Below are 72089 nucleotides of genomic sequence, written 5' to 3'. Positions count from 1 at the left end.
ATTCATATATGATCAAATTAGGCTTATTACAAACCAGTGACATATTTCTGCTATGGAATTGACCAGTTACGCATGTTCAGTAATTTATCCTGATGGCTCAAGGCTTGCCTTTAACGAAACTCAGTTCTCATGAGAGCCAATGACATTTCATGTGAGATTATGCTAGCAATTGTATTTATATTTTCCTGACTTTATTAAATGAACAGATATGTATTCTGGCATATACATTCTCAGGATCCATTCCAACCATATCTAAAAACCAAACGGGGGTGTCGAAATACCTCAGCCCTCCTTCTCCCCTCCCTACGGTTTTCATGGGGAAGAAACTCAGGCACACAGATGTCCAGTATCCAGGATCACGCTGCTGACTGCAATGAGGGGAGGTGTGCTAGCAGTCTGTGTCATGCACCCACTGCTCAAGTGAAACACAGTCACAGCGACCTCTCAGCTCCTAGTATCCCCTTACTAAATGCCTTAGCTGTCTCTATTTCTCACTGAAATAACTTCACTAAGGCAAGCCTTTTGTAAAAAATTGTGTATGGGAATAAAGAATCCAATCTTGACATTAGGTCAGAGAAATTGCTGCAAACATAGTTCTGTGTAAGTGGGAACAGAAATTGGGGTTTAATAATGTGACAACATTTTGAAGGTATCATCTTCCCCAGGATTCCTTTGCCAGTGTCTCTTCATGTGTTATTTATACATTATACACATTATATATTATATTTATACATTACACACATTTTAGAGAGTTTCCTGGCTGGACTGTGACATTTTCCAACATTCTTTCCACATTATTGTCAAAATTGTCTAAACTAAAAGCTAAAACTTTAAAATGATCAATTCTGCCAGTTTTAGTCTTGTCTTTGCCTCTGGAATCTTTTCAAAATCCGTAACAGACTGAGATCACTCCAAATTGCCTTCTCTGAATTCCAAAAGAAAGGAAGAAGAAAATATAGGAAGCTTTTGGAAGAAAGTTTAGCAAGTCAGTTAAAAAGATGTACAGTTTAAAGAATTGGTTGCTTGGTGTGGGGGAAAAATTTTCAGAGAAGTCTTATGGAACACACTGGCTTTAAAGATGGAATTGACATTAAGGACAACAAAGAGAATAAAAAATAATGAAATAATGTTTGCTTCTCCTAATGAACTGGAAAGAAAGAGAGCATTTAACATTCAGCATTTTCTGTTTTGAATGTTTGGTGTGTTTTTTTTAATGGCATTTTTTTTCTCTATGATGTGAAAAATTTTGTTAAATTGTGTTGTCTAGTCATTAAAATGTCCCTTATAATGCATGAGGCAGTGAAATAATATATGCACAATGTGACTCTTCTGAAACAAAACCAGCAAGGAGAGACTTTACACCTGCAGGACCTTTATTTAGGCTTGGTTCTGTCTGTATTAAACAAAACACCCTGTATTAACACAGGAAGTCCAAAATGCAATCAATTCTTTACCTGTGTCTCTGCTCGTAAGTTAAGCCCAGGACAGCTCTGTGACATTAAAGCCAACTGGAAGAGTACAGACCACTTCCATAACATAAAAGTACCTTACCCTTCAAAACAGCCTGGCTTCATCCAAACTGCCTACTGGAAATGGTCCATAACCATACTAAACTCTGCCCCCATACCCAAGGCCTGTGTTTGGAAGACTGATGATCAGTCTGAGCCAAAATCAGCAACCACTGGGAGTTGTACAGCACAGACACTTCAACTGCAGTGTTTGGGCACACCTCCTGGAGGTGTTTGGCTTATTGCTGAAGACACATTGCAGATATTGATCCTCCACAACTATTGTGAGTTAACCCCAACAGGCAGCTCAGCACCACACAGCCACTCGCTCACACCCCCCAAGAAGGACAGGGGAGAGAACTGGAAATGTAAAAGTGCCAGAACCCATGGGTTGAAACCAAGACATTTCTCTAGACAAAGCAAAAGCCACGCACAAGCACAGCAGAACAAGGAATCCATTCGCTGCTTCCCATCGGCAGGCAGGGGTTCAGCCACCTCCAGGAGAGCAGGGCTCACCCCGTGGCACGGCTCCGTGGGAAGACAAATGCCATCACCCCAACGTCTCCCCTGCCTCCTCCTTTCCCCCAGCTGCTATCGCTGAGCACGGTGCCACACAGTGTGGAACATCCCTTTGGGGAGCCTGGGCCAGCTGTCCTGGCCGTGTCCCCTCCCCCAGCTCCTGGGGCACCCCCAGCCTCCTTGCTGGCCGGGCAGCACCAGGAGCAGGAGAGGCCTTGGCTCTGTGCGAGCACTGCTCTGTAGCAACTGAAACATCCCTGTGTATCAGCATTATTTTTCTCCTAAACATAAAACACAGCACCATATAGCCTACTAGGAAGAGAATTAACTCTATCCCAACCCAAACCAGGACAACAAGAAACACAAAAGACTTTCCATGATTGGTGACCCAGCATAGATTTTTGTTTGTTCGTTTGTTGGTTGGTTGGTTTTTGTTGTTGTTTTTATTGTTTGTTTGTTTTTGTAGTAATGGAAATTTAAGCAGTTCTTCTCCCTGATTATTTGTCCATCAATGCTTTCTGTCAGAGCTAAGCTTTGTGATTTTCTCCAGGTCCTAGAAGAAGTGAAATTGAAAACAGATTTTGCAGCAGTCAGTCATAGTTGGTGCTGAGATGTGTCATGAGGTGCTAATCTCCTCACTGGGAAGCTGTAATTCATTGTATGGGGACAGGCAGAGAAATCTCTAAAGCCACCAAAAATCACTGGAAAGAGTGTCTGGCTCAAATCCCAAGATATAAAACTTTTACCATGCAAAACACTTATACTGTTGTGTGACTAGTCCTGACGTTAGTGAGGGTGAGGGAGCTGTTGTGATACTAGAGGCCCCAATAAGAGAAGGAAGTAAAGTCCCATTCCTCATGATCCTGATGGTCTTCTCACCCACAGTGACCTGCTTAGCAGTCAGCACGCAACAGCTGCTTGTTCCTCATGGACTTTTCTCCTCTCCCTTCCTCTTCACTCCTTCTCTGTCCCCTGTTTTCTTCCTCTTCTCACACTACCTAGAGTATCCTGAGTTGGAAGGGACTGACAAGGATCATCAAGTACCTGACCCTGCTCCTCTCCCCATTCTCAGACGTGTGGTGTGACACCCATCTTGTGTGTCAGTGCTGGTGCACACAGGATTTTCTCAATTCACAGGTCCAGCACAGAATTACCCACTGCCTTTGCAAGCTGGCATTTCTGTTAAGCAATTTGAATCAGCTTGTGGAGTTCACTGACAGCTCAAGACAATCAGCACATCTTGGGGCTGCGAGGAGGTGGTGGCAGCTGTGGGGCTTGGTAGCAGTGACCTGCTACGCCAGCTCAAGCTGTCTGTAAAACTGCACCTTCAGGAAGCAGAGGCTTCCTTCCTCTTCCTCAGACATTCTCTCCCACATCTTCCCCAGCCACCAGAAGCCTACCTAAATTACAGATGCAGGAAGAGTCTGGAGGAGAGAAAAGCTACATTGTTCGAGTCCTTTGTTGCAGCTCTGCAGAAACGAACTCAGGATTTCCTGAACGTGACAAAGCAAGTGTAAGGAGGAGCCCTATGCTCTGGCTGTTCTTGGCTCTGCGGTCCAATCTCCCTTTTTTAGATCTAATTGCTTGTTATTTTGGTGTGCATACCTTGCTTTAACTGAATTAACCAGGGAGCTACTGCTCAATGTGTCACTATGAAATAAGTGTTCCTTCCCCAGGCTCTCCTTTATCATGTGCCTATCCTCCTGACTCCTAACAGAGCTTCCTGGGGACTTTTATAACAGATTCCCTGATATTTGGCACTTAAATAACCGTCTGTGAACCCTGTGCTGGTTTAATTCCATTGGCTGCAACACAGAATTTATTCCACTGGGATTTACTATAGTATCAATGCTACGAAGGGGAAAAAAAAAAAAAAAAAGAGAACTTGTGTAGCTATTGAAAATCATTGCCTTGATAAATCAACATCAGTGACAGTACTTTAAATTAAGATTCACAGATCTTAAACCCTGATTCTGTATGTTCTAATCATGTGATTATGAGAAGAACAATGCTACTAATAGAAATGTAGAAATATTTCTATGCCAGGAAAAGTAATTTAACATGCTACACACAGACACACATATAAAATGGTCAAATTGCTTCTACAAATTAAATATCAAAGCACACATAACATTTTTTTTTGTTGTTATGAATGACCTATAACTATTCAGTAATTGCAAACAATATTATGAACAAATGTTGTTTCATACTTATTTACTATTTTTTTCCTTTGCTATTCTCTTTGTGAAATTGCCCATACATACCGTGTAAAGCATTTTATCTCTTACATTTCTCATGTAGAACAGCTATCTATTTCCTTAGATTTTTAGGCCTCTCAGCCACAATGTTGTTAGCACATATATTTTTAGCCATTTACCCAAAGTGTATTAAAATACATTTTATCTTTCCTGCATCACATGCATTAATATTAAGAGTTGATACATGCACAGTATGGATTTAGCTAGGAAGCTGTAAGATACGTTGGCGCCTTTTAAATGCTATTTCTTTGTTCTCCAGATCCTAAAGTCTTGGGAGCTGAGGGGAAGTATCTGTGTTTGTTGCTGTTTCCCTCAGAATGAAATCTCCAGCTAATATGGTCGGGGAGATGCGCTCAAACACAGGAAAAGGATGTAACAGATGTAGTGGCATCTGCTTGCACTTTTAGAACCTTAACTAAAAATGTTCTGAGGAACGATTTCCTGCATCTTTCTCTGTGAGAATCAACTTAGCTACCCATTGATAATACTTTAAATGTCAACACTCTTCTATCACTGCTTATCAAAGACAGAAAAGGAGTGACTGCAGTACACCATCAAATTTCCCCAAGCCCTAGCCACAAAAGAGCCTTAAAATACTACCAATGATATCACACTTTTGCAAGCTGAAGTTCAGCCAAGGACACACAAAGCCCAGAAAGCAAGACTGAGCTCAGGAGCCCCAGCATTCATTTGGGGCGTATATGCTCAAGACCATGCATGCATCATTCACCTGCCTGATCATCTGATCATCTGACAAGGCAGTCAGGGAAAAATTTGTTTTTTTCTCTCTCTTTTTTTTTTTTTTCTGATCTGGCCACTGAATAAGAAACTATTCATTACTATTTTCTTCTTTAAGTTATAAATAACAACTTCTACCAATTATTAACACAGCTACTTCTCATGGTAGACATGAGAAATGTCTTCAGACAAATTCTTCAACCTGCTCTCCAGTAGAGCTGTGGAGGCAAATATTTAGCACCTATTGTTAAGGGGGGAAAAATCCTCAGGTTTTTTGTGTTTATTTTGTTGGTTTCTTGTTTTGGTTGGTTTTTATTTTATTTTTACTTTTTTTTTTTTTTTTAATTTGGGATATTGTCTACTTCCCCTCCTTTTTTCTTTCTTCTTTCCCTCTTTCTCAGAAGAAATAGTAATACAAAAAACTTTCCAACATCACGATTTGTAGAAGACACAAAGAGCAGTCCTTCATTTCTGCTCTGCACATCTGTGAACAGCAAGACTACTGCCAGAAGTGTACTTTAGAGACTCTTTTGCAATAGCTTCTTTCAGAGCTTTTCCTTCCTACTCCAAGGACATTATGTAAATCAAGAAGATATATTAGACTGCAGTCTTGGAGAATTGTGGTCGTTAATCTAATGATGAATATAGCTCTGTAAAAGCTCCCATACTAATGCTTCAAGACTTATTATCTAACTTTTGGAAAACTATTTCAGAACATCACAGAGTGGTTCCTCTTTGTTATTTGCAAGGGAATCTTGATGGTCACCTAATCCTCAGAGTGTTTCCAGAAACCCCTAGAAATTTTCTGAAAGTGTAGTTTCCCTCTCCAGAAAGAGCCTGAATCCACCACTACACATCTCACAAGGCACTGTAATGCAGTCACTGCACCCTCACACTTGGCTCCACTGCAAGCATGACGCATTGTACTTGGGGAAAAAATAAATAAAAAAAAAAATAAAAGCTCACTTTGTATTGAGACACATGTGCTGGAAGTTTTCGCCTGCTGCTCAAACTAAGATGCTCCAACAAAAACCTCTTTCTAGAGAACTTGTGCAAGACACTAGCTTTGCCAAGATAGAGCTGAGTTGGTTCATTCCTGAGTACATTGATGTGCACATGTCCCACATCTACACAAATGTTGAGGCAGTGCTCATGGAAGGAGAAAAAGGCTGTAATGAAACTAAAGACAAAAACAACTGCTCAGATTAAGGGGGCTTTCCTACTTCATATGAAGTTTTTTAGGAGATCCGCAGCAGGAGGCAGTTTGTGCAGCATCTGAGTGAGTGTGGGAGCAGGGAAAGACAAGGAAAGACTCAGTGATAAACTTTGAGCTGGGTAGCAGGGAAAATCATTTAGCATATCCCTAGCCACAGCCTCAACCACAGAAACCCTAAGTATGGCAACAGGAAGCAAGTAGTGAGATACTTTTCCTCAAAGAATCTGATCCTCCAAGCTCTTGTCTGTGCGAGTCATCAGGCAACAGTGTGCCTCCTGTCATCAGCTGTCTTCCTCCATCTCCCCACACCCACTTGTCAGTCTGGCTTCTTCACTTAGCAGTAAATCCAGGCCATCTGGAAATCAACCCTTGCTGGCCATCACACAATATGTATTTCCATAAATGTCAAATATGGTGAATAAGGTTTTGTCAGCAAAGACTTGATTATACTCTTATTATGCCTGAACAATTGACATGAGATTATGACTGGCACCTGGCAGGCTGACATGGTCCCTGAAGTGAGCTTAAGCAGTTCAGATGTGAGCACGCTGCTTTCTCCTTTTAGGTTTTTGAAGCCTCTTTTCCCATTCTCATCTTTCCCAAAACCATGTGCTACTACATATATTGTATCAGTGTGCTTGCTAGAGGACATTGATGCACTGAGATTGGAGAAGGTGCTGAGGAGCTGCAGAAGGGAGTGGTGCTGAATAAAGGGGTCACAGTGTGTGCATGGTATAAGAACAACTGAGAGAATTCATGCCAGACACACTGATAGAGTTCCTATCCTGGGATAACCTGCATATTCTCTCAGGATACCCTGACTGCCTAGTCATAAATGAATTGGTTTGTGTACTTCCTTGCGGCTAGAGCATGGACACAAACAAGGTTTTATGGCCTGTAAGCCATAACAAGGCCTCTAATTTGGACACACACTAGGAGCAATCTAGCAAAGTAGTCCAAATGTGTCAGCATTTTATCTGCTTATGATGCTATCTTATTAAACACAAAGTAAACATAATTTGTAGAGCCTATTTAACAACCACTACTTTTTACTCATTAGAGCAGTAAGGTAAGGATTTGATAAATGAATGATGTAGTTCACACAAATCCTTGGACAAATTCTAACACAAAATAAAATTTTCCAGATTTCCCTAAATATAAAGAAGAAGGCTACTAGAGTGGATTATTTTCAGCAAACCTATTGGGGTTTCATCCTATCTTCCAACTCCAAGAAACTATAATAATCTCTGCAAGTGGTTTCCTTCTCTCTGCTTTTTCATTTGCAAGCTTAGCTAGGAACATCAGGCTTGGAGGATGGACTGAACTATTGAACTTGGTTAGTAGCATCCAACTGATGACTGCATTTTTTTTTTCCAGAAAATGACTCAGCTAGTTCTCTGCACTGCTTCAAGAGTCATCAGGGACAGAAGTACAGCAAGATCTTCCTGTACTCCAGAATGCACAATGAACACTGAAACAGACTTAGCCATGGCTAAAACCAGCATGATAATTAAAAACAAACAACAAAAACTCTTTCCACTGATAAAATTTCAGTTGTTTATATCCACTTGATGTGGAATATATCCCTCTGATAATGTCACTTCAAAGCTTAGACCAACAGCTTCAGATGAGTCAAAGCTTGTCTCCAGATGCAGAGGAAGTCATTATTTTGCTTCTAAAGAAGCACCAAGAAATGTGACTTGGTTTGTTCTTGGTTTGTTCTTGGTTTGTTCTTCTCTTGAAAAATGTCATTGGAAACTACTTGACTACTTGACGTCTAACTACATTAGACAATGAAGAAAATCTGCCTGTTGTCCAAAAGGCAGCAATCACATTGGATGGATTCTCTTAACCAGTAAATTCATTATCACCTCTTTTATTTAAGTTACAAGTTTGAAAACATTTGTTTCCACATCTCTTTGCTAAACAAATCTGTAGGTACTTCTTTCCCACCCCTGGAATAGATGGTAGGCTGATGCAACTTTATATGTTTATCCTATCATTCAAAAATAAGGCTCACAACATTGTGAAGGCTGCACATTGACACCTCAGGATGTTTAATTGTTACCAGCTGAAAATCTGAGTCAGGGGACACTATATGGACAGCATTAAATTATGTCTTAATTCAGGACTCCATAAAAAGTAAAGCAGAGGAGAATTAGGCCATCAGGTTATGTATGTGCAACCTCAAGTTTTCACACTGTCCATGACAGAATATTAAATGTCTGAGTTGAGAAAGATATGAGACTTAGTTCTGTTATTTGCTTTTCATGTCAGAACTAGAGCCTTTGCTATCTGCTATATTTTCCTTTCAAAACCCATGCCTCCTGTGAGACTAAAGATATCTTTAGAATTGTTAAAACTTTTAACATAAAAACAGTAGTGGAAATAAGTACTCAGTTTCTCAAAATAGGTTTGGCTATTTAAGTTAACTGAAATGAAAGTAGGTAGTCTGGGACTCACTTGGAATGTTACCTGTCCAGATCCTCTTCCCCTGGTATAATTACCTTAGATGCTAAAGCAGCCCTTTGCATAGACATTTAGGCTGAAGTAAATCACGTTTGATGAATAGGAGAAAAAACATGCTTGATATAAGCTCACTAAAGCTTACATTTTAAATTCATTTTCAGTCCCCAAACCAGTTTTCTCCCTCTGTGTCTCTCATCAGAGCAATGAACATTTCTGACTTGTTTCTTTCTCATCTCTTCTCTTCAGGCAGGAAGTATCATGGAAAACTGAAAATGCAAAAGTGAGGGACTACCAGAAGACTTGGAATTCATAATGCTGGGAAAAGAGACACTCTATTTGGGGTTGGAAATATGAAAGAAGCATGCTAGATTTTGAGTCAGGGTGTATGTAACACAGCTAATCACTGCCTTTTTCTTGCTTATGATCTTGCTAAAGCAGACTGCTTCCTTGTCATTTTTTCTGGTCATTTTAGAGGGCAACACTGCTATTATGCCGTCTTATGCCATTACTTTTCAAATTTCTCTTTTTCTTAGCTTTCAGGCTAATGGACACTATGTATTACTGTAATACCATATGAGCACTCAGCAGATCTGACTCAATTTACCTTAACGCTCTTCCCTTTGGAGAGAGGTCCCCACAGTCTTCACACTGGCGAAACACTGCAGCACTTCCCACACCCCTGCCTGTCTGACTTTGCCCAGAATGGCATTCTGATGATACATCAAGGTACCAATTAACCTGGACAGAAACCAAGGAAGGGACAGAGGAGATTAGGATGGTACATGAATGAGACTCTCTTCTTGGTCAGTCTGCCTGCTGGTGTTGGGGTACGGAGCCAAATCCGGAAAGAGGAAAGTAGTGTCAGGGCCAGTAAGCCAGCTGTGTCCATGCCAGCCCTCAGACATGTCTGCTATTTAACACCTAAATCAAATATATTTGGGGCTAAAAAGTATTAAAAAGTAAATAAAATATCACAGGCAATTTAATGGGGAATAAAAATGTAATAGGGAGTTCCACTTTTTTTTCTTTTCTTTTCTTTTCTTTTCTTTTCTTTTCTTTTCTTTTCTTTTCTTTTCTTTTCTTTTCTTTTCTTTTCTTTTCTTTTCTTTTCTCTTTTCTTTTTTTCTGCAGAACCTGCAAACTCTGTTTTAATTTGCTCTATTTGCTCCTCAACCATTTCATTGCCAAGAAACATGCTTCAGCCTGCCCCTCAAATGCTTTGATCTCCCAGCCACCACCTGCATGAATGTGATATTCTTGAAGAAATCTGCTTATCAAGTGGGGTGAGGTGAGGAAACAGGAATCTTGGCAGAGAAGTAAGTGTATAGCCAGTATGTCAGCATCAGTGGCTCCAAGCAAAATGATGGCAGAAAGGAGTAGAGAACTTGTTTCCTTTTCCAAAGTGTACATCTTGAGGGTGCTGCTAATAAACTGACAGTATATGCACTGTATATACAATACAATATATTTTCATCTGGGTACAATATGATACATTATTACAGCCAGCTACCAATAAATCACAGATTCTGAAATGTGAAAATAATATGGTTTCTAAAATGTGATATTAAGCTGGGTTAGTGGGGTAGAATGGGCATTTTGGTATTTGGGAGAACTATTTTTTTTCCAGTGGGCTTCCAGAATAAAATCAGTTGCTCAAAAAAAAAATAATCTAAATGACATTTTCAATTGGATTTATGAGAAGTAACAATAAAATCTGTCTTCAGGACACATTTTGCAAAAATGTTTTTGTTCACCTTTGCTTCTGTTCTTTGACACTTGGGTTTGCTGTGCTGCAAAGAAATGCTGTGGTACATCGCACCTGTGATATATTCACACTAAGAACAGATGAGGAGAAAAGGAACATTCGTGACTTTGCACTAATGAGGCTGCTGATCCACAGCTTGCTGATAATTCTGGCACAGTGGAAGTAAAGCCAAAAAAAAAAAAAAAAAAAAAAAAAAAAAAAGCCAAGGATCTCATTTGCATGCTGACAACTGCACGTCTCCTCAGACACATCCATTTTCAGGTCGCTGCTACTGGTTTTTAACCTTGCTTTGGTATGGCTAACTGAGTGGCTAGTAGTCTTGTCGTCCTAGCACTGAGCTGTCCACAGGCTCCAGAATTCCATTTATTTTGTCTCTTCTTATTCATTGGCAATTTATTCAATGCCAAGATTCAATCAGATAGGAAATTCAAACTGATAGACTTCGGTTAAATGAGAAATTTGCCCGTTTACCTTAAATTGTTTTCTAATTGATACAAATGACTATATGGACTCTGCTTTATATCAGATCGGTTTCTGAAGATTAGAGTCAGTTTAAATTGAAGCCAACCTGTCACTGTTGAATTGAAATAGTGTTCACAAAGTGCCTCACTACTATTTAAGTTGGTCCAAAAATTGATTTTAAGTTAAATTGGTAATTTATTCTTGTACAGATACAACCTTATTTAATAACACTTTGCATGGTAGGTCAGACGTACCAAAAAAATAGCACTGGCAGGTTGTTTGCATAGATGGCCAGTGGCTACCTATTTTTTGTTTGTTTGAGATATCAAGGGGGAGGATATTGAGGATATCAAGGGGGATATTGAGGAAGCAGGAGGGAAAGTGACTCATGCAGGGATGAAAATGTTTTATCAGCTGTGACCTGCTCAGTCCCTGAAACAGAGAAGAAATAAGGAAGTGATTTATAGGTTGCAGCAGTTCAGGATTCACTCTTTAAGAGTTGCTGGAGAACAGTGGTACTCTGCACCTGCTCTTGTGTCCTGATATGCGCCCTATGTGGGGACTTCATACCAGCAGACTGCTTCCCACTACTGGGGAACAAGTTTCCCTCTCCTTACTGAAAAGAAAAACTTAACCTGTGTTTGTCCATACCAATTTATGCAAGTCAGACTGCTGCTAAGAACAGAAACATTTAACCCTAGCAACCAGTAAGCATAGAGATCTATGAAAACACCAATTACAATTTAAGTAGATGTCTGTTACTTTACACAAGTTTATGTTCCACCCAACTTCAGTATTTAACTTATAGATAGGATAAAGCAAAGTAAAGCAGACACATGTCATGAGCACTGTGCTTGATGCAGACCTTCTACTAAAACAAAACAAACAAACAAAAAAGTAAATTTTAAAAAGACAATATTTGAATATTGGCAATGTGCTTTTAAATCATTACATTGCCATTTTTAAGTGAAAGACAGTCATTAGAACTATTACGTTATATCACGCCGCTTTGCATAAACACTGCATCTGTGTTTACGTGCTATACACTGAACACAGACTTTTCTTGGCTAGCACTTTGCCAGCAACAGAACTGAACAGGGAACCAGTTTCAGGCAATTATAGAAGAGATTCAATGGGTGGGTACAACTGCCCCAGGCAGAATATACTGCTGATGTATTATGTTTACACACATCACAGAGATGAAGACACTAGGCAGAGAAATGATAGGTATGTCAGGGAATATACAGGTAATACTCCCACCTAAACTGAAATCACTGCCATTTTTTTTGCTATTGTCATGAGAATTCAGGAGCAGTGCAAGTTCCCAGACCTACAGTACTGCTATTGTATAGAGTTAATATAATGCCACTCAGAGAGCAACAATTAAGGAAAAAATCAGCAGTCTATCCTCTTGAAATTCAAAAGCAATTAGTAGATGGTAACATTGATGGTGCTTATTGCACAAACAAGAGAGAACACCTGAACCTCACAGTTAGTTTTCTATTTAATTCTCTCTTTATTTGTTCTTTAATAATGTTGATTTTCTGCATAAAGTGATTTCATTAGCCAGCTACCTGCATGACAAAACTTGTGTTTACTTTTCAGGAAAGCAGCCCCAAAGCCCTATTTTTATAGTTTTATGCTTTCTAGAACTCCCCCAAGATCTATGGATGACTTGGGAAAATTATTTTTACATGTTAACTGTCCTTTGTGCTGCCAAGGGATTGTTACTACTGCTGAATAACGGGACAGGTCAGTCATATTCTTTTATCTTTGACTTCCTGACATTAATGTATGTGTGATTACAAGTTTTTGGCTGTGAATGCTGGTATAAAGAAGCACCTGAAAATACTTACTTTTCACAGATAAAAAGGGGTAGGGTGGAGGATGAATATGAGCATGGCTGGGGTTAAATGAGGATATGGGTGTTGTAGTATAATGATATAAGAAGTAAATACTTTATGAGGAGGCAAAGTAATGAAAAGATTTTATGTTGTATCTCTGGATTAAATTAGTTTGATTTTTTTCAGAGGGTGTGGTTGGGAATACAGTAGTTTGAAGGGCTGTGTTTTGTTGTTGTTAATTTGATTAGTTACTGAATTCTGCTGAAGTAAATTGAGGTAGCTGTATGCATATGAGTATGCATGCGCTTGCACAGTTTAGGTAAGTAATGAGCTTGGTGACGGCAAATTTTGTAGCTATATCTTTCTATTTCTGGAGTATGCAAGGAGAGAGATGGAAGGTGATCTGGTTGAGATTTCTGTAGTATGAATAATGTTACTTCTCCAAGGCAAATGCTAAGAGGAAAAACAGTACGTGCTATAGATCCTTCACTTAAGCCCTATGTTAAAAAAAAAAAAAAAAAAAAAATCTTAGTCTCCTTTGCTTTTACTGTGGGGATCCTCTGGATTTGAGAACACCACCTTGACCATTTTTTGATAAGAAATAAAGGTTTAAACTCTTACGTACAGTGGATTTCTTCTTCAATGTTTGCATAAGTATTCACTGAGCTTTCATAGGGCATGTGCTTTGGGAGAGACGTAAGAAACAGTAACACTCTCTATTGCAAAGCTGGCTACAGATGGTAAAGCTGAAAGTTATTTTTCTGTTTAAAAGCTCCTAATTATTCCTTTTTTTTTTATACCACTTACTAAATAAACACTGAGGTACAACACAAATACTGTGTGAAAGAACAAGCTAATCCTAGTACAATGACACAAACGAAGGGTGAAATAAAGTTATAAGTTGTCCAGTACAGCAATAAGAAATCATAGGCAAGTATTAAAAAAAAATAAATAAAATAAAATTATATTGTAAATTCATGTCTGCAGGTAGTTGCATATTGAGATAGAATAGTCACCTTTTCCTATACTTCCATGTACTTTGTTATATACTCTCTTCTGTCTCAAAGCCTAAGACTCTAACAGATGGCATTCATGTGTGGAGAGTTTCTTCCATGTCATTAGCTCTTATGTGGCATCGTCACCATGCTGCTTCCTTAACAAGTACGTTTGAATTTATCTATGAACTTGCATTTCTGGAAGTGACAGTAGATGAGGAAATCATCATTGTATACATGCCATTGAAAATGAATAATTAAGCTTTTCTGACACGTAGTGTCCTTACTATATTACTGTATTACTACAAATTTAGTGAATGATCATCTCTTGGGCTAAAAGGTAACTTTGTATGCTTGTCTACACTTGATTGATTCAGATGTGAGTTGCTATCCCGGAAGCTTCTCTAAATGAAAACTATCTTACATAAATTCAGATTAGAAAAAACAAGTATAGTCACTTTTACCCTGAAAGCAAAGTAGCTTCTTGATTTAGATGTCACTTCTATTAAATTTAAACCAAAACAACCTATTTCTATATGAAGTCAAGCATTCATCCAAAACTAATTATATATTTAATGAAACTGAGAACTTTTTTCTTTACATGAAGTCTCTAAGAACAACTTTTACTTTCACCATGCAAATAGCGATTTATTGCCAAAGTATTCCTTGTGGAGCCAGCTGATTTGTGCTATTACACTGTTTGGATACAAATGTTTATCAGGCAACTACAAAATGCTGAGTTAACTTCACAAATGTATTGAATTTCAATGGTCGCAAGTGTATGCTAATAACATGGTACATCAAGAAGCACGTATCAGCTGTATGACAAGCTGTAGGAATCAATTTTGTATCTTGTTTTTAAGAGAAAATGCGAAGTGGAATATGGTTAATGCTTCTTACATATGCTACACCACCTGGCTACACAAGAGTCTTCTTTTGTTACAATGTGAAGGGGGGCAAAAAATCCATAACACATTTCAGTATGTCCTAGGTTTATCTTCAATGTGCTCTATATATACATGTATTTAATGGAAGTATTTTACAGTTGGTCCTGTATAACAGTATAAAGACATATTAAATGAATTCTTTATCAGCTCTGAAGGCCTAAGATTTTGTTGGATACCTCTAGGACTGAAAGTAACCTGATTTTCAGAATACAGATCTAACCTCTGTTTGAGCATGCACTGGTTTTGATGGGTGACCATGATGTAGGCATTTATATAATCTGTTATAAAAGCACCCATGGTGAGAATCAGGGTTACTAAGTATTCCTAGACTCAAATAAACCAAGGAACGTTTGTTACACTTACAATCAGTGCAAGTCCCTAAATATTGGGTTTTTATGTCAGCTGAAGAAATTATTTTTTTTCTGACTGATGCAAATCCCCAGATGTGGATGTATCAGACCAAGTTCTAACAGCTGTAAACCCTTCAGTCAGCTTAAATACACTAAAGCTGTAGTTACTGTAAATATAAATGTGATTATTGTAACTTTTCATATTTCTTCCTCCTGTTTGTAGCTGAAGTAGAGAAAACTGCTGTTACATCTGAAACTGAAACTTGCTTCAGATGTCAAGCCCTACATATAAAACCACAGCTACTTTGATCTTGTGTAGCATGTTTTAATTTTGGAAGAAGTAATTACTATGCATGCTGTAAAACATGCTTTGAACTTTTTCTAGAAGGGGGATACGGGGCTATAACAGCGTCGAGTGTTCGCACTGTCGGGGTGCTCTCAGCAGTGTATCTGCCCGTTAGCTCTCCGCAGCTACCTGTTGCCCCAGTTCCTAGGGGCCTAGCAGGCGTTTAGGTGAAGGAGAGTGAGTAAAATGGCCGTGCTTCAGTACCCCCTCGCCACTTTCGGTAGCTAACACAAGAACCCCGTACGCAACCCCGGCGCTGGAGCGGAGCACGCTCCCACCACCCTCACGCCGCTGGGTGACTGCCCCAATTGGTTACCAGCACCGGCAGCGTAACCCGCTCCCCTCAGGGCCGGGCCGGGGCTGTGCCCGTCCCCAGCAGGGGGGCTGACGGGCGGGGCCTTGGCCTTTCCCCTCCCTCAGGAGGGGAGGCGCCGCGCCTGGCCCCGGCGCTGAGGAGGGGACGGGGCCGCCGGTGTGCGGGCGGGGGGAGCAGGACACCCCCTCAGGCCACAGCCGCCATGCGGCACACGGACTGCCCAGGGCCGCCCCGCGCATGCGCCGAGGGGGCTCCGCTTAGGGGCGGGAGCAAGCTCCGCAGCCCGCTCCCTCCCGCCGGCGGGCCGTACCATTGCGCGGGGGGAGAACGGGGAAAGCTCTTCCTCCCAGAGCCCACTGGCGAGGTCTCCGCGCTGTCTCTTCCCTTAATTAGGCGTGAAAAGCAGTGACAAAGGCAGTGGGAAGCAGGCGAGTGCCGCCGCTCGCTCTTCCGCCCCTTCTCCGCCTTCTCCTCTCCGCCTCCTCCCCCGGCAGCAGCGGAGTGGGCACGGCCCGCTCACCCCTCCCCGCGCTGCCGATGGTGGGGTCCGCCCGCAGCCCGGCGTCGCGAGTTCCCGCTCTCCCGCCCCCTCCCTCCTCCTCCTCCTCCTCCCTCTCCCTCCTCCCTCCCTCGGTGCCGGCTCGGCGCTCGCCTCGGCCTCCCGCTCCCTCCCCCTGCCCCGGCTGGGCCCCGGCGCGGCGGCCCTATGGCGTACAGTCAGGGTGGCGGCAAGAAGAAAGTCTGCTACTACTACGACGGTGAGCGAGGGGGCCTGCGGGGAGGGAGCAGGGCAGCGCCGTTAACCGCCGTTAACCGCCGCGCCGGGCGCCGTCCCCCGCCATTACGGGCGCCCCCTGCCCCGCGTAGCCCTCCGAGGGGCCGGGGTCCCGTCCACCTGCAGCCGTCGGCCCGGCCGAGCCCCGGGGATCACTGAGGGGAAGGGAAGGAGGGAAGCGGCGTGGGAGCCGGGAGGCCGCCGGGCTACCGGCGGTGAGCGCGGTGTTTATTGTTATACTCCGCCGCCCCCCCCCTCCCAAAATGAGAAGGGGAAAAAAAAAGTGCGGGGGGGGGGGGGGAGAAAAGTTGGGACACTCCCCTTCATCCGCTAAACGTGAGGGCGGTGGAGTCGCTGCCGCGTCTGGCTCCTCCCCCGCAAAAAAAAAAAAAAAAAAAAAAAGGAGGGGGGGGGGAGAGAGAGAAAAAAGAAAAGAGCCGAGGCCATGCGTAGGGTCGGCACCTGGTGGTTCCTGCGGCCCAGGCCTTCCCCTGGCTCGCACGGAGAGCTGGGGGCTCTGGGGGGGCGAGGGGCTCCCTGCCGGCGAAGCGTAGCGCAGCGCTACGGCTGCGGGCTGGTAGCTGCGGGCCCCAGGTGCTCGCAGCCCCTCCCGGGGTGCTCGCTTCCTTCTGGGGGGGCCGCAGAGACTGGGGGGTTGCACTGTCAGTGGTAGGGGAGAAGTACGTAAAGCTCGTACTTGGCTTCGGATGTGTGCAGCAACTTGGTGGTGGTGCTGGCCGCGGCAGGGAGAACTTTTCGTTTTGTTCTGTTGACTTTGCGTTTCTTTTTCCTTCTTGGTTTTTTCCTACCCAGAAGGTAAACTCGGTGATCAGTTCGCTTACAGATCAAATCTTTAAAATTGCCTCCAGTTGTAACAATTCTTTAAGTTGGTGGATGAGGTTGGTGCCCCCGTACTGAGGGAACAGAGACTGAGGCTGTTTTGCCTCCACGTTTTGTTGGTTTCACCATTTTGGAAACGAAGAGGAATGAACTAAACCCACTAAGCTATCAAAGGTGCCTGCTGTTGCAGCAAATCCGCCATTCTTTAGAAATGGCAGATCTTGTGGGGCCTGTCTTGGTCTTTCACCACACTAAAGGAGGCAGAGTGGTGGTTGCCGCCCCCTTCTCTTTGTTGCTGGCTCTGGTTCTTTGTTCAGCCTAAAGGGGAAAGGAGGCCCCTGTTAGGGATGATTTTGGTGAGGCTGGGATCTTACTACCAGGCAAGAGTAATCAGTTCTTGCCTTGTAGAAAGGAAGACTGTAGCAATAGATGCAAACCTTTCTGTTTGCAAATGTTTGTATGGTTTTTTTTATTAAGCATTATTTTTTTTTGTCAGGTGCTTATGCTTTACTAGGCATAGATATCTTTAGTTTTGCTGTTATTCCTGGATTTTGGTTCTTGGTACTAGTGTCAGGATCCCTAAAACAGCTAGGAAAGAGGTAGGAGAAAGTAGGGAAGAGAAATTTTGAGGTGGCAGTGTAGTGGTGACTTACAAGCAGTTGTAGCTAATATCTGGACTACAACATGTGCAATTAAAAATAATGTAGAGAAAGGAGGAGTATCTGTTGTAAAAGTCATAAAAAATGATTTTCTCTGTAACAAATGAACAGCATTGCAACGTTTTTGGTGTCCTCTTAATATTTTTTTTTTATTTCCAAAGCCAACAGTTGTTTTAAACTTCTTTTGGAAGTTCAGTTGTTAGCAGAGCTTCTAGAGTTAATATCTGCTGTAAATATTTCCAATGCTCATTTGTGGTTCATCTGGTAATTCTTAGTATTTTGTAACATGTTGAACCAGCAAAGCCTTGAGTCAAAGTGGGGGGAGTGTTCAAAGTCTTAAATAACCCAAACCCAAAAAGTACAAATACTGCAAGTGCACAACTGAGGTAGCAAAATATCTCTAAGGATGTCCTCACAGAAGTAAACGACCTTTTTTTTTTATCATAATTGTCCTTCCACACAGCCGTTCATTTTTTTTCTTTAAAAATAAACAACAAAAAGTGTTGAAGAGTACTAGAAGCATATGTGCGTATTTTTTTAAGATGCAATAAATTTCTACGTGCTTTTTGTGGTAACTCAGTATGTCATCTAGAGTTGCTTTTTCAAATTAGCCTGTCACTCAGCAAGTCTTGATGAGTGTGTTGCTGTTAACATTTGTTGTTAATTAACAGTTTTAACAGCCTTCAGTCTGTACCTGCAACCAGTAAGCTTGTGGAAGGAGGAGTTTGATTTCATTTTCTATAGTTTGTTTGTAACAGCTACATCCTGTTTGCAGAGTTTATGTTGTTCATGATCATGCTTCTCAGGAATTTTATTAAATTTGATGCAGTATGTCATGGGAAAATGTGCAAACTAAGGTATTTTAGTTCTCTTGTCTAAAATATTTTGAGTAAATGTTTCTAGGCACCTTAATATTTGTGATCATAACTTAGTGAAGTCTGTTGCTCACATCACCAAGAACCGTCCTAGATACGGAAGGATATTGTAGTCCTTTCTTTACATGTGTCTTCAAGTCATTGCCATGGTCTTGAAGCATGTGGCTCAGATGGTTCAGTGGTCAGTTTCAAAACAGGTAGGTGGTGTACCATTGTCCACAGCAACAGGCAGGACCTGGAATGGTCTTTCCAACTCTGTGTCCTGTACAGCAGAGCACAATTCTGTGGAATTACAGCAGCTAGCTCAGTTACAGTTAATAAGTGAGTTCGTTCAGTGCCACTGCACTAGCAGTATTGTTTAGATTACTTGTCTTGCATAATTCAGTGTGGGTGTTCAAAAGGCTCAACCTTTGTGAAAAATTTCAGAGATCTGCATCAGAATGTGGTTGGTTCCACCCATAAAGATGAGACTAAACCTGTATTAATAGCACAGTAGGCTAGTATATTCAGACAGCGTTTAAGTACATTAGTACTTTGTGTTTAAGTTGTTTATCTGCAGATGTAAACCCTAACTGAAGAGTATTTCACTGAAATTTGCTGATGATTTGCACTGTGGTTTCTAAAACTGCAGTGGTACCCAACTTCTGCTCAGGGCTCAAAAGTCAGAACTTTACCTGCTAAATTTTAAAAAACAGAACAAAAAAACCTTTGAGTCCTTGTATGCTAATGTAGTAGTTCTAGGTCTATTTAAATAGCTTTTTGTTGGATTGATCAGGCACCAATGATTACTTTCTAGATTCATCTTTATCGTTTCACCCCTTCATACTGTAGAAGTCAACCCAAATATAACTACTACCTCTGTTAAGATTTTTTTCGTGTTATTTCCACTGTAGTAGTGGTTGGGTTTCTGTCCTTAAAACAGTTCTGAAATACCTTGTGATTTCATGGTAACTGTATTTAAAATGAGCAGAGTTAAGATCGGTGTACATAACAAATTATCTTAGTAACCAAAGTTACAAAATAAAATGGTACGTAAATGTCATATCTCCCATCCTCCTTCAGGCTGTTAAGACTGTTTTGTAATCAGTTAATTTAAAGGTGTCACTTCTCTATAAATCTTACTAAGAGGAGACAGTCTCACATGCGTTTCTGGGGACATAGCTGCTTTCCTTACTTTGTTGTTAGTCTGTCAAATGTAACTGAAGTTCCTTTAGGGCATGTAGCATCTTGTATTTTTCTGCTATAGAGTACTGAACATCTACAGACCTTGCTGAACTCTCTGGTAGAGATGTGAGGGTCCAACACTTACGTTCAACGAAAGAATCGTGGATTTGTTTTAATTTGATAGCTCTGCTCAGAATTTAGTGGTGTAGCTTCTCTGAATTGATGAGTTATTAGTGTATTGTTAGCATATTTGAACCCAAGATGTGACCGCTTGCATAAAAAGTTAATTTTCAGGTAGGTCTTCTGGTCATCTGTTGGTATCACAGTTTGCATCACATAGTGAACAATAAGCTGGTGCTAGCATTGTATTGGCACTTGATTTTTCTCCTTCCAGAAGACTCAACATTTCAGAAATTATATCGTTACTTCTCAATAGCTGATGTTTTTACTGGTATACAACAGTCAATTAGAGTCTTTGAAACCTTGGTGTGGAGGATTAATAGATGTGTCGACTTTCTGCGTGTGCTACTTTGCATTTTTTCCCCTCTGCTTCCTGTTTCACTCATGTTGTGTTTTTTTTTGCACTTAACTGTGTACATCCTCACTGGTGAGTGGTGTGTTACAAGTATGCTCATAACACTTCTGTATTTTTACCCTTGTATTGACAACTTTGGCATCAAGTACTCTTGTGCTATCCGCAATAGTAGTCTTGCATACTTGGCTCTGCTGTATTCACTTCTCTTATTTTTATTTATATATATATATATATGTATATACACACACACACACACACACACATATATATGTATATGCATACTCTCACCAGAATTTGTCTGGTATGAAGTGCAGAGCTTTGTAGTTCCATCAGTGGGGAGGTATTGCCCTGCCCCAGGCACAGTGGATCTTGGTACCCCTTGCTTTTCTTCCCAAAGCACTCCAGTAAGCCTGTGGTTGATGTTAAGCATATGAAGAAGAGATGCACAGGTTTCAGGATCAGTGGATGAAGAAGTTTCAGGAGGGGCACCTTCTCCTTCATGGATCGAAGGAGAAACTTCTGAGCAGACCTTTGCCTTCCACACGATGGTGTCTCCAAGACTGTGGTGATACAGGCTGCAAATCAAGGCGGCAATGCAGAAAGAGGAGACCTATTCCTTACCCCAACCCACCCCTGAGAACATGCATGTCGTAACAGTCCCTTGAAACTCAATGGGCTTTTTGTCCATACATTTGATTTTTTTTTTCAAGAGGCTAATGCCCAAACCCTCCTTTGCTGGTAATGCTAATAACTGAAAAGATGCAAATGGTATTGCTGGTTGCTGAAGTGTATTATATTAATATCTATTGTTAATCTTTATAGCTGACCTCTAATGTGAAAGGATTGATATGCTTCTTCCAGCTACTCACCAACAGATCTTCTCTTTTATCAGATAAGCTCCCATTAAATTTGCCAAATTGCCAATACTTTTAAAAGTTCTTTTTCCTTGTTTAAAAAAAGTTATGTTTAATTTATTGATGACTGATTGTTTTGTTGTTAGTTTTTAAGAATGCTTTTTGCAGCGTATGGTGTGTAGAAGATGATTAATTTTGAATGTATAATTGATGCTCTTATCAAAGGACGTGTCCCAAATATACTTGTGAAATGGGTAAGAGTGCCTCCTTTTATGTAAAGGAAAGTCTCACCTTTTCCAGAAGATAGGAAATCATTTCTAATTATCCATTAACATTTTGAGTAAAATGTCAATGATAATGACTATACATGGTGTTTAATTGAAACTGAAATGACCTGTTTAAAAAAAAAAAAAAAGGTGCAACGTACATTCTTTGCCACAAATGTGTTTTGGAATGAAGTTTCTTCAAAAATTTCATGTTATTTAAAGCCATTATTATGGAATTACTCATCTTAAATTTTTCAAAATTTTAAGCTTTTACTAGCTTAAAGCTTCGTGAACCTGGGACTTAACGGTAACTTCATAAAAAAAGGTAGGGCTGGTAAATGAATGGTCAGTTTCCATCTTTCTGTCATTAGTTTCAAAGAGTTGTGGAAGTTCTTTCCTGAACCCCAAATATGTTATGTATGCTATTATATGGAATTTTATAAAATGTTAGGTGATGTTTTTGCTATGTGGGAGGTCGGAGTATCCTCTGTTTTAACCTTCTGCTCTTGACCTGCATGTGATGAAAGTGCAGGGTTGCTGTATCAGCAGGTCTTGGTAACTGATAAGTGTTTTGTTTGTGTTTTTTTTTTTAATCAAGAAGGTAAAACCACTAATCTTACCAGGAAATTTCCTCAAAGTAGAAGATGTATTGCAAACAGCTATTATGGAATTGGCAAGCTGAAAGCCCTTGACAACTAAGCATACCTTTCAGGCTCGTCCATGTTTCTAGAAACGTGTGGAGCACTGGTTCTGTTTAAAATTGTTTGTCTTGGGAATGTTAGTATTTAAAGGAGAGGCAGGTGTGTTCTTACTATACACAAGCTAGGGGAGAACTTATTAGCCAGTGAAAGTAGCCATTCTTCTTTTTCTTGGAAATGTGTTAAATTTATTATGATGATCATGTGTCTAGTCACTCTCCAATTTGACAGAGTTGGGTTCATTTGGATTACAAGACTCTGTAAAACTACTCTGGATCCCTAGCAGCAGGTGGCTCTGGAATGCTTACGTATGTGGTTACAGGAGTGGATTTGAAGCTAACTGCTGGAATGTAACTGTTAGGATTAGCAATTCAGGGCAGGCTGAGGATGGTATCTTCTTAAAATCAGTTCTTGCAAAACAGTAGGTTTTACCACAGCCTCTTGTTGCGGTATAATGTTACTGTCATCAGTAGTTTTTGCTCCCCTCTTCATTCCAGTTTTGTCTCCTATTCTTCAGCTCCATCCCAGTAGTTTCTTTGCTCTTGATTTTGAAACCTCTTGGATGCATCTTCACTCTCCCACTGCTGTCTGCTTTTAGTGAAGGTCTTAGTTTTGGCCTTTTTTTTGGCCATCTTATTCCCACATATAGCCTTTTATGGGCTGTTCATTTTCCTCATGGACTGTTTGAAATAGTGTTCCCTTTATCATCTCTTTCTGGAATCATCATTTATCTTCTGGGGATGATTCTTTTAGGTAGCAATGAAAAGTTGTTTTGTAATACAAATTCATTTGTGTGATATTGACAGGTGATATTGGAAACTATTACTATGGACAGGGGCATCCAATGAAGCCTCATAGGATCCGAATGACCCACAACTTGCTGCTAAATTATGGCTTGTACAGAAAAATGGAAATTTACGTGAGTATAAGCAAAGCATTATACTGAAACATTTTCATTTTTTTATAAAGGCTTTAAGTACTCTCACAAAAATAAATGGAGAGAAGTGGAAATAGAAAATAAGTGTATATAGAGCTGTCTTACTTAAAAATGAAGCACTGTTTTATAACTGGTGTCGACTGCAGATTGCTGTCCATCTCTGGAAGAAGTGAGATACAGCTTCAGTAGAAACTTTTATGAAACTTTTTATTTTTATGATTGGGGGGTGGGGTTAGAGTAACCAAACAAAGAATTTAGCAGACTCTGGTAATCCTTGCATTATGCAAAACAGTACTACTGGCAGTTTCACTATTTCCCCCGTCAGAGTAGACTCGATTTCTTTTGGGTTGTCTGTTTTAGTCAATTGTTAATCAGGGTACTGCTGCAAAAACAGTTATTAAAATAACTTGTTCTGTTATCAGCGACCCCACAAAGCAACTGCTGAGGAAATGACCAAGTACCATAGTGATGAATACATCAAATTTCTCCGATCAATAAGGCCTGACAATATGTCTGAGTACAGCAAGCAGATGCAGAGATGTAAGTGTCATATTAGGCTAAATGTGCATTTGTGTATGTGCTTTGATGGTTAATGTTATTTAAAGCTAAATATTCACTGGTACAAAGGTAGAAACAGTAGCCTAATGATGTAGGTGGGTTAGAGAAATGCTGTAAGAGTAACATGCCTTTCTTTATCTACACTAGTTTGGGGGATTTTCTATTTAAAAGCAGCTATACTCACAAAAATGCTCTTTATTCTTATGAAAGAATTTACACATGCCCCTGTTCAGAGTGTATGCTGGATACAGAATAATACTTTCTGTAGGCTTAGCGCACCATGTTAAACTTTAGTCGTTGGCTGTTTGCAAAAATGCCTTAAATACATTCTAACGTAAAATCTTTCTAAAGAAGAGTGGCTTATAGGGGAACAGGGAAGTAAAAATAAATGTGAAAATATTCTCAGGTAAAGAAATAAAGTTGACTCATTCCTGTTAGAGGTGGTAAAAATTGGATTTTATTCAATTCTCACCTTTTCCATTAATTTTTTGCTTGGATTTTAGAAATAAGCTCAAAGTACTGTTAGAAATGCAGTTTGACACTATCAATTTAAAAATGAAATATTCTTACCTTTTTGCAGTGCCTCTTTCTCAGCATATTATTTTTCCAATCAGTTGTATTTAATATGATGTTAATCAGCATGTCTTCCAAAACATAAAAAACGGTCTAATTTCTTGTTAATTCTTCATTTAAAAAAAAAAAAAAAGCTTCCTGTGGAAACAACTAAATTTAAAACAGAACAGTGTGGAGTCATCTTAGATGATAAAGACCTTACCAACTGAGTTTGATTATTAGAAGTGTGGGCAAGCTGTATGTGTGTTTCAATGTTTAAAATTTAACCTATCAAAAAAAGAAATGGTCGTTGAAATGCGAAATGTGTTATGCATCTGTATACATCATCCATGCTTAGAGCAATACTGTCGGAATGATGTTTTTGAAAAGTAATGCATTTCTTACACAGTTAACGTTGGAGAAGATTGTCCTGTGTTTGATGGCCTGTTTGAGTTTTGTCAGCTATCAACTGGAGGCTCTGTTGGTAAGTATGGGTTGTTTGCCAGATGTTTCATAGCTTTACTACGTTTATGTCAGCAACTTAAAACTTTGATAGTATATTAGAACCTGAAGCAAATACGAGTTTGTTTTATATAGAAACATGCAGATCAATGGTTGTTCTGTCTGATATTTGACAATCTGTATCTTAGTATTGGTAAATGATTAGATCTATGATTAACTGAGATTTAATCATATTAAAAAAAAAAAAAAGGAAACCATTTCCTGTAACAGATTTAAAGGCTTTCAGATGTTTCTGACTGCATTTCCTTTCAATTTTGTGTGTCTTTTTACAGCTGGGGCGGTAAAATTGAACAGACAACAGACAGACATGGCTGTTAACTGGGCTGGAGGTCTTCACCATGCTAAGAAGTCAGAGGCATCTGGTTTCTGTTATGTTAATGATATCGTGCTTGCCATCCTTGAGTTACTGAAGTAAGTTTATGATGAGGAATAAAGATAAAATTATAGTGTCAAATTTGAGTATTTAAATGTTTGAAGATGTGGGTTGTAATATCATTATTTTTCATAGCCTATGGTGAACTTGTACAATGTCAATTGAGAAAACTCCAAACTCTGTCCATTTTGGCTCCAGTGAGAAGCCTAAACTAAAATACAGCAAGCTGAAAAGATAGCTATTTAGAGATAGTTTTGAAACATATACTTAGAAGTACTTTACACAGAAGATAGTGAACTTCTAGATCTTGCTAGTACAGGAATGAGACAGAACAACAACAGATTAAAAAGAAAAAGAAGACATAATTGTGTACAAGAGTTCTGTAAATGAAAGTTAAAGAACCAAGAAGCAGTACATTCTCTAAAACACCATATGCTGTAATTGTAGATGGCAAGGAAGTACTAGGGTAGCAGATTTCAGAAAATGGATAGGCTTGCTTAGTCTCTGTAAAAGTTACCTCCTGTTGCTACTCATGGGGACAGTGGGCTAGATGATTACTGGCCTGACCCTTTAGGGTAGTCATTATGCACTTAAATGTCACGTGTAGTGCTTGTAGTTGTATACCTATTTGATTTTTCAATGTCTGTTTGTTTCTGATGTTACAAGCCATTTTTACTAAACCAAACAAAAATATTCAAGGAAGTTCATATGCTGAGTTTCCTTGGGTTGTTACATGAATTAATGTGGCTATTAACGAAACAATGAAATAACAGCTGTGCTGCTGTGGCTGCAAAATAAAAAAATGGTGAGAGGAGTAATGAAAAAGCTATCATAAAATTACCTTCAAGCAGTAGTGCATCACTAAAATTTCAACTCATTAATATTATTGTACTGTTTAATGGGACTATATCCCTTCTGATTACATAAATTTTATTTATTTTAACAAAATATACTCTGGGCATCTGACTGCTTGGGAATGGAGCATCTGAGTCTGCTGGTGAGGGGGTGGGGGGAAATATCTGTAACCTGGAAGTGATTCCAAACACGGAAGAAATTGCTAAAGGCACACACAAAAAAATAAATATTAACTTACTAAAACATTCCTTTTAATCTGCATATATTCAGGATACGTCCCTACAGTCTAACAAAACCAGTATAATTTTGTGTTCCACTCTTGTTTTTTTTTACCTTAACATGTACGTGAAGGAAGGAAACTTTCAAATAGATGTGGGTTATATGGCCATGGGAAACTTTTTTTTTTTGAAATCTTTTCTGACATCTTATTAAGAGAAAAATCTTAGAATGCCTGAAATTATGGCTGCTCAGACTCAGTCTACAGCATTACGCAAAGCATGATGAAAATGTCTTCTGATGCTGACACTTTGTGCTTTACTGAACAGCATGGTATTTAAGGGATGTTTACTGTTGTTTCGAAAGCTCTGGGGCTTCAAACAACTGGTTTCTTTATCCCTCTCAAATAAAATGATCTGAAACTTGCTGTACATAAGGAAATGTTAAGGAGTAACATAATTTAGTGCTAATAGTAAATGCAGTACAATTGGAAATAAGAACATAGAATATCCCAAGTTGGAAGGGACCTACAAGGATCACCGAGTCCAACTCCTGGCTTCACGCAGGACCACCCAAAAATCAGACCGTGTGTCTGAGAGCCTTGTCCAAACACTTCTTGAACTCCGTCAGGCCCAGGGCTGTAACCACTGCCCAGGGGAGCCTCTTGGTGCAGAACCTTTCCCTAACACCCAGCCTGACCCTCCCCTGTCCCAGCTCCATGCTGTTCCCTCGGGTACTGTCGCTGTCCCCAGAGAGCAGAGCTCAGCGCCTGCCCTTCTGCTCCCTTCATGGGGAAGCTGCAGGCTGCCATGAGGCTTCCCCTCAGTCTCCTCTTCTCTGGGATGACCAAACCAAGGGGCCTCAGTTTTTCCTCATAATCTTCCATTCAAGACCCTTTACCATCTTTGTAGCCCTCCCTTGGACAGTCTCTTGTATTTACGTCCTACTTATACTGTGATACCCAAAACTGTACACAGTACTTGAGTTGAAGCCACACCAGAGCAGAGCGGGACAGTCCCTTCCCTTAACTGGCTAGCAGTGCTCTGCTTAATGCACCCAAGGATATAGTTTGCCATTTTGGCTGCAAGGGAAGGGCACACTGTTGACTAATACTCAACTTGCCGTTGACCAGAATCCCCGGATACCCTTCTGTGGGGCTGCTATCCAACTTCTTATCCACTGTACTGAACATATAGCCAGGGGTTCTCATGTCCCTGGTGCAGAATCTGGTGCTTGCTCTTATTAAACTTCATAGTGTTGGTGATTGTCCAGCCTTCTAATTTGTCAAGATCTCTCTGTGAGGCCTCTCTATCCTGAAAGGAGTCAGTGGCTCCTTCCAATTCGGTATTGTCAGCAAGCTTACTTAGTATACCTTTGAGTCCTGCATCTAAGTCGTTTATGAAACTAGTAGAGAGAACATAACTATCTTTACAAGTTGCAGAGATGAAGAAGGCAAGTTGATGGAAAATAGGTATTAAAATTTTTTGTGGGCTTATCGGATGTAGATTATGCCTGCTCATAGTACTACGCTTCTTGGAAAATTCTGGAGAAACATCTAACATAAGGTGTTTTAGTGCAGAATGTGTTTGCAATCATTGAGAAAGCAGATGAATTTGCCCCTTTCACATGGTGTTTAACATACCTGAACAACAGAAAGAGGTGTGAACAGGAATACAAGGTGTAACTAATACTGAGTAGGACAACTCAGATGAACATTGAATACTTTACATACTTAATTGGTATGATTGGTACTTAATTGGTACTTGGTTTTGATTAAGATAAATGTATTTTCACCATTATCCAAACGGTACTGATAATTCTGAGTGGTTATGGTAACTTCAACCAAAATCATCAAAATTAATAATCTGGGATGTGTTCTTTGGATTGTTTTTTCTTTTGGTTATGTTTTTCCTCATTTAGGTATCAGTATATTACAAATGTAATGGATAATGGTGATTTCTCATGCATAATTTTCTTTCTAGGTATCACCAAAGAGTGTTGTATATTGATATTGATATCCATCATGGTGATGGTGTTGAAGAAGCATTTTATACCACAGATCGTGTCATGACAGTATCATTCCATAAGTATGGTGAATATTTTCCGGGCACAGGGGACCTTAGGGTAAGGTTGAACCTGAAATTTCATTAGGTGATAAATTCCCTCTTATTCACTTCCTTGTAGATACTGTTTTAGTACTAGATTACAGTAATGATGTTCAGTAATAATATATACCAGTATATTTTTCAGAAAATACATTAGTCTGGAGCGATAGGTTTGTTGAAGAACCTTGGGGGAGGGGGGGAGGGAGTTACTGGGAAGTAAATTACTTGCTTCTATATTGGTTTAATCAACCCCTTGACTTTAGATAAATTGCCTGGACAGACAATGTGCTATATTTGTAATTACAGTCTCTGCATTTCAGTTCTTCACATACAGTGGAAAGGGGTGGTTTAGAGACCACAAGTTTTAAAATCTTATTTCAAATCCTAGAATACCTTCGTTCTGGAGCTTTAATAGTCACAAAGCTTCACTCGTAATGTGGAATTCACTGTTTTATTTGCCTATTAATACAGTTGGTTGATTTTTTTGGAAATATTTCTTATGTTATAAAGTATGTTTTGAATTTTCACAGTGCTCACTGCTGAAGAAGTGTAGCATGCTCCACAGATGATTATTTACTAAGCATTATGGCTAGCTTGATGTAGGGAACAATGGCCCATGAAGCATTATAATTTAATCTGCTGGAGAGAACCTCTGATAAACTGAGTTAAAACAAATTTACCTAGCATTTAGGGTTGATTTTAAGTAAGTTAGTTTTTCCTCGCATTAAACTAGCCCATTAGAACAGGAAGTTGTGCCAGTTTGCCACTTGAGAAAGTATTTCAGGTGTTAGGATTAATATATTCCTAGCTTAATACTTTTACGTTCAACCTTTCCTTATTACAGCACTCCAAGGGTAAGTCAGTAAACAGGTACTAGCAACTTTCTTACATTAGTTTGTGCATACAGTTAGTAGTTTTTAGGAAAGTTATTAAAAACTTCTAAAAAGTGGATCTACAACAGAACTGTGAGAATGTGTTAACTGTTTTCCTACTATCTTCACATTGATTCAAGTGATGCAGGTGTGTGTTTATAGTAATATTCCCAGAATGTGTGCTTCACAGTGTGCTTATGATACCCAGAGGACACAGCAGTAAAAGAAAGTTGAGCTTTAAGTCAGTGGGGTGCTTTGTGTTCATTTCAGTTTGGTTGTTGGAGCTGAATGTTATTACGGTTGTTAGATTTCATTAAACTGCTTTCTAAATTGATTTAGGTAGTAATCAGATCAAGTGGTGTTCTTATGCATGTCATTTAACTTGACTGGCCACAAGGTGGTAGTGGTGCTTCAAACAAAAAGCAGATCAGATCAGGATGTTTATAATGACAAGCTGTTGTTGCTGAATTTGGCAAGATTATTTTTTAAGGGTTAGATATCTTGGATTCTTAGAAACAGCACTTCCCGTTGACAGAGGAGTTTATGGATTCTTCACCTCACCACACCCAGGACAAAGAATTAAAAGATACACATTTGAAATAAAAGAATATCATATGGGATAAAAATCCCAATGTTATTGGGATTTTTTTTAGCACAGTGTCAGTGACAAACAAGTACCTCAGGCGTGGTAACTTTGTGTTCTATGCTGCTAGCTAGTATTTTGAAATGAGCATTTTCTGTATACAGACTTCAGCAGGATTTATTGCAATGATGGCATCCTCACAGGAGAAGAAAAAAATTAGCTTTTTTTTTTATCCTCTCCAGAGCATGCAAAGCTAATTGAGCTAAAGGAGACTAATTTTGTGGAAGGAGTAAATGTTCATTCTGGAGACCAGTATTATACTACTTGTTTCTGCTCAGCTTGATCTGTCTTAGCTGGTTATTTGCATCAATTTTAACAACCAAATCTTATCTTTGTTGTCAGTGGGCTCCACTGAGACTTGTTTCTGTAATTCTGGTTTGTTGATAAGTTTATGCTTATTCAATGCAGAAACAAATCATGCATGAATTGATAATTCTCTGGTTGCAGATCCCTGTAAATCAGATACATTGATGGAGGTTGCATTCACGCGTTTTAGTTCAGCTGGGTTTATTTGTTTTTAGTGAAGGTGTTGTGCAGAACTTCCAGTGTCAGTTGTAAGTTATTTGACTTTCCACGTCTTAGATGTAGGTAAGACAAGATTTGTAGTACCTTTATGTCATAGGTCAGTAGTGCTAGATGGAGGCATGGATTCTGTGGTGCAATTTAATTCATTAATGAATGGGACAACTACCAATATGCTATATTGTTTCTTTAGTGTTTATAGCTGGTATAACTAATATCAGTTACAAAGAAACATCTATTGTGTAGCTCTAGCTGGAGAGCAGTTACTCTGTTTAATGGGAAATCATGTGAACATTTTTATTTCCTCTGTTTTAGATTAAGGTGGACTTAATGATTAATTTTGTACCTGGAAAGCAATGTACTACTGTCACCTCAGAAGCATTGACATCTGAAGGCCTAGATGTAATTCTGGATTACTGTTATACTCCAAAGCAGTCAGGGATGTGTTTATCAGGGGGTCTTCAGTGTCATTTGCAATACCATGAAATGCTGTTATTCTGCTGCATTGGGCCACCCACCCCCTAATGATGGTTACTGGAAGTGGTTCATTACTGTTGAATTTGATGCTAAAGAGGCTTTGTTCAGGAAGAAAAAGTACATAACCATTTCAATACTTATTATTGAGAAAATTGTTGAGAAATTTAGGATTTGTACTGCTGGGCTATCCTATTAGGGAGTTGCAGGTTTTTCAAGGACATGGGGCCTCTTTCTACACGGTTGCTCTTTGATAATAGTTTACAGCCCAACTAAATATGTTGGATTTTGCTGTCTTCCCCATTGTACCTCGATTAGTGGCAGCAAACTGCAGTGTGTAAAATGGATCGGTTTCTGTCTTGTTTGGTGATGATTAAAGGGAGGAAATGGGAATGTGCGGCAAGCAAAGATATTCAGGGATTAAGCTGATTGTCAAAACAGAAGTGGAAAGATTCGGGGTTGATTCACTATCTTTTTGCAAAGACTTTTCTTTTAATGCATTTGTTGTCCAGGAAAGCCAGTAAGATAAACTGCTGCAGTTTCTGCATTTACAACTAATGGAACTGAAAATAATCTGCAAGCTTTCTTTTTGTTTGTTTGTTTTTCTTTTTGTTTAAAAAGGCTCCATTTCTTGAAGGGAACCTGTAATTGGCCTCTGATTTTTCTCTCTCATTTTTGCTCCAGCCAGTTCTTCATCCTATGTTTGGAGCAGAGAATAGTTTCAAACGCCCTGCCAAACCTAAATCTGATGTATAGCATCAAAAACGTGTATCTTACCTTGCTTATCTCAGTTTTCTTGTTTGCTTTTGCTGAACTATTTTGACTGGGTTAAATTGATTTGTTTCAACTTTTTGTCTTAAGTATTTGAATTAAAAATCAAGTGTACTTCCTGCAAACTTGGTGTACAATTCTTACATCCCAAAATGGTTGTATGGGAGAATGGGAATCAAGTAAGGTACTTTGCTTCCTTTCCCCCCCCAGTGGACATGAATAATGGAACAAAATAGTTAAACATACTTGTATAGGCTTTTTTTCATGATACCATTATGTGTTTCTATACTTGTAATAAAGCCTTTTTCATCTTTGCTTATAGGACATTGGTGCTGGAAAGGGCAAATACTATGCTGTCAACTTTCCAATGAGGGATGGTATAGATGATGAATCATATGGACAAATATTCAAACCAGTGAGTTTTTTTAAGCTTTTTGGAAGGATACCTATTTCATTTTGTGGATTTATTTTAAGGATATGAATTAACGTCTGTGTTTTATACTGATTATAGATTATATCCAAAGTAATGGAGATGTATCAGCCCAGTGCTGTGGTATTACAGTGCGGAGCGGATTCATTGTCTGGTGACAGGCTGGGATGCTTTAATCTTACTGTTAAAGGTAAGTAGAAAATTGTGTGTTTGTAACTTCTTTGCTAAGAAAAACCTATGTTTTTCATACTATTTTTCAACAAATTTGCATGATGAAGACTAGAGTCAGAAATCATTACTGTGATTAATCACCTCTTTCTTTACTATACAGAGATGGCCAAAAGAAACACAGAAGTTGACTCTTTCTTTCTATCCATCTAAAAAAGTTAAGAATCGTGGTTTTCCATGTTCTTTCTAGCCACTCAACTGATTCTTTCTTCTATGCACAGGCTTTCTGTAGCTTTTAAGCAATGTCCTGAAATGACGGGATGATAACAGTAGTCCTACTGCAATACTTACTGTGACAGGCAACTAACAAAACTAGTGGGTCATTTAGTAGGACTACTAAATGTAAAAAAAATCTTGTTAGGCATAAAATAGGTGTTACTGAAATGAGAATACTGATTGCATTGTTAAACTGATACTGTTGTACATTTATATTGTTATATACCAAGCCTTATGGTAACATTTATTTTTATTAACTTTTGTAGAATTAATTGATTTTTAGTATTACTTACATTTCTATCCAAAGGCATGATTCTCAAAATTGGGATGAGGCATTAATTTAACAAACAAAATAAATATTAGTATTAATTATTTAAGTGATAAAATGCTAAATATGTGTTGAACTGTCACTAAGCTTTAAACCCACCCTGTTTGAATCATTGATTTTCTGGATTTTGTTTTTATTTTCTTAATGAGGCAATTAGAGTTTTGTAGGCAACAAATGCAGTACAGTATCTGTTGGGTCTTCAGTGTTTCAGGGTTCTTTTCTTGATTTGCACCAGGTGGCAAAGCTACTTCAGTTGCCCATACAGCTCAGATTTTTTTTCATCTTACATATCTTGGAAACCAAGAGAGCTGCTGCCTCCTACAGATGCCTTTCAGTATGCTGTATCTACCTGGACTGTGTACTGTCTTGGCACCAGTTCACTCTGTAAGCAAGACTTAGCAACCTCTAATACAGGTTCAAATTTAGAAGTAGAAAGGACCAAGTACTGATTTGCTTTTCTTCTTCCAACTTTGCTTTTAACTGGGAAATTGTCCCTAGATTTATCACTGTGTCTTTTCATAACCAATGTCAATTCAAAACGTTCAAAGAGCATTTCAGAACTGCAGCAATAGGAGACCATCATACAAAGTCTCTGAAGACTGGGGTGGGTAATGTTCAATATATTTTGTACAGTTCTTACATGTAGATCTTGACATTTTGTGAGGTTGTGCTTAAATGTAGGGGGAGACAGTTCTGTTTTACTTGAATCAATTCAATTCTCAATAAGTATGACTGCATATGTCTGATTAAATAACTACGTAGAAATCACATTTTTTCTTTAATAGGTATTTTGCATATGTTATCAAATCTTTTTTCTTTGTGACAGGTCATGCTAAATGTGTGGAAGTTGTAAAGACTTTTAACTTGCCGTTGCTGATGTTAGGAGGAGGTGGATATACTATTCGCAACGTTGCTCGATGCTGGACATATGAAACTGCTGTTGCCTTAGATTGTGAAATTCCTAATGGTAAATATTAATCCCCCAAATAATGTTTTACTAAGAAGTAATCGTGGAAAGGTCTAAGTGAACAGATAGTAAATATTTCTATAACTAAGTGCAATACATCAGTTTATTCTAAACTATGTAGAAAGTTATTTGTTAGGGTTTAGTCAATAACTTGAGTAGCACGTGCACTAAATAAACTTCAGGGTTTGGTGCTTTTTTTATGCTTTAAAAGCTTTAAATAATTGCATCACTTCATCATCTGTGTGATTGAATATATACTCTTGTTTTGATTGTGACAGCACAGACCTATGTAAGTTGGGTACCACAGACATAAGAAATGATTGAGTATGCAAGTGTCCATTTTACCTAGTAAAACATAGCAGCATCTTTATTGTCTTTGACTTAAAAGTAACTACGAAAGTATATTGACTTCAGCTCTTCATTTGTCTTGATTTTGGCTATGCAAGCTCTCCTAAAAGTTTTAAAGCCGAAAGAGCAATAGTAGGCTTCTTATAAAGACTTTAATAGTGAAGTAATTTCTCTGAGGAAGATCCCCAAAGCTCCTGTGCTCCCTTCATTTCTGGCCAGATATGCTTCTGGACATGTTTTTGGAACTTGTTCTATAAAATCAATATTTGGTCTGGTTTGTTGCATCAGTCATTGGCAGTTTTCATGTTGGACTGAAGCTTTTGCTGATAACCTTTTGATATACATATATCTCTTGCTGGATTCATATTGTTTCCGTCTGACTTCAGTGGAATGCTGCTGTCAGTGAGAAAATATGTAGATAACCCATTTCAAGATGTACATTTTACATCCTGTATTTCAATGTATATTCTGCATCAACAAAAGGATTTGAAGAGATGTCTTGGAACTTTTGAAATTCACGTGTCCCCATCAACAGATAGATACATAGGATTTTTTATTTTTTTTAACATACCTCTAAACTTTGTGGATCTTAGTCATCTTTAATCTGAGAACGAACAGTGAATTTCTAAACATTGCAATAGCAAATCTTCCCATCTCCTTTCTAACAAGATCCCTTATCCTGGAATAGTTATAAATGAAGAAGCAAGACAAAGGGTACATTAAGAAGTGGGTTTTGGTATCTTACTTCTTAAATGTTTTGGCTTTTTGCTGTTTTTGTCCTGTTACTTGGGAAAATACAGTCATATTTAATACAAAAATCTACTAATTTCCTAGTATGAAGTCTTCATCTAGTTCATTTTGGAAATTTAGATGTTCCAGTTAGGGGACAGGTTATCTGTGAAAATACCAAAAAGGTGTTGGGGCTGGAGAGGGACAAGACAGGCATCTCTGAACTGCTGTACAGAAGTTAACGTGGACATTGAACTAGCTGTGATGTTCAACCTATTATTGCATATCACATTTTACCAAAGGAATATTCTGACTTGTTCACATATACCTTTCAAACTGGACTAACTTGACAGCTATAAATAATTGTCAGTTATTTTCCTTATTCTCCAGAAGTAGCATTTTTAATTATACTATCAAATGTATTTAAACATTGTCCCAGCATGTTTTCTAACATAATTACAGTTGCACTTTCTTTTGTTCTTTTTTGTACGTATTTTGCCAAAAAATGTTAAGTTCATGTATTGAGTAATTTAGAGGAAAAACACTAAGCAGCTTGAGCAGTGCTTAGAAGTATAATTGCTCACCTGAATACTTCAGATTTGGTAGTTCTCTAACTAAAATCCTGATGTAACTACTGTTGTATTTAAAATGTTTAAAATATGTCACAAATTGATCTTTTGTGTTTCGGTTTATAGAGTTGCCATACAATGATTACTTTGAGTATTTTGGACCAGACTTTAAGCTTCATATTAGTCCATCAAATATGACTAATCAGAATACACCAGAATATATGGAGAAGATCAAGTAAGTAGTGATTACCTTATTTACCAAGTAGGTTGTATGAATCACATTTCTCCAGAAGTTTTAATTTTTACACAGGTTTTAAAACTATGCACCTTTCTCCATTACACATTGAAAAAGTACTGAGCAGAAATGGCATTTTTTCCTTTTATCAGAAGAGGGACTTTAAATTAAAAGTCTGTGCCTATAACAGCACGTATGCTTACGAAATTCTATGGATATAAATATGAAAATGTGAGACCCGCTTTGGATTTTTTTTTTACTTCTTCCAGCAACTAAAGAGGTGACTGTTTTACTTGGCTTACTGTTATAATTTTGTAGAAAGTTTATCCTGTCAGGAAAGAAACTGGTGTGCACTGATGATTGGGATTTCAAATTCTCAGCTCCCTTGTCTAAACATGAACTGATTGTCATTCTTTGTAGCTGTCAGCTGTAAAAATAAAAAAGTCACATGTGAGCTCAGACATCCAAAACCGTGGAAAGATAGTGATATGTGCAAGCAATTGAGGGACTGTGGTTCAACAAGTCTACAAGGTTTGAGAAATGCTTGCTGCCAAGCTATGGAGGGGGAGGTGTCTTTAGCCTTTGCCACTTCTGATATTTAGTTTATTTCTCACGTAATGAAGGTTTGATTGTAAACTAATATTTTACTTAAGGGATGTAGTAATACAAACATACAATCAATTCGGTGCTCAACTGATAAGAGAGAATTTGTTAACCTGAAGTACTTAGTTTACCATGGTTTGCCCCTGCTCTGAGTTTAAGAGGAAGAGCACCTCCTGTGTTTAACACACTGTTAATAAGGCACAGTAATACTTTTGGTTAGTAAAAATAGATGAATAAAGATGAAAAACTAGCAACTGTATAAGTTTGTCAAATTGCAGAATTCACCAAAGTGGTTCAAACACTAACTTTTGAAATGGTTGGTGTATAGACTGTTGTTCATAATACAAATATATACATTACAAATTAAAAATTAAAACCCTTTTGATATGTACATTGGGGGAGGGGAGACATACCTCTATTTTATTGATTTGATTCTATAAAATTTCTCTACAGTAAGCGTGCTCCAGCTGTTCATCTGCCAGGATGCTTGCTGTATGCTGTGTATTGTTGAGGGTTCATGGTATGAGTAAGCTGCAAAAATGTGCTTGCTCTTTAACACATCCCAGGCCTCAGATTGTGCATTTTTTTCATGAAGAGAGAACCTTACATCCTTGTGAGAGTATCCACAAGACGGCCAATGACCCATCATTTTAGAGGATCGTCTTTCAGTTAGTTATATGCTTTTCCAGGGATCTAGCTTTTTAAGGGGTTTCGGTTTTGTCGGGTCATATGGTTTGAACAGAAAGAGAGACTGTAAGATTCCATAAAGTCCCAGTTACCATTTCTCTCTTCTAATTGTGCAAAGGGATACTGAGATAGTTGTTGCAAATGCTGATACTTATAACCTGCCATTCTTTTCTCTCTATCTGAATTCTTTGGAATGGTAGTTTCAAGTCCCAAGAGAAGTTCATTGTCCTTTCTGTTCCTGCACATGGCTCTTTAGAGTGTGAGGTCCATTACATCAGGTGGCTTAGATGGGAAAAAACAACTTTCTGTTCTCTCTGGAATATTCAAAAAGTAATCTTATCCAGATGGATCACTTTTGACCCTGATGTCATTACTGCACACAGTTTGGAAGTCTTCATACTTTAAGTCTAAGTCTCTAGCTTTCTTCAGAGGCTAGTTTATTATCCAACTTGATACTCTAGCCTATTAAACAGAGTAATACTGTCACTGGGGTCCTCCCAGGTCAGAAGAACATGTACTGATCTAGTGGAGACTGAAGATTGAAGTTGATTGCAACATATGTTTAAATAGTTCAAAGAAAACGATGAAAAGAAAACTGGATACTGATGATTTGTTAGGGATAGAAAGCTTTCTGAAAGAGTGAATTTAAAGCAAAGCAGGTTAACATTGGTGCAGATTTTCAGAATTAAATACAACATCCAAGGAAGTGGTACTTCTGCTTACTAATAACTTTCCTTGTCCCTTACTTGCAGGCAACGCTTGTTTGAAAACTTACGCATGTTACCTCATGCACCTGGTGTACAGATGCAGGCCATTCCTGAAGATGCTGTTCATGAAGATAGTGGAGATGAGGATGGAGAAGATCCAGACAAACGCATTTCTAGTAAGAAATGTCATTACTCATAATAGGTTAAGTCCAAATAGTCATAGATTTAATTGTTCAGAACCAGATTTAATTGTTCAAAACCTTAGTCCCAGTAGTGCAATACTGGAAGATTGGCAGTTGGAGAACTTTTTTCCCCAGAGTAAAAACATTTGCTGTTGGTCTGCCAGTTTTTTTTGTTTGTTTGTTTTTTTTAAACTGCATCTGTGCCCGAATGTGAACCTGTTACAGGAGTCTAAAGAAGTGATTAAAGCGTTCAGGGTTTTGTATCTTAAGAAACAAGTTATTGTAAATCTAAAATAGATACTCCAGAAGTCTTGGATGAATTATAACTGAAGGATTTAGCCTCTAACTTTTGCTATTCATGAAGAAAGGAAAGTGAGATAATGTGTTTTCAAAAGTAAATTTGTCTATTTGTTTTATTTATTGAGTGGGAGAAGTTTTCTGTACTTGCAGAACTACCTTTTATTTTATTACTGTTATCTTTATGTAGAAAATAAGTTGTTCTTGAGCTATAGCTCTGAGCTTCCTGCTACATTTAACCTTTTAAGAAAGTGATTGGAGTAATTCTATAATCTTTTATTGACACATTATCAGTTTTCTGAACTGTTGAAACCATATTTTTTCTACTGTGATTTAGTTTCCAGTATTTGAAATTCATTTGATGTGTTAAAATAATCCTCCCAATGTCTCTAAAGTTACTTTCAGAAGTCATAATCTCCCAGAGTATATGCAAAGATGATATTTTTATCCCTAACTTAGTTCATCACTGTTAAATGGTTATAGTATATTTTGACTGGTACTTCTTTTAGGTCTAGTCTATTGTAATCGGACTTCATGCAATTTTTTTTTGTTTAATTAACTTCATAACTCTTGAATCCTAGTTCGAGCATCTGATAAACGCATAGCCTGTGACGAAGAGTTTTCAGATTCTGAAGATGAAGGGGAAGGTGGACGACGAAATGTTGCAGATCATAAAAAAGGAGCAAAGAAAGCCAGGATAGAAGAAGACAAAAAAGAGACAGAGGACAAAAAAGCAGGTAGGATATCATTGTGATTTTATCCTGTATTTTAGAACTGCAAATGTCAGCTCTGCTAGTAGGAGAAAGATGCATTCTCAATTAACAGTTAAATAGATGTTGAAATTATTTTTTCCCAATCGTATTTAAAGCATCTCTTAAATTTCATCAGTTTAAGGGTGCAGCTATTCGCACAGAAATCGTACTTTCAGTCAAGAAGTATTGTTGCTTCCACACAAGCCTGAAGTTTTAGAGCCAGGGGATTGTGTAGCTTAATGAAAACAGGGATAAAAAAGGTGGTCTTGCTTTATGTTAGACAAATAGTTCGTTTCTGTTTGCTTCCGTAGAGTGAGCCAGCTAGTTTTCTGCAACAAAAGCTGGATAGGTTTCTGGGGACAGTGTATTCCAAGAGCTTTCTGACATTTCCAGGAAAAGGCTATATCTGAAGGCTACAAGACAACCAACCCTATGATGCTCAGGGGCAAATCCAGGCCTAATTACTGCATAATATTATTATGGCCAGTCAAGAGGGACTTACCCTGAAGTATTTTGGATGGCTTGGCACTGTGCTCAGCTCATCCCCTTAGATGGATACGTTTAATACTGTAGGTCAATGTGTAACCAGTTGTTTTTTTCCCCAAAGTTACAGGCTGTTGTGGTGTAGCCCGGCTGGCAGTCAAACACCACACAGCCGTTCGCTCACCCTCCCCCCTCCCTCTCTGGGATGGGGGAGAGAAATGGGAAAGTGAAGCCTGTGAGTTGAGATAAAGACAGTTTATTAAGACAGGGAAAAGAATAACAACAATAATAATAATAATATTAGTATTAATAGTAATAATGTGTACGAAATAAGTGATGCACAATGCAATTGCTCACCACCCGTTGACCGATGCCCAGCCTACCCCCAAGCAGCCGGCCGCCCCCTCCACCCCGGCTAGCCACCCCTATATATTGTTCAGCATGACGTCAGATGGTATGGAATACCCCTTTGGCCAGTTTGGGTCAGCTGTCCTGGGTCTGTCCCCTCCCAGCTCCTGCTGCATCCCTAGCCTGCTCGCTAGCAGGACAGAGAGAGGCTGAAAAGTCCTTGGCTTGGTGTAAGCACTGCTCTACAAGAATTAAAACATCAGCATGTTGTCAGCGCTCTTCTCATTCTAACCCAAAACATAGCACCCTGCCAGCTACTAGGAGGAAAATTAACTCTGTCCTGACTGAAACCAGGACACAGGCATATATAAAAAGTATAACTTTGTCATTCTTTTTTCTAAATCTTTAAAGTCGTCTTGCATCTTTTTGTATGTTTCAAATCATGTAATTTTTATTTTTAGATGTTAAGGAGGAGGATAAATCCAAGGACAGCAGTGGTGAAAAGACGGACACCAAAGGGTAAACTCTAATGATGAATATCATCTTTTGAGAGCATTTAGTAATTTAAATTTTAAAATATTTTTAAAGTATTTGTTTACTTGTTTACTTTCATTCCCTCATAACACTAAAGATTTTAGACTTGTAACAGTAGTAACTCAAAATGGCATTTCTAAAATAGTTAAGCTTAAAAAAAAATTGCACAACTTAACAGTTTGTTTTTGCTTTTATGCAGAGCAAAATCAGAACAGCTCAGCAATCCTTGAACAAAAGATAGCCTCACATCAGTTGCAGAACATAATACTAGAATTGGAGAATATCTAAAAGAAGAAAAGTTTTCGTATTGAGAGAGACTGCTGATTTCATTTTGTACTATTTGGCATGGACCGTATTTATTTTCAAACGGCTTTGTTCTGGTTTTTGGCAAGTTGTATTGTGAGTTTTCTAATTATGAGGCAGAAATTCCTTTCTTCACCATGCTTTATGTAATAGTATTTAAAAATGGATGTGAGTTATTATGTTAAATGTCTAAACTGATCTATTAAAGTAATTTGCCTTTCCTGAGCTGATTTTACCTTTTTTGTAATTTTATCTTTATTAAAAAAAAATTGTACTTTGTTGTCTTTTGTCCATCATTAAATCCACTAGCTTCTCAAGGGTAAATGTAAATCTGCTTATTTTATATGGAGTTTCTCTCTTATTAGTTTAAGTAGACAGCTGGTGAACATTCAAGTTGAACTGCACTGCTTTCATTTACTCCATGCATTTCAATGGCTCCTGCCTTGGGTGCCAACAAATGTACTAGAATATGAATACATGAGGTTTGGACAAGATGAATAAATGAGTGAAGAGATGTTAGAATAATATGGTTATGTGAACTTGCATTTTAATATAGAAATTGAAAACTACAATCAGATGCTTTGTACTGTTCAAGAACCTTTCCCAACCATCAGAATCTACTCAAAAGACTGGTTCATTTGCTATTCATAAAACTTATAACTCATTCTGATTTTTTTCTTTTTCAGTCATGAGTATCATAAAACGTTGTCCCTGTTAAAATGTTTATGCTTTCTCCTTTTTTAGTCGATTGATTACTTGGTTCTGGTGCTTGAATTGAAATGGAGGCCTGAGTGCACGCATTCATTTTTTTTCATCTCTGTCCACTGTAAGCTTTGTTTTCTAGATTTCAGAACAGTGAGCTCAGAAGCTTGCAGAGTTGCTTTTAATTTCCAGTGGTTCTTGGATTAGTTGCTGGTCCTGTTGGGAGTGAAGGTTAAATGTGTATGAATTAGTGGACTGAAGTGCAGTATTTAAGGAGAGAAAGTACTTTTTATGAATTAGATTATAGCTGTCAGTAGATTCTTTTTTGCAAGATTGAGAGCTTTACCCTGACAGCACTAGTGTGGTAAAATGCTTTTTTGTTTTCTTTGAGGATAGTTAAGGTACAAATGCTCTAAGATCATGCTCTTGATAAATGGTGTATTTGCCTTTCTAACCTTACAGTTTCTCTCTAATCCCTCCCAGAATTGGATTAGATCACTTTTTTTCTTAGTAATATCAGGTGAAACAGCTTTTTTTTATCAACAGTAATTAAAGGCAGCCCCTCTGCACCTTTTGTGGTCTGTAAAAAAAAAAAAAAAAAAAAAAAAAAAAAAAAACAACTTGGTCTGTGGTCTGCAGCTGACTTTTTCTGTGAGGATGGAGAGTGTTTGTGTGGGGGACGTTGCTGTGAAACCTAGTCTACTTGAGTTTCCAGTAGGTTGTACATACTCTCTAGACGCTTCTTAGAGCATCTGGAACTTTGGAGATGCTTTCTGAACCTGAAGAGGCTTATGGAGTACTTGCATTTTTCTCTTCTTGATCGAGCCCTGGATTTGTACACGTGGGAGCAGATCTTTCTTACGTGCATCTAACGCCTGCTAACTCTCTAGGTTAAAGAGGATAAAAGTTGGATTTTGGGGGACTGTAGAAAGGTCATAGGATTGTACCAAGAAGGTGGGAAGAGATCCAGGACACCATAAGCATGCCCCGAAGTGTTTACTGATGTTTGTAAGGAGCTTGACACTCAATTTTGTTACAGACGTTTTTACTTTATAGAATTGGAAGTGACATAGATATATCTGTATTATATGTATGTCTTAGTATTTTTTTGAGTTGATACAAGCCGCCTTCATGTCTGTTACAGGATTCTTGTTCAAGTAACCTGTAGTCTTTGCTATTGTTATAAGTAGATCAAGAGCGATTTTTCATTAGCTGGATTTTCCATATTTTTATTGAAAAGGTCCAAGCTTTTGGCTTTGGCTCACTTCAGCACAAAGCAGCAAGATATAGTGACCTCAAGATATAAATGAAATCCAAGAATGCATGTGATAATAACCTTTAACTAACTCAAAAAAAAAAAAAAAAAAAAAAGAGGTTAACCTCTTTGCCTCATCCTCCATCATTTATGAAAAACGGTAGTGCTACTAGGATTGATGGATGCTACTATATCCAGCTGAGAACTGGTCAATCTCTGTTATTAAAGGGAGATACAATACTAAAGTATAAATTTTTGTCTTTATGTAGCCTCACTATTTAGACAACATTCCTTGAATTAACTATGCAAATTCTCTGAACACAGGCATTTGATTTTATTTTCCCCTTAAAAAAAGCTGTTGCTGACACTTTTACAACTTGCACAGACTTACTCTGCAAGACTTGACTGCCTCTAGTACTCACTGTTTATGACTGGAGGAGGGAAGCTTTCTTCCCTTGTCCTTAAAGAACTGGTATATAATTCAAGTATAATTTGCTTTCAGCTTTACTTGTCTAAGAAATAATTTTGATTATTCTGAACAGTGACAGTCATCATCCAATTTTTTAAAAACCCAAAAGAGTAAAAATAGTTTTTTTTGATCATGGTGGCTCTCAGTGCTGAAGATTTTTTTTCTAGTATTTCATTTATTACTGATATCTCTATTTTTCTACATAGGATCTTGTAAAGCATTTGATATTGTCACTTCATAAGGAGTTTGTGAATGGCTTATCTTAACAAGAGTTCAAGATACTTTAGAGTATTTCTAAAGTGCAGCATTCAGATACTTTACAGGCTCTTTTGTGTAAATAACTACTTTCTGCTTGGGCAAAGGTGAGATTTAAGTCATTCTTTGAAACATTTGTAGATCTTTGTACAGACTAGAAACAGATTTTTGTGTTGTTAATTTATTTGGTCAACAGCAATATAAATATAAATGAACGAACTGGGTTACTCTTGCTTCCAAGGCTTTTCTTTTTGTTGTTTTGCAGGACTTACAAATGAAAATACCACCTCTTTCACTTGTTGCATTTGTGAACTTATCTTAAGATAAAGTACAGCAAAGAAGTTGAAACCCACTTTGTAGGGTGAACAGCCAGTTTTAATAGTACGTTATGGCTAATGCATTCTGAAAATAGCAAATATTTGAGGAACGCAGGAAATCAAAATTTAAGGAAGCTTCTCAAACTGATCTGTTTAAATGGAATAGGGCAAAAATTCTGACATAGTGGTAATGCAAAGGTACTATTTGAACTAGAAGCATTATGTAGTGTTGTAAACCCATTTTATTATTAAATACAATACTTAGATGATAATTTCATATAAGTGTTAAACTGGCACCAGTCCTCAGACAAGCATCTATCCCTCGGAGTCATTAAAAATACAGGAGGTTATGTGACAAACTAAATCAGAGACACAATATGAACTAAAACAAAAGCCATTTCTTGGTATGGATGGGGGAAAGGTTGGGATTTTTTTTTTCATTTGGATTCCTTCTTCAGTTCTGTTCCCCAAGTGACTCTGCAGGTGTTTGGCTGGCCCTTCATAGAGGACCAGAGCAGAGTAGTCCTTTCCATTTAGCAGAAGTGTTATTCAAAATGGGCGGCTTGAAGTTGTGGCCAGAACATTGAATTTCTTTAACACTTTGCATTTATGTATTTGCAAGCCCCACTGAAAATACACTTCATGTATTTGCAGCTTCCCATTCTTTCAGTTACATTCTGAGAATCTGAGTTTGTGCATGGGCTTAAAACAAGTCTGTACGGGAGGGAGTTCAGAGTCCAGAATATCCTTTGCTCAGTGCCTAGAATTAGCTGCTAATGTGTACATAAAAGCTCGTGGTTTAAGATGCATATGGATGATGTTGCTCTTTTTAGACAAATTTGCAGTGAGAGTTAGAAATCTGTAAATTGAACTGTATTGCAAAGGATTGGTATATAGAATGTAGATATTGCAAACATCAGATACTATTCAGAACATGGCAGCAGAAAAGGTACATATCAATTGTTACTAACGATATTTTATTCTAGTAATTTGTAATAATTACCTGTTTGTAAGGTTGAGACATCAAAATGGAAACTAATGGGTGGTCATATTTGGTCATATTATAATTCACTTTAGGTGATTGAAAGTTGACTTCAATAAATATAACTGTAAATGCAAACATACCCATCTGTTCTTGGGTATGGTAAGCACAACCTAGAACACCATATTTGCAGAGGGAGATCAGGTATGCTACAGCCATCACCATTGTTCCCCATCCCACAGCAAGGAAGTACAATCTCTCCCTCTCAGGTTGTATCTTGATTTGACCAGCTCTCCTTCACTCTAAGTGACTTGGTTTTACACCTGAAAGTGGTGCTTCAGTTTTGTAGGACTGTCTATGGATGCAGCTATTTGAAAACATTGTCTTCAAAGTGGCAGTTTTGCTATTTCTATAGTAAAAGAATTCCTGGAATTCTTTACCACTTTTTTTCCTGGTGGTTTGTGTCATTCTGTTTAGTCATCACTTCTGTGAGAGGATGTGACAATGGCACAGGTAAAATATGAGCTTATTTATAAAGAGTTTATCTACCACACACACCAGTTTAATTTAGTGAAGTGTTTAATGCTTTTCAATGTACCTCAGAGAATCCCATATCCTTTTGAAATGACACTTATTGTAAATAGATGACCTGGCAAAACTAGATATCAAAGTTGGATGACAGCAGGCAGAAATAAAGAACAACTTCCTAGGTTTAAAACTTGTATTAATAATAGTCTAGGCCTAATGTTTTCCAAGACTGTGCTGCCAGAAGAAAGGGGGGGGGGGGGGGCCAAGGCTGCGGGCAAGCTTTAAGTGATTCCATGTTGCAGTTTCCAAACCAACTCCACATGGGTAATGCATATGCTGAATTGCTCTTTGTCTTTTAAATCTATTTTAAAAACTTTCTTCATGTGATGCTGCTTGTAACAAGACTTGATTCTATAAAGTGCCCCAGAGATTTAACTATTGGAAGGAAAATTTCTATATCATTGCAGATTGTATCATGATGCTGAATTAAGCCTAGCACAAAATTGACTCAATATTTTAAAAGCAGTTACTTTTTTTCTTTTTCTCCAGGCTAGCGAGCAATTGAAGACAGACAAATCAGCATTCTGGCTTGAAGTGAAGAGAATATCAGAGTAAGTGAGAAGGGTTATGAGTCAGAATACCATTCTGTCTGGTGGCTGACAGAGACCCTGTTCAGTCTGGAAGGTTTTTTAAACACAATAGCAACATTCTTTTAAAGTTTCTGCCTTAATACCTTTCTGAGGAGACCAAAATTATGAGGGAAATTTTTGACAACTCAGATGGGAAGAAAGACTTAAATACTATGGATTTTTGAATGAAATCTTTCTGTGTTAACAGTCTTCTCTTTAACCTTTTCATTCTGCGAACGAATGGGGGCATGCTTCCCTAATTGCATGACTGTGCAGAGTTTTTTTGTTTGTTTCCTTTTCCTCCCTTTTATTTTACTCTTTGGCAGTGTTTTTTTCATTCCATGGTCAGTGACTGGTAGCAGTCTACAGGAATAGACAGTGCTGCTGTAACTGTGCTGCGGATATGCAAGTTAGCTGTCTAAAAGAATGTGCTGTGCACCTGAACATCAAGAACCTAGACACTCTAAAATAAATAACAAAAAATAATAAAGCAGGGTATAACTGCAGACTCTTACATGATTCTTCCACCTACGGGCAAACATTAAAATGAAACCAGAAGAGGTGTCACTAAGTAGACTTAGCCACATTCTCATCAGACCAGGCATTGGTCTAAGCAGGGATAAAATGCAAATGCCTATTCTCAGTACTGACAAACATTAGGAGCCTGCTACCATGTGTATGCATGGAGCATGAGAAAAGCAGTGCCTTAGTAGCTTGTGCTAAGATTACAGCTTTGTGTTCTGCAGAAGTAAGGACCTGTGGTGCATGTTTGACTTATGGGACAAGGAAGAAGCTCCATTACAAGATTATGCTGCCTTGTACGGTAAAGATTTCTTGTACATGGTACCTTTCAAACAGCTTTTTCAGCTTCCAGTAGCAGTCTAAAGGGGACAGTAAGGAGTCTCTGTTTTAGCCTCATTTGAATTTTCTCTTGAAAACCCTTGCTTATCCCTCACAGGCTGATGTTTCTTAGCGTGGACTGCACACAGGGGGCAGTTCTAAGATGTCCATAAGCACCTGAACTGATTTTGTTTAGAATTCCCCTTCATTCTTCACATATGGGAACAGCCCATGCCTAAAGCTATGTGTATTAGAGAGAAGGGGAGAGGAAATGTAACTGTGGAGTAGGTTTGGATGGGGGGAAAAAAAAAATCCCTGATTCCTGTAAAGTTTGACAAAGGCATTTTTCTGTTGTTTACCTTACCAGATGTTTCCTATTCCCAGTTGAATGGTGTCCTCAGCCTTAAAATGATAGGTCACATTTAAGTGATGAACTATTTTCAGTGCCTAATCTGAAAGACCCATTTGGGATTTGATGTTCAGAGGCAGATAAACAGCAGTTCTGCAAATCAGCACCTCCAAAGGAAAACTGCTGTGGAGAGCATGAACATCTTGTGGTTTTAAAAGTGATGAACTGAAATTTTGGAGCATGAGTTAAGTCCTTATGTGACAGCAACAGTGATTAATTACTGCGTATATGCCTCTTTTGGGTTCTCCATGCTGCAGAAAGGCATGTAAAGTTTTTTTACAAGCTTCTATTTTAATATTAAAAATATTTCCAATACTTTTACAAATCCACTTCAGCATGGGGGTTTGGGTTTGGTTTGTTTTCTCAGTTTGCTAAACTGTCTTCTGAGCGTGAGCTGGGAGACCTGTAATGCAGGTCTTGGCACGTCCCTGTGGTGTTTGTTGAACTGTGTGTGTGCCTGGGCACGCTACTGAGGAGCAGCAGAGCATGATACCATGACTGGTAAGGTTTTTTTTATCCCAAGCGATACAACCCTGAGCAAATGGTTAGGGTAGCTCCTGCAGGGAGAAGTGTTGAGAGAGACCCCAACGAAAGATGCATCTCTTGTAACGAGCTAGATTGAAATGACCTTGCTTAACTTCCAGTAGCAGTCTTGCCAGGACAGAGTTCAGCTCAGGTTCATTTAAAATTAGGTCTCGGGTAGGCTGTTTGTGTGACTAAAACAATGCTTTTCAGGTGCTGGCTGAATGCATCCCAGCAGCTAGGAGCTGAACTCAAGCTTTAAGACTGAAACTAAGGTAGGTGAAGGACAGGAGTTGGATACTAGGGAAATGTGTTGCTGCTGTTCATATCAGAGGGTGCACCAATGAGACTCTCGCTGTTAGTCCTGGAGATCTTGCTTTACCAGAGCTGCCTCCTCCCCCACACTACTCATCTGTGTTTGTTTGAAAACAAGCAGGTCCTGCATGTACAGTCCCAACCGTGGTGTTTCCTACTTGAGACCTCCATCAAGAGGATATGGGAGTTACCAGGAGTATTGAATCCTGCAAGAAGGGGCTTTAAGCATGGTATTTACAGTTTCAGATGTTGCAAGATTTGCTGGGGTATGCTCTTCTATTCCCTTTCTTTCAGTCTACCACTTCTGTTTGTGGCGAGCACCCAGCTTAGTTCTGTGTGCGCCCTTTCCTGTGCCAACCATTGGGCACTACCAGCTTTCTGTGCCCAAGCAGAGCTTGGAAGCGGTGCTGGGAAACAGACATCCTTGCTTCTGAGGGGGTGAGAGCCAGCGAAAGGGAAATCGGGGGCTCCACCTCTTCCCTTATTCCTGTGCCAAAAGTAATGTGGGAGTTTATTACACTGTCACCCTTGCAGGGACGTGGCCTCCAGGACAAACAGAAGATGTATGACCTCACTCAGCTGTACTCCCTAGCAATGAAATACCGTAAACAAGGACTGTCTGTACATGATACTTCTCATTAATCTAAACATAGCTAATAAAAAAGATGTGCAAGGCCCTCTAGAAACTGTTTGGCAAAACATCAGAGCTAAAAGCCTCATTAGCAAGCTCTTAACTAACATGTTTCTGATTTTGAAAAGAAGCTTGGAAAATAGTGAGGAAGTCATGCAGCCTTTATCCTTAACTCCCGAATGGTCGTTAAAATCATAGTTGCCCTGTTTAAAGAATTGGAAGTGTATTTCTCAAGGTGACTAAGCTAAAATGCGTTCACAGCATCCCTATGCCACTCCTGTCAAGTAACACCAGCTGCAGAGAGCGAGCACTGGATGAGTTTTGCTGTCAATAGTGTCAGCTCAAGCATTGCTTTCTTTGCTTGTTTTTCTCTTGACCTCACACCTTTTCACTTGTGCCGGTAACCCAGTCAAAAGTTGACATAATAGGCTTGATTGCTTTGGGACTTGGAATAACTCAGCAAAAAGGTTTGCAATCTCATTCACTTGTGAGGTGGCACAACATCAGTGGGAAGAAACAGAGATCACTCAGTGCTGAGAGAAGGGCTTTTCAAACAGTTTTTCTTTAGTGTTATTTCACCTTGTTTCTTATAGGGCTTATTTTTCAGTATACAAATTAGATCAATTTAAAAGCAGTATTATGAAAGTATTCCATATTGAACGTGCCTGGTCTATTCAGTGTTAATGTTCAAGCAGTGAATAAACTAGTCCTTGCTTGATGAGACAACTGCACAGTATTATCTAAATCTTAAAAGGAGAAGAGTTGACAATTAATAGAAGCCTCAAGACTTTGATGCTTAACTCCTGCTGAGATCCTAGGCTGCCGCTCTAGCAAGGACATCTTGGTAAGAGAGTGATAAAAATTTAACTGCATTTCATGGTAAAATCTTACAACATTTAATAAAAATATATGCATATCTGCAAAATACTTTGTCTTGTTTGATTTCTTCCCTATTTTACCTCTTTTTCTTTCTGTCTACGTTCTCCAAACCTAGGAAGTGAGGCTAGTGAATGCTGGTGTGTATTACCCATGCTCATTGATGAACTTGGCATGGGAACAGCTGTTACAAACTGCTGTTGTGGTCCTGCTACTATGCCTAGTCCTATTTATTGTTTCAATTTTGTCTGAAGTTTTGTTACAGACAGAGTGTTTGTTTGTGAATTCCTTCTTGAGATCTGTAGGGGGTGGGGGCTCAGCATGTTATTTATCTGCCAGAAATACTTGGACACATCCTTCAAATGTTCTATTGTCTTAGGCTTCTTGCAGCTGCTTTATGATTTTTTTTTTCCTGCCCCTACTTTCACTATTTACTGTGTTGTGTTTTTCTTTTTTTCTGATTCATTATGGAATGTCAATTTAACACTCATGTAGACCACATGGAATTATTTACTAATGAATGTAAACTCCCTTCCTAGACAAGGTGCTGCTTTATAAAACTTGATGAGGTGACCTGGCAATCTGTGTACTTCTCACAGAGCTCTTGTGAGTTAGGTAAATTCAATTCCTTTCTTTTATTGATAGAAACAGGGAGACACTTGTTTTCAAGTCCTAATCCAGTGCAAATTAAAAACAGTATTTTATTGATGTTATTTTCCACCTCCTATCTCTTTAATTTTTTATTTCAACCACTGGGTCTCCTTTTTATGATCTGAAGCAGACAACGGATAAATATCCTAATGAAGATATCTATCAACATGACAAATGCCAAATATTAAAAGTGCATGCGTAGTACAGGGTAAAATATTAGCAACTCATATGTTCAAGTTGACCGCTGTCCTTTAACGCCAGTATGCTCTGTGCTACTTGAAAGCAGCATATTGAGAAATAAATCACTTCTATTAACCCCGCCGTCGCCAAACAAATCTGGCAGTTATACTACAGTGTTACTGAGATGGAAGAAAAACACCTTGGTTTATACCTGGTTGGAAGTGCATTTTGGAAATTTTAAAAAGCCTGCTTTAAGCTATATGAACCTTTCCCCATGCAAGCCCCTAAGATCACCAATCATCTGGAAAAGTCCAAATCAAATAACAAGACAACTTTGTGGAATAATGATTTATATGTGTGTTCTAGATCCATTAATTGGAATACTGGAGTGAAGATGTAATTACCTTAAAATCACACAGATGCAGCAAAAATGCATTAAAAAAAATGTGCTTTCAACTGTGTAAACTTCTATCAGGTAAACTTTTCCTTTTTGCTCAGCAGCCAAGCAATTGTGTTCTGCATAGGATAACTGAGGGTTGTGTGGGTAAAATTGGCCTAAATGTTGTGAATTTTAGCATCAGTGCACCTAAATTTTGATTGCCTGGAAGAATCCAGATCTTTAGTGTTGTTCCTAAATTGTCTGTGACATAAGTGAGGCAATTATACTGAAAACCTACTGAACAGATAGTTACTTAAAATAGGCCATAATGAAAGTTAATGTGTGTTTTAAACTATTTTTCATGTATCTTTTGGCAGATGCATGCTGCGAGGTGTTCCATTTCCCTCCAGTTTCTCTACTCTGAACCTGCCAAAAGTAGGTACCCGAGTCTTGATTTAAAAAAATAATAATAATAATTAAAAAAAGCAAAACTTTACTTTTCTTCCCTTTTTGCAGTCACAGCTGCATGACAGAAGCTATGGGTTTGAGTTTTCCCAGGAAGAAGATAAAGAAATAGTTTGATGTATTTTGGGTGAGTTACCTAATTGCTGATCCATAAAGGGAAAAATGCCCTGTGCGTGTCCACGTGGGATACCTAAGGATAAAGGCACTCATAAAATAAGAAGAGGAACACCTGGCAGGCTCTTGGGTGTTCACCGTCCCTGAATATGCTCCACAAACTTGAATTCTGAAACCCATTGTGCTTCTGCACAGTAGTGTTTGCAAGACTAGGTGGTATGTTATCATGGACTTTGATAGAATAGCAACAGTGTATGACAAAACATTTCATATATTTTGTGTCTGTATTATTGCTACTGCCTCCCTCCCCAGTGTCTTATATGCCATTTTATGTAATGGAGCTATCTCATCACAGAGGTTCATAAGTAGAGCTCCTGTGGTGGTGGTATATAGGCAATGCAGAACATGGATAGGTGCTGTTCTCCAGTATCTTCAAGCATCACCTGTGAAGCAAACATGCTGGACGTGCTCCATATCAGACTGTAAATCTCTCTAGAAGGGATAGGACAGGAAACATGGAAATTGTTGAAGGGCTCTAAGTATGTAAGCATCACATCCTGGAGTGAGGACAAGGACATTCCTGAGCTGTCTTTGGAAATAGATGCAGCATAATTGTGTTGGGTTGTTTTCCCCTGAGTGAAATTCTGCTGAAGGACAGGATTTGTTCAGTGAAGAACCATATAGATGTGGCTAATCTGTATTTAGCTGTAAAAGCACCATTTCCATGTATCTGCGCATCTGTATTTGTTGGCACTCCATTGCACAGTTGATGTGATCTTTCAGTTCATTTTTTGTACCAGAAAGAGAGGGCTTAGCCGTTTAACATGCTCAAACTGTCATTTAAAAAAAAAAAAATCTGTTTCTATAAATTATTGTAGTAGTTCTGTCAATAAAATCCATAATCCCCCTTTTCTCATCCTAGGAATGACTGTGATGAAGGAAACATTATTTCAAGATTTTTAACCTAGTGTTGGAGCAAGGCAGAGCAGACAATTAAATTATCTGTGCCATCTGACTCAGTAGGTTAAATCCACATGAAGGGCACATGTATAATTTTAGCATACAGGATGTTCTGCATTAACCCATCACAGTGTTTCCAGGTAATTATCCATTAAAAAAAGAAAAAGAATAAATCATTCAAAATTAAGTAGCTGGGTAATACAGAAACTACAGCAAAACATCTTATAAAAGGTTGGGCAGAGATGCTGAGGAAGTGCCTGATTCAGGAAGCAGTGGTAAAAGCACGTTGAACAAAAGTCACTGGGGAAACTTCTTGGTTGATATATAAAAGCCCAGCTATATTGCTATCAGTCCTATTGAATCCTTGCTGTTACCATACAGCATTCTGTACAGTATTCACAAGAGAAGAAAGTATACTAACACATTTTCTCACTGCGTAATTGTTTACTTTTGTATATAGACCTTTAGCACTTTGATAGCAGAGCTTGTATTCATTCTTCTCCAAAGAAGATAGCAAAGCTGTATCGGTCAAGATTTTCAATGGGCAGAGAATATTCTGCCACATGCATGCTCCACCGTTTGGTCAAACCCACCCTCCCTACACCCCTGGTGCATTATGCACTAATTCTGTGCCATCAGTCAGCAAGCGCGTTTGATTCAGGTATCAGTTCTGTCTCCTGAACATACAATAGTCTTTTTTTTTTTTTGCATAAGTGAGGTATTTTCAACAAACATGGACACCTTTGTAAGGCCACCAGCAGGCCATTTTTTTTATAATAAATGGTATTTCTTAGTATAAAACTGTATTTGGATGCAGATAAATTCTGAGATACTTTCAGAATGTTTTAGCCCTCATGGAATTAATGTTTTGTCCAAGAAACACTCAGTACCTGAAATGGCTTGTATGTGTAGATAACATTTTCCTGTTGTACTAAAGTAAGGCCACGGATGTGTGTATATGTTGGTCATGCTGCATATCTCACAATTACCTTTAGTCTGTTTTACACACGAGCTTGAGCTAGGTAGATTTTAAACAAATATTCACCTGTCTACATAAGGTGTATATCCTCTGTTTTATGGAAGAATGACCTGTATATGTTGTTAGGCTATGGGTTAACAGTAAATTCACCGTATCTGTGAGCAGCATCATTCTTTCAATCAGTGGTGCCGCTAGTGGGCTCCTTTCTCTCTGTAGGAGTCTTTGCAAATAACTCAGAGTTCTGAAAATGTCAAACCTCTAGCTGTCCCCTGCACCTGCAACATGCGTTTCTCCCTCTTCAAAACCAATTTATGTTAGTAAATCTTCAAGTCTTGGCACAGTCCCTAAAAACATCGCTTTTACTTCTCTATATTTTTTTTCTTTGGCTGGTGGTTATAATTCTTTAAACCTTTGGCATTCAGGGCTTTGCCAATCTATCTGAGGCTCTCTCTTGTTCCCTGCCAAACAAAATACAATATCCTTCTTTATAGCCTGCTGACTTAGCACATGCTGTATATTACCTTCTGCAGCCTTGCACGGGAAATGAGGATTTTTGGAAGACCCAAGTTTTCTTTAACTTCATACATATATACACAGATCCTGATCATCATTCTGTAGTGTTACAGAAATAGCACATCCTCCATCAAGTTCATTCACTGAGCTTAAAAGCAGAGAGTCCATGGAGAAGTTGCACGGTTCCATATGTATTGTGCTATATTAGCAGGAAGAAACTTGGTTCTATGGAATTTTAAGGTGTGGTTCTTAAGATGATGACTTTGCTTTTTGGGCCAATTGAACATCTCCACAACTTTGTTTCTTTTTGTTGTTAGTGTTTGTTCTTGAAAGAAGAAACATTAGTGCTGTGAAACTGACGGGTTAAAACATGACCTATACTCGATGTTTTCTGTGTAATATTTGATTTATTTTCAGGGCACATCACACGCTGCAGTCACAGCATTCTGATGTCCATGCTTATAATCTCCTCTTAAGCAACAGAATCCAGAATTCTGTTATGAAAACTTTTCTGTTCTCTTTCACTTTTCTTCACTTTTTTTTTTCAGTTTATTCTTGCTTTGGAGCCAAATATTTTCAGGCTTTTGGCAATCTCAGCAAACTTCTACTTGCCCTTTCAAAAGGATCAGTTAGACATATAAGAAGTTACAGATTTCAGACCTCTGTACAAAACAGTTTTTTTTTTCTCATTGCAGATACCATGACCTGCTAGACTTATCCAGTCTTCCAGTCCTTAATTAAACTCTTAGATTTGTCAACTGTTTCCAGATAATTTTATTTATCTATTTATTTAACCCTGTTTTAGCTGCAAAGTAGGCTACTCAGAGTTAGACTAGGATCAAGTTTTTCAGACCTTAATCCCAAAATATGTCATTAAGAATCAACTGAAACCATTTGGAGCACTTGCAAAATTAAAATTATGTAGAGTAGTAAATATTACCTTAAAATATTTCATAATTTTATTTTGATTTTTTTCCTAGCAAGCTAACTACCATTAAATAAAGTTTGAACCCCAAAATAAACCTGATTTAGTAGTATGTATTGCGTTTATAATGTCCTAATGTCAAGAAAAAGCAATTCTATTTGTCTGTTTTTGATTGGCTTATAAACACACACACACACATATGGATTTATATATTCACTTTGATTAGTGAAAGAAAAAAAAAAAAGGTAATCTTCAACACAGCTCTGCTGCCAGTGCTGGTGTGGAAGGCTGTAGACTTGTCTCCCCTTTCCCTCCAGATCTGGGGTCACTCCTGGTTCTCTTCTCTTAATTAAGATTAGGACAGGTCTGTGTTCTAATCAGGCATGTGGGGATCTCTATAAGGGTAAGTATAATGGAATATTTTATTCAAGATATGAATATATGGATAGTGAGTATATGGTAATCCAAGAGGTTTAGGTATATGGGAATATCTATGTAGCCGCTCCTGGGTTTTGAGATGGTGTTGAGTTGGCCTGCTTCTCATATGAAGGGTGGATACATGAATAAATATTACATGGTTTTGACATAGTATGTAATCTGTTGATTTGACAACTGAAAATCTGTGTCTGTATTCCGCAGCAGGATCTTCCCTTGAAGAGAGAAAGGAATGTTTGTATGGCTACGTACATAATCTTACAGTTACATTAGCAATTAGCCACCTTTAAGAAAAATAAAAGAATCTCACAGGGGAGGGGCAAAAATCACTTAAAATAAGCTCTGTGAAAGAAACCTGAATAGTCCACTGAAATCTGTTTAAAGTGCATTTGTTTATCCTAAGGATAAGTCATTGGATGGATTTAATATTTCCAAGTGCAGTGAGACTTTGAGTTTTATAATGCTAAAGTAGATCATATTATTTTTTCTAGCAAAAGAAAGGGGAAAAGGCTGAATGTAAGTCTCAGCCTTGTTTTGAATATTAAAAAGCACATCTGGAAAATAGTGAATACAGAAGAAATATTTAGTTTATTATGCTCTTCAAGAGAGTGTAATTTGTAGATCTGTACTTCTGAAAGTATGCTGTCTTTGGGGGATGGGAAGATAAAAGATACTGAGAGTAAGAGATGCTTCAGTAATGCAAGTATAAAAAATAGTATGGGCAGCAATCTGAACGTCTCTTCTTGATGAAAATACCAACAGAGCAGAGGCCTAAGAACTGGAAATAGTTTAACAGCTTAAAGAAAGGTACCAAGAAAGTTATACTTGAACAGATGTCAGGAGATGTGTAAATAACCATAACTGCAGTAGCCTTCATGCATAACTAAGGGCAAATGAAAAATGTGTTATATCAATCTCTTCTGAGGATTTAACCCCTGAATGTGCAGTGATGCAGTCCTGCCCATGGTGGCCACAGTCATCTTCATAGCATACTCGGTGAAATTCAGGATGCTGGAGATGACCTTAATCAGCACATCTCTTCACTGAGTTCTCAAAATGCTTCATGATGCTGCAGCAGGTCAAGAGGCAGATATGAGTCTTGATGATGCACTGTGGTGCCAACCAGTGTTGTGGTGCTGGATGACACCTGCTTTTTTGAGATCACATGTGATGGAAGTAGTTCTAGACCTTTCAGTTCCAAGCTGACTCCTGTGGATGCCAATTAGTGCAGTTGTTGGGTCTGTGACTTCCTACCTGATCAATGGTTTGTTGAGTCTTTCCTGGTGTAGATTCATCCTATGTATACTTGCTATATCACCATCTTCCCCTTGACATGCAGACAGATCAGTAACATTATTCTTGGAAAAGTCATGCAAACGCTATGTCCCTGTTGTTGCAAAATACATCCCAACTTTATGTGCCTGTTATTTGAAAAAGCAGTAACTTGCTGAACTTGATCTTTTTTCTGTCACTTGAAATAATAGTGAAGTTGTAAACAAATTCTCTCACATCAGTGTGTGAGAGAACACATGGGAAAAGCACATGAACATGTTTCCCATTAATTAAAACATACCCCAAATTCCAGAAAACAATAAACTAATAAAAATCAAATGATAGTGTGATAGTCCTTTACAAACAAATCATGAGTCTGAAATATGAAGAGTAAAAAATGAAGTTCTTAGAAAAAAATAATATTTTCAACCTAATGTATCCCTTGGAAAGGAGAATTATACTAAATGTGCAGAATTTTTATAAAATACGTATTGCATTTACTTTCTCTGCCTGTTTCAATGGATCGAATCTACTACAGAGATACCTTTGTCCACCTGATCATTGCTTGGGTTAGGACTTGTGAGACAAGCACTCCTAAGTTCAGGTATGAATCTGTGCCGTAGTGTTAGAGTTGGAAAGGAGATGACACACAAATGTGAATGTTTGCAAAAATTCCCATTGTGCTTCTTTGTATATAAGCAGATGGTTTAAGTCTCTTAATTACTACATTTCTTCTGGGAGAAATATTCCCTTTCTGCTGGAGGCAAAACTGCCTAGCATTCAGCAGTGCTGAGTAGCTTAATGCTAACCATACACCTATACTTTAGATGAGCCATTACCTTATCTGGCTTCTAATTTCTAGGAGTATTCAGAGTAAAGATATTCTCACAGAAAGTAGTGAGAACTGCGTGACATCCTGCATTCATCCTGCAAATAATTAGATGTTTCAGGCCTGTAAATTGGGCACGATGCAGACTGAAGTTAGCTCTCCTGCTGGAACTGGAGTATATTTATTTTCTCCTTTTGACGTTAGTCTACTTTATGCAGAGCACTTAAGTACTCTTTGGAACACGGCTGAAATCCAAGTTGCTCTGCGGTGTTCAGTAACCAGCAGGCTCTCTCTGAGCTGCTGAAGTTCATCTATGTACCTGGGCACATGCATTGTGATTGCTTCACCTGCAAAATAGGGACCATAGTGGTTAGACATATACAGTGAGAATGCTGGTTATTTAATGTCTACATAAAAAGCCTTTCATACCTCATAATTACTAAAGCAGTGATAAAATTATTCATAAAGGTCTTTAAGCATAAAAGAAGAATATACATATGAGACTGAATGAGGAATTACAGATAAATCAGTATTAAAATTAATGAGCCCAATTAGTTTCTTATACTGATTAAAATCTAGAAAAACAACTTGAAAATCCAATGACGCTATTATTTGGCATTATAATATGCCAGGCTACATAGCTGCAAGGAAACTGAATTGTTACCGTTGACTGCCTGTCAAACTGTCTCAAAGGGGTGACAGAATTGATTCATTATTTTATTTTCAAAAGCATAAAATATAATTGATTATTACAGATTTCCCCCTCAGGCACTATCCCCAGTGTTTATGAAATAACACAGAGTTTGTAGAAAAGCTTACAGCATCAATAGTTCTTTATAATTTCCCAAGAGTTTACAATATTCACACTTTAAAGAGCTTGTCACTGTTCTTTTTTTATTTATGTAAGGAGAAACAAACATTTAAACTGTATACACATACTCTGTTATAGGCATTCTCTAACAGAGACTTTATTTTTATTATTTCTTTTATTTTTTTCCCCGCATAAAAGCTGTCTACATGTAGGTCGCCAGAAATGTTCCTTATCTCTGCAAAGCATCAGAGGACCATTTCAAAGATTTCAGTAACTATGAAGGTTGTCTTACGTTTGCCTTTCAAATTGTGTGTGAAAATGAAGAGGACTGAGTCAGACTATAAGGAGCTTTTCCATCCCCTTTTCCCTCCCCACCCCACTCACACACATTAAAGAGCCCTCATTCTGTTTTCTCATGGAAATAGAGGAAAGTGGTGTTACCCTAAAATAAGCACTTGTGGGTAGAATCCCTGTTCCCCTGAGCGCCAGGAACTGCAAATGGCAGTTAAGCATCAGGAAACTCTGAAGTTATGCGAGTTAATGTACATACAAACATTCAAAATATATATATATACACGTAGTAGTTATCATTCAATAACAAAGGCTTGGGTTTCAGGGTAAAAAACCTCAATGTCAGTCCTGGAGAAGGATGGAATTCCAAGCAGCTGAGGTAGGCAAAGCTAGAAGAAATTAATTTAGCCAAACCTAGTTATGTTTGAAGGCAGGTACTTCCCTGTGATGATATCGAACTTCCTGAGGGGGAAAAAAAAAAAAAAAAAAAAAAAAAAAAAAAAAAAAAACTTCCAGAGCTTTAAATTTCATTGCTGAGGACAAACCACGTTTGCAGGCAAGGGTGGAGAGACTGAAGGAAAACACCACATGGCTTCGTTTACATTGTTTAATGGTCTAGTGGGAGTTTGAAGGTTCTTACTAGTCCCGTCACAGCAATAGAAAAAATACAGTATTATGGATGAGATTTTACTCATCCATATGTCTCTGTGTGTGTGTGTGTGTGCGTGCTGCTCTCCCAACACAATAAAATTGGAAATGGTTATTTCAGTCAGGACTGCATTGTTGTAGGAAAGCTTTTTAGGTGGACAGTTTCACCGTTGTATTTATTATAAAGCTTGTAAAAGAACTGAGAGAGAAAGCACACAACAGGAAAAAGAAAGCTGAAATGGAGTAAGGCTGTCGACCTGCTTCTTTCCAGCAGCACCCAACAGGCAAATCATGTACTGACTGACATTTTAAGAGGTATGAACCTTCCCAACATTGTCAGCATTGGCATTTTATCCAGCTATGTAACAACTATCAAAATAGTAAAGCTGGAACTCAGAGAATACGTTATTTCTTGCAAATGGTGTGAAACCATGTTTATACATTGTGTGAGTCTATTGAGCCTGTGCTACCAGGATTGATGTTTTTTGCCTGCATTTGCCCATTTAAATGAATAACGTGGCTTTAATGTTCATGAAATGATAGTTTCTGTTCTCCACCTAGAACACTAGGAGGTATTTGGAAAAAAAAAAAATAATAAAAATGACTGAAATTCATCCATACTGTGCCATCAGTATACTTCCACTCTGCTCTGAACAGATTGCATCAGCCTATTTCATGAGGCTGCTGCTCCTCTCTGTCTGTTTGTATGAGAGCGGTCAGACCCTGTGCAGCCTGAGAACAGGATTATCTACCCATCAAATCTCCCTACACAGATCACAGCTGGAGGAAAAATCTTATAGTAGGGATCCCCTGTCCCAGGGAGCTGCCCATCTGTGTTGAGGGAGGCAGTGAAAAGGAGTATGTGTTTCTCCAATAGACATTTCTCCTGGGCATTTGGCCCAGCACATCCCACATATTTTACACAAGTGGCTGAAGAGTCATCACTTAGTTAAGAGCTCTGAGTTGTTTGCAGGAAGATAGGATCTAACTGGTGTGGGTGTAAGAAGACATCATGCCCCATTGTACCTCCCTGGTCTTCACCCCATCAGCCAGACATTTACTTTTAAATGTGTGTAAAGTAGTGTGCTAAATTGGATTCAGGGGGTGTATCTTCAGAGGGTAATACATAAAGACTGAAAGCCAAAAGAAAAGCACAGGGAATCTCCAAAACTTCCCATCCAAACTGAAGAACCTCCTCCAAGTCCACCATCGACAGCTTTCAACAAAAATATAAATGCAGAAAATAAACAATGATCACAAATATGTTCTGTGCTTAAAAAAAAAAAAAAAAAAAAAAAAAAAAAGTAATACTTCTAAGAAAGTAAACTAATTTTATAAATGCTTGCTACAGCCCTAAACACTTTCCAAAACACAGAAGCTTGCAGCTGGAGAAAGAGAATGACATAACATTTCTGTGTAATTATTAAGAATTATGCTAAACAGTTTGGTGGAGAGAAAATGCCGTTTTCCTGAAGGAAAACAAAATTCTAAAGAAAGAACTCACAACTTTTAGAAACAAGATCAAGTGGCCCAGATGTATCTGACAAGACTAAATAATTTCAAATGTTCTCAGTTATGACCTGTTCAGCTTCATGGGGTTCAGCAAACGCCAGTGTGTCAAAAGAGAGACTTCTACATGTATCTCCATTTCAAGCCTAATAATAAATTCACTGAAATTAAGAAAACCTCTCCTCATTTTTCCAGTGTGACTGAGTTAGCTGGGAGATTTTATCCAACCGGAAACAATGGCCAAGAATAAAGCAAAGGATTGTTGTGGATTGCTTAGGAAAAAAAAAAAAAAAAAAAAAAAGACACCATACAGGATTAAATCTTCATCATTACAAAGTGGCAACACCTTTTAAAAATCCAGATTATTATTTTTTTTTACCTTCTCTAACATTAACTACTCTAAGTTTTTTGTATCCCACTGATGTTATCACCCAGCCCAGTCCTCAGAGTGAGGCAATCACGTTCCCTTTTCGCTTCATTTCCCTTGCAAGGGACAGAGGAAAAAGAACAGAGATAGCAGCAGAAAGTAAATAACATAAAAGGATAATATTAGTAAACATATTTGTTTCCTGTGAATCTCAATGCAAACTGGAGAGAGGCGATAAGAAGAACCACTGCTCCTATCTCCAGATGCAGCCCTTGCTCCAGTTGAGGCAGACAGAGGCAGAGCAGATGCATCCACAGGTACAACAGAGACGGGACAACCATCAGTTGCTTCTGCTTACAATGCACTTCATTGTAAACAGGGGTTACTTTCTTTTACAAAGTACATTGCTCTAATATTTTTTTCTGACACTTAAACTTCCTGTTCACAGTTTGCCATGCTTCTCTCTTCCCTGCTTCGTAACTACAGTCAAACACCCAAGTCAACAGAGGCTTAGTGGAGTCCAGCTTTCAGATCCTACAGATCTTGTTAGTGAATCTCATGAGGAATCAGAGAAAGCTTCCTTTAACTGAACCCTTGTTTGCAGACTGAGTACACTGAATTCATTCCATCAGTATATACTCCTCTCAGGAAAAAAAGACTGTACAGACAGACATTTGGACAGACGTATCTGTCCCTATACATTCAGGATGATTAATTTTACCTTTTTGCTTACTCATCTACAACTCTCCTTGAAAATGAAAAGTTGTTCAAGAAAGGTTTTTATTCTGCATTTATTACAGAGCAGACTGACATGCAGAGTATCAGCTACTAAAACAGTCAAAGTGTAATCTGTTTCAGGCAAAAAGATGGGTCATATACATATTTTAAATGTATAGTCACATTATGTGGTGTATCCTTTCAAAGGAAAAGACTATTAGGCTATGATGGATAGACCAGCCGCACTAGATTTTCTGTTAACAAAATGTAGCAGTGAAACAGTTAACAAGTCTGGCTTTTACGTTGTCATAAGCAGACTTCATTGCTAGCATCCCACTGAGATGAATGAAGGCAGCTTATGTCTAGTGTTATTGTTTCCATGTGTTTGGCTCCAGACTCAAGCCAGCATTCCCTCAGTTTATACTTGAAAGGTTATCTTCACAACCAGGAGACAGAAACTTTCTGTAAATATATGTATGTCTAAAGAGAAGGGCAAATACAGGTTAAGTCCACTTTTTCAGTTTCAGTTTTCCTGAATTAATGTTTTGATAGTTATAGCGAAAAGAATTTTGTTTAGAGAAGCTTCCGATTATGTGAGTGGCTGAGATGTCCCGTACAACACACTTGCCCTGTCTTAAATATACAGGGATATCTGATCAATATTAACATATATTCGTTTTGTTTTGTTTTGTTTTGTTTTGTTTTGTTTTGTTTTATTTTATTTTTTATTTTAGGATAGACAAAGAAGAACCAAGAAGAATCAACAAAGAATACATCAAAGTATACAACAAGGAACTGCAAATGAGAGAAATAAAGTCTGATTATAATTTTGAGAGGGAAAGGAAAACACTCTGCATTTAGGTAAATGAAAATAGGCCACTTGCAGCAATATTGTTCCAAAAAGAAAGTGTGCATAAAGAGTGGAATTATTTCAGTCAGATTGAATCTCATTGACATGTGATTCTCTCCAAAGCCTGGGTTTGTTTCCCTTTCTCCATCAGCACTCTACCACTGAAGTTTCTGCATGGAAGAATACAACTTACAGGGCATTACCTGTGCTTCCCCAGAGAAAAGAAAAATTCAGAAACAGCTTATGCAGATCATTATTTTTACCCTACGTCTAAAATTACCCTTCTCTGAGTGACAGGTTTCAGGTAAAGGATAATTATTGCAGTGTTTCTCCTAGGAAATAATAAAAATGCTAAATACAGTGTCTCCAGCAATACCATTTTTTGTTGAATCTACTAGCTTCTTCTAATACAAAGTCTCATACATAGTTCCTAGCTACAGCATTGTGTGGCTCTTATTTTCTGTACTACTAAAGGCTTAGGATTTTTCCTCTTTAAGACACATGATTTTTATGTTATGTTAAAGCTGATCTAGGAAAATGTCATTTCACAACCTATTTTGCTAGACATCCAGCAGGAAAGGAGTCAATGAATTGATAAAGGTGATGTAGGATTGACATTACAATGTTTAATGTCAAGGCACCCCCTTCTCTTAAAGAAGTAAGATCCTCATGCAGAGTCATATTCAGATGGCCTCAGTTTCAGCCTTGTCCTGAACCCACTGTTTCTTATTAGCAATATGTCCCTAAGAGCTTAGCACCACCCTGAGGAAACATGGACATGAGTAGCATTTAGGATGTCTGAATATGGTCCTAGGGATCTCAGAGAATCAGATCCCCAAAAGCCAGTCTGCAGAGTGGGATGCAGACCTGTAAACCAACAGGAAATGTGAAAGAGAGGGTTATGCCTTAAGCTTGGTCCTTTTCAGGCACAGATCCAGAACAGGACATTAATAGTTCTGTTCTGTAGAAAGTCCTTCCTTAGGCACTTTCATCCAAATCTGAGTTCAAGATGTCATTCTTTTTGTGCCCAACAACAGAAGCATAGGCTCCCTGAGGGGTTCTATTAAAATAAATAAATAAATAAATAAATAAAAAGTTTCCTATGTAAGTTAGGAGTGGGTAGTTTTTTTGAGAATTTAAACTCTTGATGTAGACATCAAATGATCACAAAGGAAGAAATAAATCTATTTAACAAACAAAAATATGTTAAAATATAAACACAAAATAGTATTAATTCTGTCTTTTATTTTTTTTATTTTTTTCCCTGTAAAATTCTCCTTTTTTCATGGATTTTCAGTTTTCATTACTGAATTTTCCGAATTTCAAATAGCTGCTCCTCTATTCAGCTTAATCTCATTGAATTTTACTAACATTAACCACCATAACTACTCAGGTCCCTTAGCAATTTCAGTCCTCTGGCATAATAGGCTTAAGCAATAGCCATTCAGTAAAACTCAAAGTTGTGCATGACTAATATTCAAAACTTTACCAGTTCAACATTATAGCCAGTTCAAAAAATGCCATTTCCTCAGAGTCATTAGGCTAAGTTTGAAAGGTGTTGCAGAAAACCATTGAGGTCTGACAAGTGGATGCAGATGAGGTGTTCCAGAGAAGATATGCCAAAAAAACAATGGGGACGGAGTGACCTGGAAAGGTCCATCCTTTCAATTGTTACTACGGTCTCATATTGCTTTAGCAAACTTAATTGCTTCTTAATTAAGGTTTGTTTTGATGGGGAAGGTAGACGTGAACAGGAGGATTGAGTTTTTATTTATTTTTTAAGAGACACTGAAAGAACAAGCCACGAGCAAATTCCTCTCATTAGTTAATGACAACAGAACAGAAATAATGAGGTCGAAGAAACAGCAGAGAAAATTTAGCCTAAGTGGAGAACTCTTCATTGGTAGAGGTATATGGAGGCGGATTTTGTCATAGCAAGTTGTGTAAATGCTTTCATCAGAAATATAGAGGCTTACATTAGATATTTCTACAGTGAAGATTGTTCCCAGGATAATAGGTTTGAGATGTGAGATGGACTCAATGCCCTCCTTCTTTCTGATCAGTCTCAATCCCTTGTTCTTTATGTACATCATCCCCCTGTCTTTGACTGACTCAAGAAAAAAAAAAAAAATACAAAAATTCTCTGGTCTGTTTTATGGCCAAGCTTTTACTCTTTTGTTTCGATGACCATGCCCTCTTGATCCTCTGAGACCAGAAATTTTGTCTCCCTTAGCTGCAGAAATTTAATAAGAACCAAATTTTGATCTTGGTTGCATCTATCCAGCAAGAGTATAATAAATAGCATTATGTGAGTGAAATTGCTATTAGCAAACACAGCTAAGGTTAATTGTGAGGGGAATCTCTCAGCGTCTCTCACGCTCTTAGGGCTCAGGTTCTCCTTTATGGACACATACCAAGCAAAATTATGTTCCCAGTGAGAATGCAGTAATCTTGTCTGGGACACAGGCATGGAGCTTGTTTGGCTCCCAGGCATGGAATGCAGTGGCTTGGCAGTGTGGAGCCAGCAGAGCAGAAATTTCAGCCTGGATCATCCTCCCAAGTTCCATGAATATCAGCAATTTTAGCCCTTCAGCTCCCAGATTTGAAAACACCTATTTCAGCAAAAATAAACACACAACAGAAGTGAGTGCAGAAATTGAAATAGTTATCAGGAGGCAAGAAAAGGGAATACGAGCAGGTAACGTTGCCTGAACGTGTGAGACTCTTTACTATACTTTTGCTTGTATTAGCATCTTATATTGACATTGAATACTATAATTAGCATCTGATCTTGCACAGGGCTCACCTGAGACGTGAACAGATTGCCCAGAGAAGTTGTGGATGCCCCATCCCTGGAGGTGTTCAAGACCAGGTTAGATGAGGCCCTGAGCAACCTGATCTAGTGGGCAGCATCCCTGCCTATGGCAGGGGGGGTTGGAACTAGATGATCTTTGAGGTCCCTTCCAACCCAAGCCATTCTATGAGAGACAAGGCACAGTCACTGAAATCAAGGGAATTAATGTGCTCCCTAACATTACCTCCTGAGGGACATCCACATCTAAAGTGTAAAGTACAATAAAAGACAAAAAATTGGGTTGTCGGGACTCTGCAGAGTGAGAAGGATGGACTGGCCATTCTGGATTATACAGATGCTGGCCTTACTTGTGAGCAGGCTTTGTTCCATCTGGAGGTGTTAAGCAGTTTACAAAGCCACCAGCAGGAAGCCAGTCCAGCATATGCACCATCGTGGGGACAGGAGACCCCTTCCAGCTGCCAGGGATGGTGCAGGCATTGGGGAGGCCATTTATCACCTGCATGTGACAGTAAGCTCTGCAGAAATACCCAAAAAGCAGTTCTAGATCCGCTTGGGCCTAGCAAATTGCTACGTTATGCCAGTGTTTTCTTCTTTAACCATGCAAGTTATGTTATTACATCTGATCTTCAAAATCTCTCTCAGACTGCTCCATGTGAGATGGCTTTCAGAGGGAGCACAAGCACTCCATACTGACAGTGATACAGACTTCTGAATTCTTATACTACAGGTGAACATCCATGCAGACAGTTATTTTTCATGTTTTCTTGTCTTTTAGGAAGACTTGAGCAGCTGTCATAAAAGTCTAGTCCTATGCTTCCTGGAAAAGCAGATTTAATTAATGTTTCTCTTCAGTTTGGAGGACAACGATAGGATCCTCTTGACATCTGGAAATAAATGCTTACGGATTTAATCACCTTCCCCACCTCTGACCAAATAGCTACTTAGAAAACAGCTACAAGAGAAGAAGTCTGGTGGAAGCACATTGCTTTGTGGAGACTTCAGGTTAAGAACAGATGTGCAAATTAATAGGGAGAAAGCTATCAATCTGGGAAGTCAGAAATTAGGAATATATGGTCCTTTTTTTTTTTTTTTTTTTTTTTCTTTTCACAGAGCTGCTGGTTTGGGATCTGTAGTGGAACTATTGCATCCCCAGAAAAAACCTGGAAAGTTCATTTAAATAGAATTTAAGACCTCTAGCTTATTATTTAGGATTTATGGATATCTCTATCCAGTTTTCCTAGACAAATAAATCACTGCTATGAATTGCGGTGTTTCTGATATGCAGGATTCAGCAGGCAATGTGTGTGTGGGGTGTCTCTGTGGACTGAACTCTCTCTGCTAGTACTACACTGAGAAATTCTGTGCAATTTTGCATGCAAAATTCTGACTGAAAGCGCAGGGGTGCCTACCTGAAAGAAAATAAATGCCTGGATTACTCTAATTCTACTCCCTAGACAATAGTGGGGGAGAGGCAGATCTGTGGGCAAAATTGCTAAGGACTACTAAATGTTGCTGGAAGGCAGGCAGAACTGGGCACACAGCCATTTGGGTGGTGATTTGGAGGTTTCTGCTTTGTTTGAGACCTTAAGTTGTCTGCTGGAAGGCAAGTGAGCAGCAGAAGATCAGCAATGCCAGATGCAGATGCAGGAGATGCTGAATGGCCTAGATGTCGATGGAGCCCTTGGACAGCCCGGCACAAGGGCGTTCCTCCTTCTGGGCCAGCTCCTGGCCTCCAGCACCGCACTTCGTCACCTCTGAAGCACCCCAGCTTGGCAGCTCCCATGCTTGGCAGGCATGAAATGGCTCACCACAGCCTTCTACCTCCTCTTAACTTTAACACAAATTCGGTTCCATTTCTCATCAGTGAGGCCGATGAAATTTAAGTAGCAGACGGTCTGTCAGCACACAGCACAGATGCAGTGCTATTGACATCTTTCATTATTTTACTGACAGAAGAAAGGGCATGAGGGAGCCGAGCTGTTGGGAGGACCACGGTGACTTCGTAATCCACTCTCCCATGCTAATCCTTGCTAGTTTGGGGGAGAAATATAGGATAATTCTTCAAGGACAAAAGAGGAGCTTGATCACATGGGCCTTTGGAGCAGGGCAAAGAGCAGTGTAGACTTTGTACAGTGAGGCAGGAAGGGTTTCCCTGGTAGGCATGCTTTTCATTAGGAAAATGAAGATTACAGAGCACTTGCACGGTCATTAAGAAAACGTCTGTCTTAAAGTGTGTCATGCTATTAATGTAGGCTAAACATTAAAAGGAGAGAGCTTTGGGAGGATGGAAAGGAATCTGTGTGTTTCTCAAGCTGTGAAAGTACATCACCATCAAGTACATCACCATCATTTGTTTGACTCAAAATGTTTCCAATTGCCAGAATGCAGCCCCCTTTTTTAAAAGTCATTTTGCCTTACAAGGCGAGCAGCCTGAGAGAGGATTTTGTGACTGCCTTATGACTTTTCTACACTGTTTTGGAAAACAGTAATAAATCTGCAATCCAATTATTTTTATACAGAAATACTTTGAGTGTTGACAACTGTTGGAGTCTTCCCTCATTGAAAATCATTGCAGATTTTCATTTTCTGTAGGCTGAACTGGATGAGCCCCACTAACATGACTTGTGTAAATGGAGCCATGCAGGAAAAAAAAAATAAATAAAATAAAAAAAATAAATAATTTATTTATTAAATTAAATAAATAAATAAAAAGAGGGTGTGTTTGGGCTCTCCCTTATTTTGGGCCACCAGGGTGCCAAGTCAAGTCCTGAGTGATGCTAGTTGCTACTATCGTGCTTTGAAGAAGCTGGCTGCAGCACCTGCCTGCCTTTGCTGTCCTGCCTGTGTGAAGGTGGGCTGTGGAAAGCACAGAAGAATCCTTCCTGACCCAAGGATGGGTCTGCTCGTGGCCAAGACATCCTGACTCTGGACAATGACCAAAATCTTCTATAATGCACCCCAACATCTGGCCCGTGTCATCTTTTTCTGGCTCACCTGATACTTTTTACCATGTGAAAATACTCAAAATAACAAATCCAAAGCCTCCATGTATAATTGAAGCTGTGGCTGTCCTTTCTTTTCTATTATGATTGTTTGAGAAAATCTTTATAGATCCCTTTAGATTTTGCTGCTCATGAATTATAAGTCTGCTCTTCAAAGTAGAGGAATACAGTTTTCTGGCAATGTGAGCTGTCACTTCTCCTGCAGGAAGGTAGACAATTTGACTTCTCTAAGCTGTGTAATTGCAACAGCCAAAAACAGATTCACTTTTTTTTTTTTTTTTTTTTTTTTCCCTTTCTAGGACACACAACATGAAGAAACAGACAAACTGTCTTTGCAGTGTCCTTCAAAAATATATTTCTGATCTGTCCATTCTAGCTAATCCCATATCTCCACTGAATGCTCACAGCAAGGTTAGGAGCAATGCAGACCTTGCTCTGTTCACTGCCTTTCCAGCAGAGAGCTTCAGATGTTGCCTCCAGAATGCCCAAGCTCTTGTAGATGTTACACAGGCCTTCAAGCACTCTCTCCAGGCCACTAGGAAGAACAGACTAAATGGGAAGAGCATTACCTTGGCCTCTAGCAATCACAAGGAGTGGGAAGGACAATAACTGAGGTATTCTGAGGGCAGAGAGGCACAGTTTTGCTACGAGGAGGGACTGTCACAGCCTCCCAGCATGGAAGGACTGTCCATGGCTTTGCAGGCCCTGGTGGGAGAGGCTGCAACTTCCTAAAGGCTGGCAGTGTGCCGCCGTGGCCAGGAGCAGCTGAACCAGTAGCTGGAGGCAGCAAAGGAGTTGATGGGAATGGAGATCAGAAGAAGGGTGTTACAGGACCATTGTGGGATGTAAAGTTCTCTTTCTGGGCCTTTTGGTTTTGGCTGCTTTCATCTCTAGGGGCAGGGTGCCCTGTCTATGTTTTCATAGGCTGTAATAACAGATGCCTTTTAATGAGCACATGGACAGACAGCCTATTGTCTGGGTTTGTGCCTCAGAACTGCAGAGTGGGAAGGGCTATTGGCGCTTGCTCTTGTTTTCTCTGTTCCTAAGGACATGTGATCCTTAGAAGGATGGGGGCTTTCTGTTTTCCAGGTGTTTTTATGGGCCAGGCCAGAACATAGACTTTGTTTTATGTTTCTTTTTCTCGTAATAGCCCAACTGCTGCTACTGCCTGAGGAGGACCCCTATGTACATTTAATCTGAGTGGACTCTTGAGGGTATCCAAATGGCCCCAATAAACAAGGGTGGCCTATCTGAAAATATTTTCTGGTTGTGAACATTGCGAAGTAGGCTGAGCCTAGTTGGGAAGCCTGGCTTGCATGCACATATTTTCTTCTCTTTTAGTCTCCCGGTGGGGCAGAGAGTCCCTGGAAAGCTATCAAGTATGGACTGGCTTTCAGAGCTTACTCCTTGCCAGCAGCCTCTCTGTGTGAGGCCAATAAAATTTGTTTGCACTTGACAACAATAGAGTATTTTTTCTCTTCACAGTGTGTCTCCTCTGGACTAACTGCTGTTTGGGAAGGCCCTTAGGTCTATTCCTCTTCTTTATCCCATGCACGATGAAGCCACCACCCTTTCATGCCCTGTCTCTAGAAGATGGGGATTGCAATAAACACAGGGGTGGGCTTATAGGCTGGCTGGGTAGGAGTTGCCCCCAAAGCACAACCCTGGAAGTGGTTAAGGGAGAATAAAAGCTGGGGGGGATTTGCCTCTGAAGTCAACTAACTCATGAGTGCAGGGTTTTCTTTGAAGAGGCATTGAGACATGGAAGGAGTGAGGGGCAGCTAGCTGTTCCTCCTGTGGGGCTAGGGGCAGATCATCTACTGTGATCCCCTCTTCTTCACCCTAAGTGGTGCTTGGGACCCAGTTTTTTGAGTGGTCAGGTGGGAAGATGATCTACCACTCCTGTAGCATAACACCTAGAAGGTTCAGACACTGAACGCTGCAGTGGTCTTCCTTTCTGTGACCTTTCAGGGAACCTTTTGTGCCCCTCTTCCTTCTTTGTAGATTTATGAAATAACCATGGATGAAAAAAAAAAAAAAAGAAAAAAAAAAAGTTGGAATAGGCTGTCATATAGGTAATGGGGTTTTGTGTAGGACCAATTACAGAGGTCCTACAGAGATGCAGAGATGTAGAGCCTTCCTAAGGGGTGCCATAAAGAGCTGTGGGACAGATATTTTGCTTGAGAGGACTCAAATTCTGTGCAGTGGGGACTTGCTTGTGGCACTTCAAGATGCCCTACAAATTTGTGAGTAAAGATCCACATTTGTGGAGATGTGACACAGTTGCTGGCATCACAATCCAGAGAGCAGCTGGGCAGGCCCACCTGGAGAGACTAGAGTTACACTAATGGGATTGCTAACATGATAGCTTGCTGAGTGTGGCAGTTCTCTCACGCACAGCATCTTCAAAACTTCACACAGAGTCTTGTTGCCGTGCCTTGGTCCCAGAGTCCTTATAAAATAAATACTTCTCCTGAGAAAGATAATTATTACAGATCTTAGGATCCAGAAAAGTCTTCTAATAACTCAGATCTACATTGCCTACATTATTTTGTGATGCTAAGAAAAAAACAGTATCTCTATTTCAAAAATGGTCAGAGAGAGTTATATTTAACACAGTTGTTTAAAATACTACACAGCATGTTTTACTACTGTGCAAAAAAAAAAAAAAATTGTGACAGTTATATCTTCCTCAAGCTTAGCAGCTGGATAGTTGTTTTTTTTGTTTGTTTGTTTGTTTGTTTGTTTTCAAATCTTAAAGAGTTTGATTTGCCCAGTTCTTGTAGTGGACAATTAAACTTCATGACCTACACTTCAAAAAATGGCCTGTGATTCTGAGAATTTTCATTTAATGGTTTCACTACTTGAAATATGTCAGAAGTGCTTTACTTTTCAAACTGATGGTGCTCAGTTGTTCTTTAAAATCAAAATGGAGACATCTCAAGGAGACATAGCCAGCTTTTCCTACTTAAATGGCTGACATACAATATTAGGAAAAAAGTAGTTCTCACATATGCATTTACTCATTGGTTTGAATAAATACAACTAATTGCAAAAGGTGCTTCATTGATTTTTAAAACAGAAGAATGTATATTATGAAGAAGAAATTAGTGTTTTTAGTTAAAAGGGAACTAAAATCTGTCGCTGACGATGCTTCCTAATTTGTACAAATAGAATGACGTGGTGTTTCCATTGTAGCTGTTTCACTTCAACACAAGATAATTTGTATGGTCAGTTTGGTAAAAATTAGAAGCTTTAATCAAGTTTTCTGGATCATCTATAATCTGATGTTTTTTGAAAGATTTCAAATTGCTGACAACATAGAAAACCTGAAGGGAGAAAAGAGAAAAAGCAGTAGAAACCATCTTGCAAGTCATGTGTTTTTCATTGTACAAATGACACATTTCTTTCAGAAAGTAGTTCATATACTTATTTATTTTTGGAAAGGATTATTTGTTTGAAAGGGGTACAGAACATCTTTGGCTGTCTGTTACTGATAAATCAACTTCTCTGGACGTTGCCTGACTCCTTTGGAGCTTTGAAATGTGTTTGCTTAGCTGAACAAGATAATGAAAGGCAACCAGTCTGGCCATTAATTATATCATTAGACATATTTAAGTCAGCATTTGCCACACCACAGTGCCGTACATCAGAATTAGTTCTCATTCCCACTGCATGCAGTGGCTCCATATACTGGCACTGAAATCAATGAGATGGTTCCTATGAAGCAAGGATGCAGAACTCAGTCTTTGACAGGGAATGAAACTGAATTCTTGCTGTTTATTTCAGACAGTCATAGCAAAGCCTGAACAAAGCAGAGCAAGATAAAATCAATTAGTAGTTGGGGCATGGACACAAAATATTTTTGTGCTGGGGATTTAGTGAAATGCTCTCTGTATAAA

At 38.8% G+C, this 72089-nt stretch overlaps 1 protein-coding gene across 1 annotated transcript; it reads left to right on the top strand.

Moving 5' to 3' along the window:
• The first annotated feature begins 16227 nt into the window (after positions 1-16227).
• HDAC2 (histone deacetylase 2) lies at positions 16228-41019 on the top strand. Its single transcript, XM_040552455.1, has 14 exons — positions 16228-16491; positions 23206-23318; positions 23759-23876; positions 24856-24930; positions 25241-25379; positions 28395-28536; positions 32122-32214; positions 32311-32419; positions 33828-33968; positions 35741-35849; positions 37892-38022; positions 38907-39062; positions 40370-40427; positions 40642-41019. Exons 1-14 carry the CDS (start codon positions 16440-16442, stop codon positions 40670-40672), a joined length of 1467 nt encoding a protein of 488 aa, XP_040408389.1. The 5' UTR covers positions 16228-16439; the 3' UTR covers positions 40673-41019.
• Positions 41020-72089: the final 31070 nt, after the last annotated feature.

This window comes from Cygnus olor, chromosome 3, assembly GCF_009769625.2.
Source record: "Cygnus olor isolate bCygOlo1 chromosome 3, bCygOlo1.pri.v2, whole genome shotgun sequence".
Classification (NCBI taxonomy): Eukaryota; Metazoa; Chordata; class Aves; order Anseriformes; family Anatidae; genus Cygnus; species Cygnus olor.
The sequence above is the reverse complement of the archived record's forward strand: the minus strand, read 5'-3'. Positions and strand labels throughout refer to the sequence as shown.

Coding starts and splice junctions, on each gene's coding strand:
- HDAC2 (XM_040552455.1), top strand. CDS start 16,440: ATGGCGTACAGTCAGGGTGGCGGCAAGAAGAAAGTCTGCTACTACTAC. Junction 24,931..25,240: donor ATCAACTGGAGGCTCTGTTG/GTAAGTATGGGT, acceptor GTCTTTTTACAG/CTGGGGCGGTAAAATTGAAC. Junction 32,215..32,310: donor ATGGACAAATATTCAAACCA/GTGAGTTTTTTT, acceptor TACTGATTATAG/ATTATATCCAAAGTAATGGA.